At 36.4% G+C, this 72,089-nt stretch overlaps 2 protein-coding genes and 1 long non-coding RNA gene across 4 annotated transcripts; all 3 read left to right on the top strand.

Moving 5' to 3' along the window:
* Positions 1 to 14,713: 14,713 nt before the first annotated feature.
* LOC122313287 (zinc finger CCCH domain-containing protein 17) lies at positions 14,714 to 19,995 on the top strand. 2 transcript variants are annotated; one of them, XM_043128147.1, is made up of 4 exons: positions 14,714 to 15,112; positions 16,108 to 16,209; positions 17,626 to 17,736; positions 17,827 to 19,995. In XM_043128147.1, exons 1-4 carry the CDS (start codon positions 14,942 to 14,944, stop codon positions 19,789 to 19,791), a joined length of 2,349 nt encoding a protein of 782 aa, XP_042984081.1. In that variant the 5' UTR covers positions 14,714 to 14,941; the 3' UTR covers positions 19,792 to 19,995. The 2 variants fall into 2 exon arrangements, with proteins under 2 accessions (XP_042984081.1, XP_042984082.1); XM_043128148.1 differs by lacking the exon at positions 16,108 to 16,209 and having other exon boundaries at positions 14,715 to 15,112.
* Positions 19,996 to 31,304: 11,309 nt separating this feature from the next.
* On the top strand, positions 31,305 to 31,701 carry LOC122314449. Its single transcript, XR_006243715.1, has 3 exons — positions 31,305 to 31,365; positions 31,463 to 31,561; positions 31,654 to 31,701. It is a non-coding gene; the product is annotated as an uncharacterized LOC122314449 (long non-coding RNA).
* An 11,446-nt stretch (positions 31,702 to 43,147) lies between these two features.
* On the top strand, positions 43,148 to 61,397 carry LOC122313689 (NADH dehydrogenase [ubiquinone] 1 beta subcomplex subunit 7). The gene is made up of 2 exons (XM_043128868.1): positions 43,148 to 43,594; positions 61,088 to 61,397. Exon 1 carries the CDS (start codon positions 43,264 to 43,266, stop codon positions 43,573 to 43,575), a length of 312 nt encoding a protein of 103 aa, XP_042984802.1. The 5' UTR covers positions 43,148 to 43,263; the 3' UTR covers positions 43,576 to 43,594; positions 61,088 to 61,397.
* Positions 61,398 to 72,089: the final 10,692 nt, after the last annotated feature.

Here is a 72,089-nt window from a genome sequence, read left to right as displayed (position 1 = left end):
GTCAGCCACCGGATATTCACTTTTCAGGATTTAGTGGATGTGGTCACTCTTGTAGAGCGAGAGAATAATCTAAATATAGGCTCCCCTTCAAGACAAAAGAGGTGGAGTTTTATTGGTGAAGGAAGTAGTTCGGGTTCGCCTCAGAAGTTTGTTCAGTGGGCCGGGACTCGACCATAAGCAGCCTCGGGAGTGCGTATGGGAGGCCGAGTTCCAGTTTGTGGCAAATGTTATAGAGCTCATGAGGGTGAGTGTCGTCTGGGTAGTAATCAATGTTTTGAATGCGGTCAGACGGGGCATTTTGCTCGTGAGTGCCCTAGTCGAGTTCAAGAAAGCCGTGGAGCTCGTCGCAGTGGTAGAACTAACCAGAGGCATTTAGCTCGGGCTCGAATGTACGCAGTGACTCTTGGTACTGTTGGAGGCGAGGTTACGAAGATTCAGAATGCTGGAGTCATGGCAGGTAGGGGTCTAATCTAATCTTTAGTGATGAACGCCTTGTGTGGTTTGTTTTTCTTATATTATAGAGGCTTAGAGAGAGTGGCATGATCTGGGTGATCTTTTAGGGAAGTAGAATAATTGAATTCTTTAGTTCCGAGGAGTTTATGAAATGGTCTATAGCGTAGTAGATTGTAAGTTCAACAAATTTCAAGGATAGATTTTATGAAATTTCATTAAAGTTTTAAAGTTTGGGGCCTTATAGATTTTAGGAAAATAAGTTTATGGTAATTAAGGTGTTAGGTTCGACAAGCTTTGGGGGGGAAATAATTAAGTTTTAAGTTTTAGATTTCGTGATTCGGATGAGTAATTTGGTGGCAAATAGGGCTTTAGATTTTACAAGCTTTTAAGGTGAATATTTCGGATTAAAGCCACCAATCTTGAGAATTTCAAAAAATGATTTATTATCTATTAATGTTTTAGAATTTGAAAGATTTGAGAAGTCGATTTTTCTATTATGGGATGTAAGTTCTTTGATCTTAGAGATTCTGGAAGATGATTCTTGTTTGATTTAAGGTTTTAGAATTGCAGAATTGAAGAACTGATTTATAATTGGAATTGAGTTCTTAGTTTTACAGACTTAGTGTTGTAGCTTGATCTACTCTAGTGAGTGATTAGTTTGTAACCATTAAAATGTGGTTGATTAGAGTTGAGTTATTGATATGAAAATTTTTCTAGAGTAGATTCCTTTGAGAATTGGAGGTAATGATCTAGTTCGTGTTTTTCTTTGAGGATTGAATATATCGAGCTAGTTTAGAAAAATATTTACTGTTAACCCGAAGTTGTAGTGGCAGATTTTAGGAAATGATTCTATCGACTCGAAAGATATAGGTCCATCAGGGTGTTGGAAATAGTAGATTTTGTGTTGGTATTAAATACGATTGAATTTGAGGCTATATGATCTGCAAACTTTTGGGAATGGATTCTTAGCAGGTCTAAGGTCATTCTCGGTACCAAACTTTAAGCAATGGCTAGTTGCTGATTTAAGGATATAAGTTGAGTAGATTCAGGAATGATTCTTGTTGAGTTGAGGATATAAGTCCAGGTGGTGGAAATGTAATAATGGATCACTTGTACGTTTGAATGATTTGTGGTGTTGGCTAAGAGTACATGAGATCGATGAGTAGTAATGGTAAGTGCGTATGGATTTCGGGGAGTGCTGGTTCTAGTCTCATCTATTTTTGGCTTGGTAGGAGTTGAAGAGGAATCTGTGTGATAATATTAAATTCAAGAGATTTTGGCTCTAGGTCGTTTGGTAAGTTGAACGGAATGTACGACTAGGGTTACCCATTGGGATGATGGTTTGAAACGACTATTGTATTCATCTTGAGAATTAATTGCGACTTGAAGTTATAGGAATTTAAATTGGTGAGGCTATACTTTTCCTTGGAGATCAAGTATCCAGTTGGGAGAATTGGAGATATGGTTATTTAACTTGAAAGAGATCGTTAGGTCACCATGTGTGGTGTATGAAGTAATAAAGCAGTAGGATCCATGAGTGTTGTTTAATAGTTTTTGATGGATTGAAGATTTAAACAATATGGCCTATCTTGAGATTTATTTATGAAGTGCTATGAAGGAATTAGTTGTGCTAAAACTATAGTTTTTGAGAGTACAAGTAGGTGGGTGAGTTACCAAGAGCGTTTTGATTATGTCTAGGTGATGTCAATGGTAGTTTATAATGAGTTTGAAGTATGGGATATCGGATAAAAGTTATAAGCGCTCTCATTGGTTGGCCGGGAAGGACTTGGGCCTTTTGGAGATGTTCCTTATCTTTAGAAGAGACAGGTGTATTTTGGGATGGTGTTATGTGTTTTCAAATTGGGGCTTACAGGTTGATTAGTACTAGTTTCTATCATCAATCAATGGATGTATTTTTGCGGATTGTCGATTTTCGTTTAGGGCAGCGATGGCCAACTGAGGAATAAGTGGAGATTTGTGGTTTTTGGAAGTATATGATTTTCTATGGAAATGTGGTAAACGTTTTCTTGTGGTTAGGTGTGGATTGAGCTTGTACTTCATGATATTAATTTTTGAGGATTTACCCTTTATGTATGTTGGTGAGTTATCAGAGTGTGCGCGAAAGCATGATTTTTTTGGAGATTTTTAGAAGTTCAAATTTTGTATCGATTTTGAGGAATTAGTAGTAATTCAGAGTTTTAATGGAAGATTAATCTTTTGGTCGTGCAAATTTTATTTATTGATGGTTAATTTCGGGAAGTGGCTATTAGGTTACTAAAGTTGGAATAGGATGAAAATTCGGAAGGTAAAGCAAAGGCGTCGCCGATATTAGCAATTTATGGTGTGAAGTTAATAACCATTGGTTTTGTTGGGAGTTGTCGATGTTATGTATCTCTCAAATATGTTCGTAGTTGTACCTTCTATCTGTTTGGCACTGATGGTTGATCTTGCAAATTTCGAGGAGGAAATTTGTTTTTAAGGGGGGAGGATGTGATGACCCGCTTTTACGTGTATTTTCACTGAAGTGTTGTTTTTATTTTAATTAATATATTGGTTTATTTATTTTAAATTAATGTATTTTGATTGGTTTTTATTTATTTGATGCGGTGTTTAATTTATTTAGTCGTTTTACGGTTTTTAAAATCATTTTCGGCGGATCAGTTTTGGTTTCCGGAGTGAGGACTGGACCTCATTTCTTTTCCCTCATCTTTTCTTTTTCTTTTCTCTTTTTCCTTTTTCTTTTTCCTTTTTCCTTCTTTTTCTTTCTTTTTCTTTCTTTTCTTCTTCTTTCTTCTCCTTTCTCTCCCGCGTACGCCAAACAACTTCTTTTTCTCCTTCCTGTCGCCGCCCCTTTGACCGCCCAGTTCTTCGCCGTCCGGCCACCGTTTAGTGTACCACCACCTTCATTCTCTTCCCCTTCCACCAGAGATCATCCCCACCAATTTTCAGAGCCATCGGACCAGCCGTTAGCAACCGCGAGCCGCCGGAAGTCAATGCACCTGCTCTGTTTTTGCCCCTGTCGCCGGTTGCTTTCGCAGCCCAGAACCGCCGTTCGCCGGCGGCGTGGCCTACACCACCCACCCAGTTTTCTTCCCCTCTCACCGATGAACATCCCCACCAAGTTTCACCTCCATCCGAACCACCGTTAGCCACCACGAGCTCCTCCAAGCCATATGGTTTTTCACCGTTTCCGGGGCCATCGCACCACCTCCGGCCACCATCTCTTCACAGCTTCTTCCTTTATCTCTTGCCGACCTAAACCACCCATTTCCGGCCTCGATCCGTTGCCGGAGCAGCTCCCACGAGCTCAACTCCGTTCAGCCCCTTTTTGGCCTTCAACCGCCATTTCCACCACCACCCACGACCAAAACTCATTTCCCTTAGCTTCATAAATATCTCAAGGCCATTCCCTATCAATCCCGAGCCTTGGTTTGTCCCCGTTCAAAAGTGGGTATTTTACAACCCACGTCCATAGTGTAAATTACACTGTTACGTTGCTTTTCCTCCGTCGTTTGCAACGCCGCGAGCTTTCAAAAAATACCATATAGCGCTGTAAGTATTTTTCAAACTCTACTTTTAGATTCAAATATATTTTGCTCATTCAATAAATATTTATCTGTTGGTTGGTTAATTCCGGACTGAGTCCGAGGGGTTCGGGGGTCGGACGGATGGAGGACGGAGTTGCTTGTTTTATTGATTTATGGATGGTTGATTATTTTGTGCATTGATATCGCATTTACATAGTGCATGCACGTGCGTTTTTATTTAATTGAGAAAAGCCTGTTTTATTGGCGTAAGTGGATTTTCGGGTGCGTGTGTCCCACGAGCCCAAGCCGGGATGGGTTAATATCTCGGTGGAGCTCCTCTGGTCACTCGGGAGTCGATAATACTGAGTGACATCCCCTGGGTTGTCACAGGGCAACGACCGGATCGCACGATATGGTAACGCTGTCGTGACGACTCCGTGGTCCTTAGAGTGGCGGGGACTAGAGGATGGCCTGGCCAGGTACGCGCGGGGCGCGAGTCTGGGCATCACTCGTTTAGGTGTCACATGCGTAGTCGTTACTTGTGGTGTGGCACAGAGCCAGGGTGTGCAGATGATCCCTAGAGGAGATCATGGTGCATGCATAACCGGTTTGTTTTTATGGTTTTCGGATGTGGGCCATTTTCTGGGAAAATGGCGATGTTTGGTTTTCGAGGCTTTTGATCCATTTTCTGGGAAAATGGTGGTTTGGGCCATTATCTGGGATAATGGCGAGGCTTGGTTTTAAGGATATGTTTTTGTGGGCCAAATGGGTTTTTGGCTTGCGTGGAAAAATTATGATTTTATGGCGCATGTGCGTTGGTTTTTCTTTCACGCATATTGTTTGAGTTTTATATGTTTTTATCTAGTGGTGTTTGGAGTTTACTTACCTGCGGCACCATTTTTGGTACCGTAGATTTTGGTGCAGAGATCGAGGATGAGGAGGAGGAGGCTGAACCCGAGGATGCGGCTCCACCGGGATGCTGATGTTATGTTTTGTATTTGGTTTAAAAACTATATTTGTGCTTTGTAATTTTTATTTACGTATGTTTTAAACAGCTTTGTATTAAACAAGAAAAATTCTGGTACTTAGTTATTGACTTGCTTTTCGCTGCGTATTTCTCGTGCACATTCGTCGCTTATACACACACGTGGCACACGTCGATAGGGTGATGACCCATGATGTCATCATCCGGACGTCTCAATTTCCCCGTGTTCGTGCGTGGGGATTTGGGGGCGTCACATCCTCTCTAGGGTTTTTGTTTTCAAATGCCTATAATATATATGCATAGATCCCTCACATAGGTTCAACTTCCTCCTCAACATTAGGGTTGTCGTTGCCTACCGTATTCATTTTCCCCCCACCTTGACTCCCTCCTATATGCAGCAACACCCCAACATGCAGAAGTTAGCCCTTCTCCACATGCACAACAACTTTCTACTGTAGAAACACATCCCACGAGCCATCCACAACCTTGGAAGCAACCACAACTCAGACTTAAGCCCCACGTTCAAGCAAGAACGATACTCATCGGCAGCCAACCAAATTGTGAGCCACCAACCTGCTGCCCCTCCCCTCTCCCTCCTTCGTAAACTATCATCACCACGATTTCACTATGTGAAACGCCGAGCACACGGATTGCATGGCAAGAAAACAACCACCAATGACCCTTATTTTTAAGCAAGAAAAAAGGGCACATTTGTGTACTCTCAACCCGTTGCAAGATGGAAGTCTAGTGGCATTGCCAGCCTTCCACATCGCCGACCACCCATAACCAGCACCTAGCCCTGATTCCTCCTGACGCTGCCTCTCCCCTCAAGGTAAGCCACTAGCACCCTCTCATGTTTCTTCTCTCAGATTCTCTCTATCTCTTTATCTCTCCATTTCTCTCACTCCATTTTTCTCTCTCATCACTCTCTCTATATAGCTTAGCTACTCTAATCGACGCACCACTCACAGCCCAGCACTATCGCAGCTCTTCCCCTTAGATCTTTGTTCCCATGTTTTTACTCCTAGGTATGTGCCGCTGCTGCTTATTATTTTTGTCTCTTTGTGTTTTACTTCTAAGTGAGTTTATTTTTTTAAGCTATTGTAACTCTAGTAGATGAAAGGGATGGTTTTTATGTGTAATTACTTTGATGCCTTTTTTATTTTGACAGGTTTAGCCGAATATATTTGAACGATGTTTTATGGGTTTCAATTTCTACCTGCTGGCCTTATTGTTAAATGGACTCTGTTTTAAATCGGTTTGGATTGAGTTTTTATAATTCAAAAACTATAAAAATATTTTTTAACGGATTGTCCTTTATAAGTTTGATGTTTAAAACAGGTTTGTGTATTTTTAGAAACTATCTTAGCAACTCTAAATGGAATTTGCTTTTTATTAAGAAACTAGTGTATTATTTTAATTTGGGGTGGGGATTAGTATTTTTAATTAAGCAATTATTTTCTTCAGTTTGAATTCGATTAAGGGGAGACTGAGGAATTTAGAAAGTGATGGTATTTTGAGATTAAGAGGAGTTTTAGGTTTTTGAGGAATTACAATAAGTATTTCAACTACAAATATGAGGTATTTGCTCAATTGGAGATCTATTCAAATTACATGAATTTTTATAGGTGATAATTAATATTCTTTCAACACTATGTGGAGAAATTCTAAAAAGCTAAAAAGTCCATATAAGCGAGGTTCCTATACTAGAGTTTGCATAAAAATAAAATGAACTGGGGTTGATTTATGAAAAAGTGCATTATATGTTATGAAAAGAATTACGAAAACAACCTCAGTTATTTGTTCGACATCATTCATGAACTCTAATGAAAGAGAAAGCATTTTTATCATGACTGGTATAGACATGATCTTTTTTTTTTTTGGCATTCGATTTCTGAACTATGCAAAAGAGAGCAAATATAAAATTTTGTGCATAAATTATGTTTTTGTGATCTGATTATGTTATGTTCTGAAGATGTTCTGTATTATGATGTGATTTCTGAAAAATTTTGACATGACATTCTAAATTTGGATATGGTTTATGGATAGTGATCTATTTGACCTACCATGGATGTTAATAGTGGCTTCTGTTTGGGTTGATACCAACTGTTCTATTTCTAGTGCACTCACTTTGGAAACAAAATAATTTTTCTGAGGGTCTTTCTTGTGTGTACACTCAGAGCTCCAAGAATAAATAAGGAAATGATTCACATTTTGTGATGTGATATGATGTTCTGGTATGATGGTGGTTAGTTATGCTATGCCAAAAGACTTTGAAAAATCTGTTTTAATAAGATATGATATCTAAAAATCTTTGGCATAACTATCTAGTTCTAAATCTGATTCTGTCTCTACTTTGTTCAATTAGAGAACCCTACTACGGGGGATGTACATGGTATCTGTTTCAATGTGATGTGATATGGCCTTACCACGGGAAAGAATAGTGGTAATCTATTTCAGATTTTATATGCACCTGCTTGGGTATCTGCAGATGCACAACCCTACCACTGGGGTTAAACATGGCCTTTGATTTGATATGATGCTTTGATTTGACGATGAAGATGAATCAAATACATTATGCCAAAGTGCTTTTAAATATGAATATTTCTGAAACTTCGCTCTAATTTTTGATAACATGTTTATACTTTTGCACTCTGAAAATGAAAAAGAAAATGTTTTATTCTGCATTTTAATCTCTGTAAATGCTCATATTTACATAATAGTATATGTCCTCTATTTATTGAGTTGTTGATAATTCACCCCTTATCTTAACAATATTTTTCAGATGATTTTGGATATTTCAGCTGAGAATTAGAATATGAAGTATTGGGTGAGATTTTAGTCTGTCAACATAGTCAGTGTTATCGCTTACTATGGTGCCAGTAACACAATTTTAATTATTTAGGTAGTTAGAAGTGTCAGAATATGTTATAATTTGTGCCACTAGACTTAGTGGATTATTTAGGATTTTATGGTGCAATAACTCATTTTCATAATTTCGGACAGAAGGCATGTTTGAAACTATGAAATTATTTTCAAGGGCACCTCGGGGTTGAGTTTTGGTAAACGGTTTTCACTATAGGTTAATATGAATATTTAAGATTTTTCAGTACTAAGTTTATTACGTATTTTTTTAAGTGAATAGTAACTTTGATAAGCGTACTAAGTATAATGTTTTCAAAATTATAGTGTGAAATGTCCAAATTAGATTAGAGAAGTTTTATTGGGATACTAGACAAGATCTTAGCCACACATAGTGAATAGTATTAGACACTTGGTACAAAGCGAAACCATCAAATGGATTTGTAAAGGAAATCAAGGTGTGAGATCATGTCACCTAAGCAAAACTTTTTTTCATCTGATCAACCAAATTAAGCCAGATCAAAGAGAATTTCAACCCTAGTGAAACCCTAAATGGTTGGAATCCAATTGAAACCCCAAAAGCTTGGTTGAAACTAAACCCTAAATGGTTTTCCCAAACCCTAAAGTTGGCTTTCAAATCCTTTTTTATCTGATTTCTAGCATTGTATTTAATCACTTGATTAACTCACTTCCACATGCTATTAATTCATCAAATCATTTTTATGACATCATTATCCAACTTTTTAAATCTTGAAAATTCAATTGGGCTAAGAAAAATTAGATTTGGGCTTGATAGCATATCAAACCCTAACCAAAACCCCCTTTAAACCCCAAATTGAAGTTCTACTTGGTTGAGGCCCACCAAGGTCCACAAATTTGGCCACCTCCTTAGCAAAGCTTCTTGAAGAAGTTTCCTCCCCTACATGGCAGACCATCCACTACCCTTGGCTGCACCTAATAGTACCTTGATGTGAAGGAGAAATCCACCTCATCAACCTATATACCTCACAGCTTCTGCAGGCAGTCCGTTGCCCCTCATCATTCTCCACTTTATGTCACATAGCCACCTCCAATAAAGGTTCATTCAAGCCCATATCTTTCCCCTCCAAAAGTCTAAAGTCATGCAAGATACATTTCTTTCCCTTTCATCACTTCTTCACCCCGTTCTTAGAGAGAAACCCAAAAGAGTTCTCTAGAGCAAATTTCTGGGTCTTTTTGTGTGGAGCTTTTCAACCCTTTTTATATATTTTCACACGATTACTCATTCATAAAAGTTGTTCATATTTGAGTTTAGTTTCTTTAGATATATTATTCGTCTCATTCCATGGTCGTGTGATTGGTCAAAAGTATTTTTAACCATAGAAAGGGCATTATGGGCATAAAACTAGAGAGTAGGTTATGTTTTGGAGTTTTTGACCAAGCTAATGAATATATCCTGGTCCAAAAATTTTATGGAGTGTTTTTAGCATATGTTTATGAGTTTCTATTAAGGTTTTGTTTCATGAATAAAGTTTTTAATGATAGATTTTCTTAGATCTAGAAACTTGAAAACAGGAAGTTGAAAAACAATTTTTGTTTGGAGAAAATTTGAATATTTCGTGGTTTGATCTTACTCTAAAGTCTTTGATATTTTTATAGGATGATCCTAAGTCTCTTATTTTTATGTTAAGATGTTTTTTTGAAAATATTTAGTATTATTTTTAAAGATATGATTTTCTATGCTAGAGGATTCGGTTAAGCCTAAGAATTGATGTTTTTGGGTTATATCCATGTTTTATTGAGTTCTAGCCATGAGATTTTAAGTCTAATAGTTGAATCTTATTTAGAACAAATTTTTAAATCATGTAATGTTTTAGTTTGAAGATTCATCTTTTTAAGCCATGGATCAAGAGATTGATCAAAACTAGTTAAGAAGAAAGTTTTTGTTTTTGGACTAAGTGTAAAACCAAAAACTCCAAATGTTATTTTGTAATTTTGGTGACTTTTTTTTTTATGATTTAAATCACGGTTGATCTTAGGATGATATTTTGAATATGTTAGAAGTAAGATTTGATTTTTTTGAATTCTGGGAGATGTTTTGATTTAGGGTCAAAGTTTATGATTCAAGGGTTTGCTATTTGTTAAAAAGTTTGGATATTTTTACAAAAAGTTTGGTGTTGATTATTAGCTTTTTCTAAATGGATGCTTTAAGTATGGTTTTAAACTTATTATAGGAATATCTTTGTTGCAAAATTTGGTTTAAGCATGAGTTTTGAAGTTGGAAGGAATTGTAACAAAAATTAAAAGAAATGACTTATGGATGTTTTGACCATAGTGTATTTTTCATAATTGTGATTTGTTTTAAATTTTTCTGAGTTAATATTTGAGTTTAGGAAAAAAAAAATTAATTGAGCAATGTAAATTTTAGAAATTTTTGGAGTTAGAATGTGAAATCCTTAAGTTAGGGATAAAATGGTCATTTTCCACATGTAAAGGGTAAAATGGTAATTTTATTCAAAGTTAGCTTGTTTTCATGCTTCTAATTATTAGTGATTAAATTTTTAAATTTTTTTAAAATCACTATTTTCAATCCTCGTGTTTTGCACTTTGTTCTTATAGAACGCGACGATCGAGGTAAGTTAGCTTCTAACAACCTATCAGTATACTGTATATGTATAGTGGGTAAGGGAACTACAATTTATGTATGTATATTATCATATATGACATGTCATGTCACGTCATTACATGTTTATCTGTTACATATGATTTATTCTGTCACGAATGCTTATCTGTTAATAATCTATTTTGTCACGTATTGCTATATGTTACAAGTATGTCATATTATGTTATGCCATCTATTACATGTATGCCATGCCACATAATATTCATTGTTACATGTTATGCCATGTTATTTCATACTACAAAATATTTCTATCTCAAGTAAGTCATGTCTCTCAAGTTACGTTTAAGTCATGTTATGTGACGTTAGGACATCTATTCTTTCATATTCCAGTCACGTTTCATCTCGAATACAGTTGTGTATTTTGAAAACAATTAAGTTTCAGTTATCAGTTAATTTGTACTACGGTCAAGGATGATACGTGCTGCTTGTTATTGCGATCAAGGCTATGCATTGCCGAGTACTAAGGTGAAAGAGTATAATCTACCATACAACAGATGGTTAAATCAGTTAAATTATGTTACGGTCAATGATAATACACGCTGCCTAGTACTATTGTTAAGCCTATGCACTACCAAGTATTAAGGTGAAGGACTATAATCTACCATTATGTTAAGTTGTGTTATGATCAATGATAATATGCTCTGCCTGGTACTATGATCAAGGCTATGCGCTACCAAATACTATGGTGAAGGAGTATAATCTGTTGTACTACAGAAGGATGATACACGCTGCCTGGTACTGCAGTCAAGGTTGTGCACTTCCAAGTACTGTGGTGAAGGAGTATAATCTGTCGTACTACAGAAGGATGATATGTGCTACCTGATACTGCATTCAAGGCTATGCGCTGCTGAGTGCTACCGTGAAGGAGTATAATTTGCTGTTATGTTATGTTATGTTCACGTTCACGTTAAGTTTCAAGTTCGTGTTCATATCATGTTCTGTTCAAGCTCACGTTTATATTATGTTATGTTCATGTTCACGTTATGTTTCAAGTTCATGTTCATGTCCTATTATGTTCATGTACATGTTATGTTCAAGTTCACGTTCATACTATGTTATGTTCACGTTCACATTATGTCTCAAGTTCACGTTTATGTCATTTTATGCTCAGGTTTATGTTAAGTTCAAGTTTATGTTTATGTTATGTATGTTCACGTTTATGCTATGTTTCAAGTCCATGTTATGTTTCAAGTTCACGTTCATGTTATGTTGCTAGTTTGTGTTATGTTTTAAGTTCAAATTCATGTCATGTGAAGTTAAGTTCAGTTCACATTTTAGTTCAGGTTATGTCAGTTATGCCAAACTATATGTCAAGTGATGCTGTGCTTACTTACGACTTTAATTATGCATTCATGTTTTTACTGTCATGCATGCATCATTAACCTATATGGGAGTTTCCTATTAACTTACTAAGATTTGTAATCAAATCTCACTGTGGTAGTTCTAACTACCATTCCCCCCGAATGGTAAGTTATGTGTCAAGATCAAAGTAGGGAGCGGACATTGATAGACTGGAGGAGGTTGATTAGACGTTGCAGACACGACGCGGAGCTTACAGCTTCCATAGTTAGTTTTTAGACAGTATTCTAGCCTCGTTAGTCGAGTTACACGAGTGATTCAATGAACTTCCTCAATAGTGTATTTTGGTAATGTAAATATGAAGTTTGGTCTCCCATGTTTTTGAAATTAAGGTCTTCTGAGACTCGTATTGAAATCGTGAATGTTTATTTTGTTAAGTATGTTTAGATTACGATTTAACTATTTAGGATATTATAAGTTAGGTGCATAGTATTGCTAAAAAAAAGTTATCCGCTGCGAATATTGCATAATGCTATATGTATGTTAGGAATATTACATCTTATATGTCATGAACGAGGGTAGGTAACCTTGTGTTGCATGTCCCGACCCTTTAGATGTTCGTTCTATCCCAAGCGGAATCTGGGGGCATCACAAAAGGTCTTTTTAGGTTAGTGATTGGGTCTTCTTAAGACTCCAGCCTTATAGGCAAAAGATAATGACAATGCGACATAACATAAAACTAGCTCCAAGGGTTTATAGGCCATTTCAAGTTTTGCATAAATTAGGGACAGTAGCTTACAAACTTGACTTGCCTTTTTCCTCCAAGATTCATCCAATATTCCATGTTTCTTGCTTGAAAAAGAAAGTGGGGCAACATATAGTTCCTTTACCTACCTTACCACCAACTGATGCTAGTGGCCAATTGCAACATGAGCCACAAAAGATACTTGACAGAAGAATGTAGAAAAGAGGGAACCATGCTATGACTGAGGTGCTTGTGAGTTGGGTGGGGGCTACAACTGAAGACTTCTCTTGGGAAAGTTTGTGACAGTTGAGGTAATTATATCCACATTTGGTGGGAGCTGTGTTGTGAGTGTGTGGACTTGGTTGAAGGCCTTGTGGGCAAATCTTTTAAGGGGAGGGGAATGCTATGTGTGGATCTGGTTGAAGGATACAAGTGCAGCAACATATGAGGGAATCGAGCAGTAACGATATTACAAGTCATTTCAAAATAATGCGTTGCAAGGTTAATGAAGCGGTGCGCAATGAAATTAGCAGTGGAATTAGGTCTTGCCTTACAGTGTGTTTTATGTAGTTATTGAAATGGTTCGTTTCATGAGGTCTCGAGTTTTAAGTGGAATAATTTGCACGACGACGTTTTAAGTCTTTACTATAATAGTAAGTTTGTTAGTTAGTTTATGTTGAATTGTAGTATAAAAGCGAACCCTTTGTAAACCAGAAGGTATCGATCATTTTGGCTAAAGTCTGGATTGTAAGGAGTTTGGAGATTGCTCGAAAATCTCTTTCAGTAATTGAAGTAGGTTCTTGGTTTATCTTATGGGTTCATTGTTCTTGTTTACTTGTTCTAGGTTCTTGCATCTGTTCTTGTGCATTCTGCATGTATGCTTTTTCTAGGGTTCTTGTTCATTTGTTTGTGAATTCAAGAGAACTTGTAAGAGTGTACGTGACACCGGATTTTTGAATTCTTGAAATCGATTCCACAAGTGCAAGCATTTGGAGTGGAACTTAACTACTAAGGTAAAAGGTGAAATAATAATCGAAAAGTTTAGATATTTACATAATTGTGTGCTATAAATGCTTTGAAGATATGTATAAAGTGTATGCACATTGCACTTCATTATATTAAATAAAGTAAGATCTACGTATTGTAACATTTTTTTCCGAATTATAAAAATAAATGGAGAAAAATTATAAGAAATCTGATGTAAATGGTAAGAAGAGTGCATGGCAATTTTGGGGTGGCAATTCATGTTCACAAGTCGTGCTTGTATCATGTCAAGTTAGAGACATTCGACTATATGGATAACTCGATTTCGACCGTTAAGTTAAATAGGTCAAACTTTAAAACCCTAACATGATTCATTTAAATAACTAATCGTATCGTGCTATCAGTTTTGACCAATTTAATAATTAATTAGAAATTGATCAATAAGACAACTTATTTCAACACGAATAGGTTAACTAACCAATAAAATCTATTTGACCTGATTGAGATAATTTAACATAAAAGTCAAAATTGATATTTATTAGTAGTTACAATATCTTAAAAAATAATAAGACCACATATTAACAAAAGATATCAATATTGTTTTTCCATAAAAATAAGATATCAATAATTTTCATATTTTAACTTATAATAAAAATCAATATTACAAATCCAATAATATAAAATATGAGCATAGGTTTAGAATTACAATTCTAATAATAAAAATATAAGCATATTAAAAAATATTAATATTATAACTCAACAATAATAAAATTATATTTTTGAAACAAATTTAAATGAATTATTATGGGTGGATCCAATATTGACCAGTTTATTAATCGTATCTTAACGAATCAATCTGTTTTTAGCTGAATCTATTTATATCCAATTCAAATCTATTAATTTTATATTATATTCGTGTTAAGTTTATGAGTAGACCTATTGCCACCCATGGCATACTGAATTTGATAAACCACAAACATTTTTTGCAAATTCTGTCAGCATCATAATTCTTTGTCGTAAAAATTCCAAATCACATTTGCAAAAGAAGTAAAACGGTTACTCGGAGAGCAATTACTTCCGTGAAGCCCCGCATATGACCTAGTGAACGCGTGAGTCGGATCCGTCCCTCGAGGACCTCGAACACACGCCCAAAAACATCATCGCCTCCCAACGTTAAAATAAATAACTAAATAAATAAATAAAGAGAAAAAAGCAGCAGCAAACTCGGCTTAGCTTAAAGCCTCATCACACATACATTCTCTCTCCCCCTCTCTCTCACGGCCTCACCCCAAAACTCATCAATCTTTGTGGCGGCTTTTCCATTTTCCTATCAGATTGGATCGTTGTCCCCTTTCCGTCTCTTGGAAGATTTGGATCTGAGACCGCCTGCGATCTGTGTTTTTTCTTTCTTGAAGAACTCCGCCATGGTTGGGGCCGCACAACAGGAGCAGCAGCAACAGCAAGAAGCACAGCGACAGCAGCAACAGAAACAGAAACAAGCTCCCTCAGCGCCAACGACATCTTCCCAAGAAGAGGCCTTGAAGAGAAACACCGATTGCGTTTACTTTCTAGCTTCACCTTTGACGTGCAAAAAGGTCTGATTTTCTTTTCCTTTTCAGCTTTATCTGATTCTAGGGTTTTTACGTTTTTCCTCTTTTTGGTTACTATTTTATCATCTTTGGCTTTGTTGGGATCGTGGGCTCTGCTCGTCCCTGGGTTTCAGATGAACGACTAGTTCCTTAGTATTTATAGATTCTGACTGATTGATTTATTTTAATGTGAAGAACTAAGTTATGGATCTCCTATCTAATTCAGATGTTGGATCTTGTTAGGGTTTTCATGCATTTTCTGAGTAGATCTCATTTCTTGGGGAAACCCTAGATTTTATGTTTCCATAATTATGGTAAAATATGATATATATGGCTCTTATATCTATCGGGATTATTATTTCTCAAACGGTAATGCGAAGAATGGTGTAGGGATGGAATAAAAGGGAATATTGAGCGTTCTCCATGGTTCTGGAGTTTGGTATATTATTGAGCTTATTCTGAGGGTCATATTTTATCTGCATCAGCTTTTGTAATTAATTATTGCATTGGATTTGGAATCCTAATAAAATATATCAGCTTTTGCTTGATATCCAGAAAAGGGGAAACAGTTTGTAGCGTCCTTTTATGTGCTATAAACTTTGCTTGTGTAAGTGACCATATGGTTTCTTATTTCAGTAAAAACAGATCAAGTTATGATGGCAGTTGTGATTATAATTTTTCCTGATTCTGGCTCGTAATTTTTTCTCTAGATTGTGTGGTGGAGTTTGCACTACAGGTTAGTTTTGCAGAGTTCTAGTTGGGATGTTTTTGAGGTATGGTTTGGAATTGCTGGGTAAAGGGTCAAATCTGCCAATCATTTTGTCTGCTTGGATTTTTCATAGAATTGCAGACTAATTGAGATTCACTTTTAAGAGATATAACAAGAAGATCCTTCAAGGGTCACATTCACTAGACCAAGTTTCCAAGCTTAAGTGGCAACTAGCCGAGCAGTTTGGGCCTCATCATTTGATTGAGCTGTGATCTGATAGTGTTTCTTTCAGGTATCCAAGATGGTGCCATCTGAGACCCCTCACAGGGTCATGACATCAAAGAAGCTGACCTGGACTTTTTGTTACAAGGAATCAAAAATTATGTTGAGGAATGTAAGTCATAGTGGAGAAGTTGGCTCTGATTCTAAAATCGTCGTTGATTTTCAAGTTCATATGGTTGGTGAGGGCGGTCCATGTTTGGATCATTATGTTGTGGGAGTTAGATTTCCTGGATTGGTAATGACATCGCACATTTTAATACCCAAGAACAAGTATGGAGATGGTGAATGATGTCCCACATTGTTTGGGAGAAAATTTCGTATCCTATAACGTTTTCAAGAGGTTAACATTGTAACATTGTAATCCTTTAGGATTATAGGACCAAGAGGCTTTGGTTAGGTCATTGCAAATGGTATCCAGATTCAATTTCTGGCCAAGTGTTGCACTTGATTTGTGCAAACTACAATGAAATGGCTTGATGAGGACCTTAGAAATTTAAATGGGAATATTGTCATATCCCAAATTGAGTATCATAGATGTTGAATAGGATTTCACGTCTCTTGGGTGGAAGAGGCTCCTGTCTTTTATAACTATTTGAAGTGATTCAATTGGCTAGTTCCTTTGGAGTATAGACTCATGCAGCTTAGTCTTTCCTTGGGTTGCTATAGAAATGTGGGCTTAATCGGGAGGGAGGTAGAGTCAAGAATGAGGGTGTAGTATTGTGCGGATCCATTTTTTCTTGTACTTTTGAGATTGAGGAAGAGGGAGATGTCAAGAGGCTAGGTTTTTTCATGCCAAATGATTCTAGCGAAGGGGCATTACTGAAAAAGATGGTCAGTGGATTCTAGTTCATGGTTGCAAAGAGGACAATGATTGTCTATATGGGTTTTTGGCTGATGAACTGGGGAAGTTTGGTTTGGTGGGTAGGGCATTCTAGATGATTTTCCAGAGGAGTTGAAGGCATTCATGAATGCGTTAGTTCCAGCAAAGTTTCCATTATGTTTGGGTGAGAGGTGAGTCTAGGTTTTGTTTTGGTTGTGTTTCTGTTTAAAAGGCTGATCTAACTGAGAGGTGGCTGAAGCAAGGTGGGATTCCAAATTTGTTGGTTGGGGGAAGATTGATCAATAGGATATTGGTAAGTTGGTTGGGTGAAAAGATATTTTAATTATAATTCCTAAATATGCTATTGAAGAGATGGACCGTGTTTTTAGCCATCTTTTCCCCTTTTTTCCAAAAGTTTTGTCAATAGTGATCTTTGTGCCCCAGGTTATCATGTTTGACCACCTATGCTCTACTTCAGGTTACAATTAATTCACTATTTTGAGAGATTTTCAGAGTTGGTATTTCTGTTTATTATCAAAAGAAGTACTGTATGTATGTGAATGATCCATCAATTAAAACCATGTGATTCACTTTAGAGGGATCAAAACCTGTTGGTAAAATTTTTGGCCAATAATAATGTGCCACCGGTAGCGTTGGATAGCATACTGATCAATGTTTCTTTCTCTGTATTTCTCTTTGAATAAATAGGGAAGTGAATGCGAGTATCGTCATAGTGAATTTGCAAGGCTTAACCCCAGGGATTGTTGGTACTGGTTGAATGGTAATTGCTTGAATCCAAAATGTTCTTTCCGGCATCCTGTAAGTGTCTGCTCTTACTTCACAACTTCAAATGCTTTGAAATTAATTTTAATGGCAGTATTTCTAACTGCTGATCGTTTTAATCTTCAGCCTCTGGATGCTTCATTAGGAACACAAGCAGCAACTTCTGTTGGAACATCTCTGCCTGCCACACAGACTGCAGCCATGCCTGCAACAAATGCCCTTTATGGTTCCAGTAAACAAGCAGTCCCTTGCATTTTCTACCAAAAAGGGCTCTGCTTAAAAGGTGATAGATGTGCCTTCTCCCATGGACCGAGTCCCACCACCAGCAATAAAGTCCCACAGGCACTAGCTACCAATGTAACTGAGCCTTTAACTTCTAAGAAGACTTTTGGAGGCCTTGAAAAGTATAATCAGGAGCAGAAAATTCCACAGTTAAATGTTTTGAAACCAGCACAGATACCTTCCCATGCTAAACCTGCTCCAAAGGCTGAAACAGATTTATCTAGAAGCATAGTTGGTATTGAGAGAAATATACCACCACCAGCTATGAGATTGGAAGATGATGCTTTTAGATACAGGGCAACAAATGCTTTTCCTCTAATTAGTGGGAACACTGCCAGCCGGTCCAACCGTTTAGAGCAGACTCATGTAACTGAAGATCATAATTTACAGAATGGTAAAGATGCTGATGACTTTCTAAGAGAGTCCTCGCCTGGCTTTGATGTTCTTGTAGATGATGAGCTTGGTGATTCTGATTACTACCATGGTGAAGATCATTTTGAGGAACCGAGGGATCATGAAGGAATGAATGTAAACTCTGGGAATGAATATGATTTGGGTAATCCTACTGACTATAATTCAATGGGCGATGTTGATCGACCAAGGTTCCTTGTTCCACGAGTTCATGGCTCGTATAATCATAAGACAGGGCAGCATGCCTGGGAGCAGCACAGGGCATCATCTGAGAGAATGGTTGTGAAACCAGCTCATATGGAAAGGCGGAGGGGTCACCGTGAATCTGGTAGTCCTGACCAGATTTATGAGTCAGATCTACGGTATCATTTAGCCAAACAGAGGAGGGTTAATGGATTAAGATCTGTTGTCAGTCGGGATCATGCTCATGATAACAATGTTGAGGGACAGAATTACGGGTCTTCTTCACGAAGGGATGCACTTCATGTACCCTCAAATGAGAGTTCCCTCGGTAATCGCTTGCGGGGTAGAATAACGCTTCCAGGCAGATCTTTTCCTGTGAATGGTGGTGATTTGCATGGAGAAAAGGAATTGGACAAGGGAAGGAGTTGGGGTAGGTTGTCACCTGGAAGGCCACAGATCTTTCATGGAAGACTCCGAGACAGAATAAAAGGAAGGGTGCAAGAGGATTTAAACGAGGGGAGAAATCTCAGGAGTCCGCATATAAGGAGAGAAATAACCGATGACAATGCTGATTTTGTTCGTCCTAAAAGTCTTGCGGAGCTTAAAGTTGTGAAGGGTGCAGAGAGTAAGGAACAACAATCCCTTGGAAAGCGAAAGAACATGGACTATCATCAACAGTCTGAAGGTCATCTTTCATTTGAAGGGCCAAAGCCTCTTAATGAGATTCTCAAGAGAAAAAGGGATGCTGAAGTAGCATCTTCTGGAACGGGGAAATTATCAATCAACAGAGGGGGCTATAATCAGAGAGAAATGAAGCAAGCTTTAATAGCAGGCTCTGCGAGTACCATAGATACACAAAGTGCAAATGAAGATGATGTCGGCCATTTGCTTGGCAACAAGGAAGAGTCCAAGAACACTACAGTTGCCATTAGAACGCCAGCCAAAAAAACTGATCAAGCTTATGGGTCCTCTCAAGCACCACCAAATGTGGATGTGTTTGAGGCTGAAGATGGGATGATTTTTGATGAAACTGTGGAGGGTCAGGAACATGAAGGTGATGATGATCAGAGGGATGGAGACTATGACTATGAGCAAGTTGATGATGGAGAGTATAATATTGAGGAAGGTGAGAACGCAGACCCCGAGGAGTATCTAGACGATGAAGATGGAGACGGAGATGACTTTGCTAAGAAGATTGGTGTCATGTTCTCATGATTACGGGGGAGGTGACTGACTGCTCCTTCCTATAAACGTCTTGTGTGGACCTTCAACGCTCATATAGGTAGTTGGTTTCAATTTGAGCAGGATAGCTGGTGTGGATTTATTTGCAGAATTAGGGCATCGAGTTTTCTCTTGTACCAATCAAAACTTTTTCGTTGTATTTAGATCTCATTAATGGAGATATTTCTTTCTTCTCTATTTCCTTGAGGCATTTTTCTGTACTCCTATTGATGTTAATTGCAGAGTGCATGCCCCGTAAGAGAAGTCAAAGAAAATTAGAATTTACTTCTTCTTGTGAAATTAGAGAGCAGTTGGATGAAGATTGAAAGATGCAATACACTTGGTTCTTCAGGAGTTCAACATCGTTCATTTCGAATTTTGTATATTGTATAAAGGCTCTTCAAGACATCCTTTTATAGGTATAGAAGGATAAGGAATATGAAAGAATGATACGTTAACTAATAAGATACATACATGAATTTAGAAATTCTAAGAGTTGATACATGAATGGGTTATAATTATAAGAGGTGGAGTCTAAATGGTCATCTATCAAGTTCAAGTATACGATTATAATACTCCATTTTGGATAACCAACCCCTTGGATAACCATATATGAAAAACATATCTTGTCAAAATCTTACTAAGAAAAAATCCTATAGGAAAAAAATTGCTTGCGAAGAAAAAAAGAATACAATATTCCTGTATACTTTAAAATGTTTTGGGATTACTTCATTAAAAACATTGCAAAAGAAAACTTAGGTATGGTTTTGTAAGTGAGAATTTTGAGATAAGAATTTTGAGTTTTAAGATGAAATATTAAAATATTATATTTTAATATTATTATTGTTTTGAGATTTGAAAAAGTTGAATTATTTATTATATTTTGTATAGGAATTTGGAAAAGTTATAATGATGAAATGAGAATTTCGAGTTTGAGATAAGAATTTTCTTGGGCCAAACCAAACCTGTGAAAAAAAAAAAAAATCTTAGCAAAAGAAAAATAATATAATCTGTATGATTATTTTTTTCCTCCTCAAGAGTATGTAAAGTTCCAATACTTTACAATAAAAGATCATTGACTTGCATATTCCAGTTTTGCGTACCAACTTCTTAAATGTTGTAATTGGTAAAGTAGTGAATAGATCAACCAAATTATCACATAATTGTATCCACTTGACATCAATATCATTGCTCTTATGGAGCTCATATATATAAAAGAACTCTTTCAGAATATGCTTGGTTCTATCACATTTTATATAACCTCCCTTGATGTGATACAAGCAGTATTATCTTCATATAATGTTGTTGAGTTATCATTGATTGTGGATAAACCACACTTTTCTCGAATGTGTTAAAAAATTGATCTTAATTAAATGCATTCTCAATTTATTTCATGAATTGCAATAAGCTCTAAGTGGTTGGAAGAAGTAGCAACTGTAACAGCTTCCTAGAAATTCAATAGATGAGTTTCTTTAAGTTTTAGGATCCACGCGAAAACTAGTTTTCATGAGTTGAGTAATCGCGCAGGTTTTAGTCTGTCAGCATAGCCAATCTTATTACTCATTATGATGCCAGAATCACAATTTTATTTATTTGAGGTACTTAGGATGTAAGAATTAGAAATTGTCTGCCCCATTAGTCTCAGATAAATATTTAGGATTTTATGGCTAAAACAATTTTCGTTTTCAGGACAACAGCCGTTCGAAAACGTGTTCTGAATTGCTCAAGGCACTTAGGAGTTGAATTTCATGAAACAATGTACACTCTTAGTTTCATCTGAATATTTAGGATTTTATGGTGTAAAATTATTTTCACAATTTTTGAACTGAGCGCCACATCCAGTGTTTTTAAGATCACAATGTGGAATGTCCAAATTAGGTTAGAGAGGTTTTATTTAAACACTTGGCATAGTTTTAGCCACACTCGATTAATAGTATTGCACACTTGGCATCAAAAGGAACCATGAGATGAGAATATGAAGGAAATCAAATTTTGTGATCATGCCACCTAAGCCAAATATTGTTACATCCAACAATCTAATTTGTGCCAAACCAAAAAGGGTTTCAATCAAAGTAAAATCCTAAATACTTGGAATCCAATTAAAACTCCAAAATATTAGTGAAAACTGAAACCCCAAATGGTTTCCCCCCAAAAGTTTGCCTCCAAACCCTAAATTGAAAATGGTTGTAACTAGTATTTAATCACTTGATTAAATCACTTTCACATGCTATTAATCACTCAAACTCATCTTATTACATCTTTATTTATTCTTTTATACCGTGGTAATTTTATTGACACAAAAAAAAAAAAAAAAGATTTCGGTTTGATAGAAACCGAAACACCAACTAAACCCCATTGAAACCTCAAGACGAGTCTTATTCGGTTAAGGCCCACAAAAGTTCACCACCAAGGCAGGGGTTGTGGAGGAAGTTTCCCCCTACCAAGGGTGTCCTTTAACTTCCCAAGTCAACCTCAAGCAGTGTTTGATAGGAAGGTCAAAAGCCACCTCACCACCGCCCTTCACATGAAAGCTTCTTTGGCTAAAAACCATGCATTGTTGCCCACTATTTTACCCACGGTTTTGGTTCACAACCCACCATCCAAAGTTTCTTTCACACATCTCACATCACCCCTCCAGATTCTTAAGTGTTGTCCTTGTGCATTTCCCTTACATTTATTCACTTTTGAAGTGTTTTCTTGGAGAGGAAACCAGAAAGACTCTCGGACAGTTTTTTTGGCTTACTTTATTTGACTTTTTAGAAGCTATTATAAGTGTTTTCTCACAAAGTACCTATCCTTCAAATAAGTTGTTTCTCTTCAAGTATAGTTTCTGTTGGTATTCTTGGTGTAAATGTTCATGGTCATTTGCTGGGTGAAACGTTTGTTTAAGCATGAAGAAATCATTATGGGCGATAAATTAGACAGTGTGTGATTCTTTGATTTTTTTTATGGTGTTCTTGACATGATCTTAGTCTAATATTTTTATGGATTATAGTTAACATGCTAATATACACATTTGATGAAGATTCGTTACATGTTATAAGTTTTTTATGAGAGCTTTATATATATCTAAAAAGTTGAAAATTGGGACGTTGAAAACAGATTTGGTTTTGACTTAACCTAGAATATTTTGGTGTGAAAGCATGCTCCAATGGCTTTAATATTTACATATGATGTACTTAAAACTTTGATTTACATGTTAGGATATTAGTTTGATGATTTATTGTGTTGGTTTTAAAATACAAATTTTAATGCATGCAAAGGTTCGGATAGGTCTTGCTTGTATTTGAGGTTTTCAGGTAGATCTATTCTAGGACTTGATTATTACCCATATAATGTTGTTAATTTGTGATTTGTGAAATGTTTCCAATCTAATGGTTTGATCAAAACTAAACCATGAGCCCAACCCAATGAATAGTAGCACACAGTCCAAAACAAGGTGGAAGCTCACTTGGCCTCTTGATGGCCCACCCAAGAAGCCCTTGGCCCGGCCAGGTATGGACCAGAGTATCCGGTCAAGCTAGCTGAAAGGCACAAGACCGTCTCTCCCCTTTTTCAGACCGAGAGGAAAAAGTGCACAATTTCGATAGGATTCCACATCCAAGCTCAGTCAGGCCATACTGCATTAATCAATTGCACTAGAGAGCTACACTGCATAAAATGAGGACTGCCAAGGAGTGTTCCTTAACTCGATCGCAGGGCACGGGTCTTTGACCTCAGATGCAGGTATAAAGGCAACCTTCCAGACACCAAAAAGAGGAGGTAAGTAATCAAGATTTTGGGAATTATATTCATCTCCTCCTAGACTCAAGGCTAACTTAAGCATCGTAGGCTTCGTCCGGCCACCCCCCACAGTCGTTGGATATTGGAGTTGTCTGCACGTGTAGGAATAGATTGAAAGCCTGAGCCACCAATGATCCTATCCAAAGGTATATGAAACACGACATTAACAGTTAACACCATCTATGTGATCTAAAAAATTTCAAAAGAAAACATATCCTTTGTACACTTGCAGGAACCCGTCCTTGGAAGGCTCGGAGGTGTGGTAGAGCACCGAAGTAGGCAACTTACTTATTGTTATTCCCTAGCAATTTCTATACAAAAGAGTTGAAAGAAGCTAAAGAAAATCAGTAACACAAGTCACCAATTCAAACTTTTCATATTTAAATATCAAAACAATTAAAGGAATCCAATAACCCATCAAGATCAATCCACCTATAACAATTTATAGAGTGTGTGTTTGTTCTCCAAGCCATAACCATCTTACCACTAACCTTGGCACATGCAACATCAAGAACATCTTAAGCAAAATTTTCAACTCCATAATTCATGAGTATAATAGTATTTTGTATAAAGACTCTCTTTATGGAATTGACAAGTGATGTACACACAATCACATGGAGATTTAGATAATTATGACCAAACGATAAGCAAGCATTGATCTTATGATAAGAACACTAACAAATGAGAATTCAACCATTCTTTCCACAGGCTTACTTGGGATTAGAACGATCAAAACAAAATGTTGTAATGTGGCTTAGGTTAGGCTATATGGGAAAAAAAAAATGAAAGAAAAGGATTCAAAAACTTCTAAGTACATATATAAAGAAACTTATTAAACATCTCAATAAACCACCTTCCTCACTTGATGTACTTCCTTTCAAATTATCAAATAATGCCTCTTTTTGTTTTTCTCATTTATAACTTGTTTTTAACAATTTGGTGAACAAGTATATACCACCCTTATATTATGCTATTTCTACCCAGCCTTGGTATTTCTGTCTTTGAAGCTAACTCACTTGAAAACCTAGTAACTCGCATTCTTTCCTTTTTTTTATTTTTCACAAAAAAGAATTCCACATCTAGTACACATTTAGAAGTAAAAAGGGTAAGGAAAATTAGTGTAGAGGTTATACTCCAATGTGGAGAGGAATGGATAATGTAGGTATATGAAGAAAAAAAGCTATATGTGTTTTTTGGCTCAAAGTAGCTTGAAAGACTCAAACGTTAATCCTAAATTGACCTTTATCATATCCCAAGTATATCCATCATCATACCACAAACCATACAATGATATTCTCAAAAGAAGTGCCCAATTCAAAAAAATCAATGAATGCTTATCACAATTTTCAGCATTTGTTGGCTCTCAATTCTCTCCAAAAATCACACATAAAGACTTAAGTAAAAGAGTTCTCTAGATACATGTGTTAAACCACCATCTTACCACAAAACTTGAATGAGTGCATTAAATATCCTGTGAATACCTCAGCATAATGATCAAAATGACTTTGTTGAATTCACTGAGATGGCTATGTATAAGAATGAGTACACATGTGAAACAATGTATGTGTGACACTAATTTAAAAAAAAAAAAAAAATCTGTCATATGTAAAAGTGCCAAAGAGTTTTAACAAGTGTGAAATCACAAATTTGCATCAATCACCCCCCAACTTAAACGAAATATTTTCCTCAATGTTTAAGAATTAAAACTGAATTGGTAGTAATTGAAGATGATAGAATACATCTGATGTGTGACGTGAGCAGCCAAACAAGCATAAGAGATAGCAAACTAAAATGGCGAAATAACACTATCCTACAAATAGAAAACAAGGAAAATAGTAACAAACAAAAAGAAAGAAAAAGAACAAAAAGAAAAGGAAAGAAAAGAAAACGAAAATATATACTTGCATGATGGGGTCAAGGTGGATAGACCAGATCTGCAAGTGAAATGTCTTCCACATCAAAAACTTGTCTATTAAAAATTATTTTTGGTCTTGACCATGTACTTTAAAAACTCAAACATCCTTAGGGTCTTTTATTTCTACTGCCCCATTTTCAAAAACACGCTTCACTACATAGGGGCAGGTCCACATAGACCAAAGCTTTCCTAGGTGCTTGTGAAGTCCAGAATCATATTAGTATACTCGGTCATTAAGCTTAAATGTTTTCCTAAGAATATTTTTATCACGAAATGCTTTCATTTCTTATAGATTTTAGAATTCTCATAAGCATCATTTCTCTATGCAAAGTTGCAACTACTCTCTCAAACTCTCTGATGTGAAAATAAGGATTTTCATTCTCTAAACCATGAAAGGTGGAAAGTAGCTGTATCATCCCTGTTTTAAAATCAAGCTGATGAGTGTTGGCTGGAAACAAGATGCATGATGTTGTGGCTATGCATCTAGGGTGGAGGTAATCCTAAAGAGTTCTAGTGGATTGATCTTCATGTTCACTCATTTCTTTGGGACTAGATGGATTGTTAAATAAAGGATTTAAAAAATTTGATTCTAACTCTAGCACAGGTTAGGGGTGTTCAAAATTCCGGGACTTCCGATTCCGACCGATTTCCGCTCCGATTCCGACTCCGGCGGAATCGGAATATTCGGTACTCGGGATCGGAATCGGAAGACTACCGATTCTGACTCGGAAGTCGGAATCGGAATCGGTACCCAGTTGGTTCCGAATTCCGAATTCCGACTTCCGACTTTTTTAAAAAAAATATTCCAACTGCAAAACGACGTCGTTTTGCAGCTGGAATATTTGTACAAGTAAAACGGAATGGCGTCGTTCCATTTAAATGGGAACGACGCCGTTTTGAGGAACCACTTATGACTTACCTCAGCCGGACACAGCTCACGCCTCACAGACCTCCATTTTGCCGATCTCCATTAAACCATTTTGCTCCACAGAGGCACAGACCTCTCAGTGCTCTCACGCCGCACGCCACACGAAGCCGCCGCCCCCCACCGTGACTCCGTCCGCTGTAGACTGCCATCGCCGCCCCCCACCGTGACTCCGTCCGCCGAATCCGACCAGTTTTCTCCAAAAGGTAAAAACTGGTGACTTGTGTAAATTGTAATGTGTATTCCGAATTTAAAATTTTAAATGGATTAGATTGGATGTATGGAATTTTTCTGTGAATGCACTGAATGGTGAACTGAGTTGTGAAATGATTATGTATTGAGGAACCGTTTTTCATTTTTAGTATTTTATTTGTTTGTGATTTTGGCCATTGAAGGCAACCTATTTGTGGAAATGTCACAAAGAAACGGAATAGGCTTAATATGAAGAAATTTTACTGTGTGAATTGGGGCTTTGATAATACATTAGCTAAAAAATACTTTTACACAAAGAAACGATTTTTTTGATGTTAGATGTGGTCTCATTAGGAAATTTGAAGCGTGATAATGAAGGATATAAACATTGTGGCAATTATGTTCTTTTATAATTCTTTTCTAAACCCATGACTTATTTTTTTTCAATTTGTAATTAAAGAGTTGAAAATATTGAGAATTTGATCTCTAGATATCTTTTATAAAGGAAACGACGACAACCGTCATCAAATTGCAAGATTATTAATTTCAAGGAAAGTTACTTAACTCATAGCACATGAATGCTTCTCCAAATCCTATTGGTGTTAGTGTAAATTCCACAAGGAATATGTGGCTAACAGATTTGCATTGGTGTGAAACCCCCTCATGTGACATTCAAATGGGAATTAATGATGTTCTTGTGGATGGTCCATTGGAAGATTGTGAGGATCTTAATAATAAAATGTGTATATAAAGTGTGCATAGGGTATAAATGGTTTTGATTATTTCGACTGAGAGCAACATAATAGCAAAAAGGGGATAATTGAAAAGGCATGAGGTAGAAAAATCCTTAGGAAATTGGGTGTGTATTGCATGATGGATATGCTTAACCCCATAGTTGTTCGTGCTCAGCTGTGCTTATTAATTACAATCAGGCAGGCTAGGAGAATTATCGAAAAGCCAACCCTTCCCCCTTGTTCATTTCAGAAACCCAGACTCATAAATGTGTTTTATGGTGGCTCAATTGAAGTATTATCGGCCTATTCTAATATACTTCAACCAACACCAAGTACCTTCTTCTCTGAATAATATGCCTATACCTATGCCTATGCTTGGTGTTGCTAGTTGCCACCTCATTTAAAGTGTGTTAGAATTTTCAGGTATCATGTTCTTTCCAGAGTTATGCTCCATGTTTTTCAAGGCCATATTAGGATTTGTCTTTTCTTTGAGAAATATTAGCTTGGTCAAGTGCATGGTAAAAAAAAAAATGGAAATCATGTTAATGTAAAAGAACGTACTTACATCTATTGCTTTTTCTATAATTGGTTGGACCTAGTGCCAGTCATTTCTGAGGTTGTTTTGATAAGACTTCCCCATTATTGTCTTTGCAAGATTTCTCTAGTTGTATATATTAATTGGTAAGTTGGTTAAATTATGCATTAAGATCAATAGTTTTTTCCTTTTTTATTCAAGTTCAATTGCAGTATGACAAATAGTTAGATAATGATTACTTGAGGATGGTGCTTATGTGCATTGGCATCTGCAGCTTTCACGTTTGAAAATCAGGACACGAAAGCCACATTCATTGCTGAAGCTTGTTTCCTGTGGAAAGTGTCTCAACTAAGTCTCCGAGATGATACAAAGAACAGAATTTTGGATGGCTTGGAAGGATAGATCGTGCCACCTCATTTGCATTATTAATGTGTAGAGAGGTTCCTACTGTTTACTAGGTCAGTTTCTTTGTCAAATCCGTTATCATTGAATAAAAGTATGATTTATAGGTGATGAGAAATTGTAGGAAATAAATTAGATCGTGCAGCTCTATTAAATATATAAATTTTTCTGATGAAGAAACGAGTTTTGTTCATTGAGAAGTTTAGAGCTTGAATACTATCTTTTTTTTTGGAAAGGTGACTGTTGGAATGTTGTATTTGAGCGCCTTTTAATTTTTGATGCTTGATATATTCTGCCAGGTTTGGTCTTTGGTGAGGAGATTCGATCAACCACAGAAATACAAGCCATTTATCAGTAGGTGCATCAAGATAATTGGAGGGGATCACAGACTTAGGGTATTAAATCTCTCAATTTTCTTATTTAACTCTTTATTCACTTGCCAAAAAGAAGAAGGCTCTAGAGCAAATATGGACTCATATCATACAAATCAAGCTCTGGTGCTCGAATGTTGCTTACAAGTTTAAATAATGAGTTGAGAAAATTTTAAATCAAGGTTAGTTTTAAAAAACTGACAGTTCATGGATTTAGTTATAATTATACAAATTTCAATAGAGTTATGCTGATATGAATCAGTCAGCTCCATGGGCTAAGTTTGAGGATTCTACATGGAGGGCTATTATAACCTAGGATCTTAGTAGGATACGTTAGATCCAGTTTGCCGTCTAGCTTGATATTTTAGTTTGCCGTCTTACATTCAATCAAAACTTGTATTTTCATTGTTTTTTTGGGTATCTGAATGTAAGACGATAAACCATGCTTATTAATTTGGTTTTCTATATATGTGACAGATTTGAAGCTATGGAGGAAGAACCATATGGGACCCCAGAACAGGATCAGGATGCCACAATGCCGTCTCGGGCGTCCCCAACACCGAGATCGAGACCCTCTTCCAGAACACAAACTTCATGTGCAAGTAGTCGATTCCCAATGCCGGTAAATATAGAAGATGAAGATACATTTAATGAGGAGGCTGAGATGGGTATTGGGGATGAGCCGGATGTACCACCTCCATCCGCGAGTGCCAAGCCACCACGTCCACGATCAAATAAAAAAAGATCGTGGACGTGGGAACATTTCACCAAGGTTGACGGTGATCCCTCGGAACCGCACGCGGCGTGCAACCATTGTGGCCAAGAAGTTGGATGTCATTCAAAGAAACAAGGCACTACTGGATTGATATCACATCTAAATGGTTGCCAGAGGTATAAGATAGCGAAGGGATTGGCGGCCAAAGATCAGACAACGCTGAGTTATGAAACTTCTACTGCGACTGATGGTACGCAAGTTAAGAAAATGACCATCCCTCAATACAGTGAGAAGTTGTTGAGAGATGCGCTTGCCGAGATGATCATTGAAGATGAGATGCCTTTTATGACAGTTGAAAGAAGAGGGTTCCGAAAGTTTGTCAAGCTCATTGAGCCACGATTCCCAATGCCGTCACGGTATACAGTGATGCGGGATTGTATGAAAAGGCATTTAAAAGAGAAGGCTGAGATGAGGCAAATGTTTGTGAGGACTGGCCAGAGAGTCTCATTTACGACTGACACATGGACGTCTATACAGAATGTTTCATACATGTGTATTACAGCACACTACATTGACAGTTCATGGATTTAAAAAAAACGGATTATTGGATTCAAAGAAATCAGTGATCATAAGGGTGCATCAATTGGGGCGGCAATGGATGATTGCTTGAAAGATTGGGGAATTCAGAAAGTTTTGTGCATTACAGTTGACAATGCTAGTGCCAATGATACTGCAATTGAATGGTTCAAGCGGAATACGAGAGTGAGAGATGATGTCATCCGGGACCATGAGTTTATCCATGTTCGTTGTTGTGCTCACATAATCAACCTGATTGTGACTGAGGGCTTAAAAGAGGTTGATGATTCCATTACAAAAGTCCGCAACATTGTGCGGTATGTGAGGGCTTCTCCCCAACGGCTGAAAAAATTCAGGGCAATAGAAGAACAACTTGGGATAAAACATTCACGGACGCTGTGCTTGGACGTTCCCACTCGATGGAACTCTACATATATGATGTTAGATGTGGCACAGAGGTACCAGAAAGTATTTGAGCGGATGGAGGTGGAAGATGGGGGCCTTAAGTATGCTTTGCTGGAGCCTGCCGGAAAGGGGCTCGGTCCGCCGGACACACATGATTGGACGAGTGTAGGATTTTTTGTTACATTTTTGCAGATTTTTTATGATATTACAATGAAAATATCTGGATCCGCATACACGACTGCAAACTTGTGGTTCAGTCAGATCTCGACACTACACCACCACTTGGAAGATGGTTGTGATGACCCTAGCGGACTTCTATCTGGTATGGCTCAGAGGATGCTGTCCAAATATAATAAATATTGGGGGCAAGTTGAGAAGATAAATAGATTACTCTTTGTGGCTGTGATCCTTGACCCCCGATTCAAGTTGGCCGTGATAGAATATTGGGCAAATTCCGTCCTTGGGGCAATGAAGGCTGCATCGTTTGTTACATCGCTTAAAACTGATCTCGATGACTTGTACTTCCATTACAAAAATAGTGGACAGCCTTCATCTTCAGCGGGTACCTCACACGTGACTCCGACACCTCCCTCTGATGACTTTAGCCCAGTAGGTGCATTGCCTCGACGCCGTCAGAATTACGACATCATGAATGAGTATCATCAGCTTGTTGCGTCGAAGAATATTATGGGGTGTACTTCAGAGGTTGAACGTTATTTTATGGAAGAGGTCGAGGCACCTAGTCCTGCATTTGAGATATGCATTTGGTGGAAGGCTAATTCCGTCAAGTATCCAGTCCTTTCCCGTATTGCCCGAGATGTGCTAGCCATTCCTATTACGACGGTTGCATCTGAGTCGGCGTTTAGCACTGGAGGTCGAGTGTTGGATGCTTTCCGGAGTTCTTTGTCACCGTCAACTGTGGAGGCCCTCGTTTGCACATAGAACTGGATCAGTGATACACCCCTTGGACTAGATAGCATTGGCATTGACGATGAGAGCTATAGGCTTGAAGATGGTAACCATATTTTACTTGTTTTTTTATTATTGATTATTTTAATTGTTTTTATGATTATACTAATTTATTTAATTTATATTTTTTTATCATTTCACAGATGTAATTGTGAACCCCAGTATAGTTGCTGATGACTGATGGAGTATGGATAAAGATAAGTTGATATCAGAATTAACTTATTCCGTCCTTGGTATTAATGGTAATTAAATTTTACTTTTAATTCCGTTTCAATTTTCTGAATCAATATTTGGTTACATTTATTGATTGAATTTTTTTTTATCTTAATTTCAGGTACTTCAAATGACCAACTACGATGCTGCAAATGATGTTTCTTTTTTGGTTGAATCAAAATGTTTGTTCTTATGGACTGTTTAATCAAACTTTGAACTCGGCTGTTATTTCTATTATTCATTGTTTATGATCTTCTGAATTATGTATAATATTAATACGCAGATCGGTATGCAAATTCATTTGTATGTAATAAAACTCATGAGCCGAAAATGCGAAGGGAGCTAGCTAGATCATGAGCCGCCTATATATATAGTATATACACACACACAGATATCTATATATATATAAGTACTATATCTCTCATAATGCAAGTTTGATTAATTAGTAAATTAATCATAAATTTAAATTAATATTATTTCAAGTTAAAATTTACTTTTTGATTAATCACATTAAACTAATACATAAATTAGTATATAATTAAATTTAAAATAAGATAAAACCTATCATACTAAAGAAGTCGGAATTCCGACTACCGATCGGAATTCGGAATTCCGAATTCCGCCTCATCGGAAGTCGGAATTCCGATCGGTAGTCGGAATTCCGACTTCCGAACAGAGGCGGACTCCGATTCCAGTCGGAATCGGAATCGGAGCTCGATTTCGATTCCGACAAAAGTTGGAATCGGAAGTCGGGGTTCCGATTCCGACTTAGTCGGAATCGGAGCACACCCCTAGCACAGGTCTACAAGCAAATCTACCCAATTAGTCTCTATATTTATACATGCAAGGTAAAATAAAATGCTTAAAAAAAAAATACTATGAAAAGAAAAAGAAAAAAATTAATGCAGCAAGTTAAAAGAGTGTGATGCCCCCAGATTCTGTTTGGGATTAGATGAACATTTGAAGCATCAAGACATGCAATACAAGGTTACTTACCATCGTTCATGACATATAAGATGCAATGTTATTAACATGCATCTAGCATTATGCAATATTCACAACGGAGAACATTCTTTTTTTAGCAATACCATGTACCAAACTTTTAATATCCTAAATAGTTAAAACATAATCCATACATACTTAACAAAATAAACATCCACGATTACAGTACGGGTCTCAAAAGACTGTACTTTCAAAACAACGAAGATTGAGCTCTATAATTACATTACCAAAATACGAGAGTAACTTGCATAACTCGACTAATGATACTAGAATACTGTCCAAAAACTTAACTATGAAGGTTATAAGCTCCATGTCACATCTGCAGCATCTAGTCAACCTCCTCTAATCTATCAGTATCTGCTCCCTACTCTGGTTCTAACTCATCGCTTACCATTTGGGGGAATGGTAGTTGAGACTACCATAGTGAGATTTGAATACAAATCTCAGCAAGTTAACAGTAAACTCCTATACAGGTTAATTATGAATGCGTGGCAGTAAAGACATAAATACACAATCAAAGTTAATAATAAGCATAACATAACTTGACATAACATAATATAAGCTGACATAACTTGAACTGAAACGTGAACTAAACTTGAAACTTGATATGACATGGGCTTGAAACTGAGCCTTAACTTGATGTGACAATGCATGAATGTGAACTTGAGACTTGACATTAACGTGAACTTGAATATAACATGAATGTGAAATACACTAACTTAGAATCTTGTTCAATAAACTGAACTTGAGCATGAATATGAACATAACTGAACTTGAATTGAAACTAAACATGAACTTAACATGAATTGAAACAAGAACTAAACATGAACTTGAAACATAATATGAACATGAACTTGAACATAACATAAACGTTAAATGAATTCTAACAATTAAAATGATTTCACAGTGGTTTTGTCAGGAATAGTGAATAATTAGAATGTTTCCACACAACATATCTTATCAGAGATATTCAGACAATCAGAATGATTACACCATGAGTATTTTAAATAAGATACCTTAATAATTAGAATGATTACATCAAGAGTACCTAATGATACTTTGACAATCAGAATGATTACATCATGAGTATTTTAAATGAGATACCCTAACAATCAGAATGATTACATCATAAGCATCTAGTGATATTTTGACAATTAGAATAATTACATCAGAAGTACCTAGTAATACTCTGACAATCAGAATGATTACATTATGAGTATTTTAAATGAGATACCCTAACAATCAGAATGATTACATCAAAAGTACCTAGTGATACTTTGACAATCAGAATTATTACATCATGATTATTTGAGTAGAGCTATTCCAACAATCATAGTGATTATGTCGGGAGTACCTCACATGAATTACAAATGGAGATGTTCAGATAATCACGATGATTACATTAGGAGCATTCTAGATATGACTAACTTAACATGACTTAGAAGGTTATTTTTGAGATATACAAACTGTACTCGAGACAAAATGTGACATGAAACAAAAGGACAGAAGTTCTGACGTAGCATAACATGACATGATGTACTTTGATACATAAGACATTTCATAGTATGACATAACATGTAACAGACAATATTTCATAACATGACATAACATGTAACAGACAATATTTCATAACATGTGACAAATATTATTTTGTAACATGGTATAACATGTGACAGTGAATATTACATGACATGACATACATGTAACAAATGACATACATAATATGATATACTTGCAACATGTAGCGCCATGTGACAGAATATAATGTATATATATATATATATCACAAATACCAGAATGTGGAAATAGCGACCCTCTAGTACCGGCGGATGGTTACGCCGTGAATCAATTCCTAACATTTTATTAGACAGTTGTTGGCATATAACCAACGCCGACAATTCTGTCTTTTTTTGTTATGTAACAAATAAGTATTTCATGACATAATAATTCATATAACAGATAAAAATGTAATGACATGGTATGGCATTGCATATATAATAATAACATACGAACATAAACTGTAGTTTCCTTACCCATCACACATATACAATAAATTGACAGTAAGTTAAGAGCTAACTTACATCGATTGTCTCTAACTACGACAATAAAGTGCGAAACACGAAGAACCGTAAATGGGTATTCTAAAAATTAAAAATTTAATCACCAACACTTAAGAATATGGACAAATGCTAATTTAAAGTAAAATTACTATTTTACTCTCTACATGTAGAAAAATTACTATTTTACCACTAACTTAAAGATTTCACATCCTAACTACAAAAATTTCCAAAATTGACATCCCTCATGTAAATTTTATTCTAAACTCAAATATCAATTCAGAAAAATTTAAAACAATTCCCAACTATGGGAAGCTCAATATGGCCGAAACATTCATAAGTCATTCCTCTTGATTTTTATTGCAATTTCTTCCAACTTTAGAACTCATGATTAAACCAAAATTTTGAAACATCTTCCTATTCTAAGTTTAAAAACATACTTAAAACATCTATTAAGAAAAATCTGATTATCAACACCAAATTTTTTGTAAAAAGACTCAAACTTTTTAACAAAAAGCAAACTTTTGAATCACAAGTTTTGACTTTAATCAAAATATCTCTAAGAATTCCAAAAAACTCAAATCTTACTTCTAACATATTCATAAAATCATCCTAAGATCAACCATACTTTAAATCATCAAACAAAAATACAAAAAATCACAAAATAACACTTGGAAGTTTTTGATTTTACACTTAGTCCAAAAAGAGAAACTTTTTCTCAACTAACTTTGGTCAATCTCTTGATCTATGACTTAAAAAGATGAGATCTTCAAACTAAAACATCATATGGTTTAAAAATGTGTCTTAAAGAAGATTCAACTATCCAACTTAAAATGACATGGCTAAAAATCAATAAAACATGGATCCAACCCAAAAAAAATCAAATCTTAGGCCTAACTGAAATCATCTTGCATAGAAAAATCATATTTTTGAAACTAATACAAAATATCTTCAAAATAATATCCTAAAATTCAAATAAGAGATTTAAGATTATCACATAAAAATATCAAAGCCTTTGAAGTAAGATCAAACCATAAAATATTCAAACTTTTTCAAAACAAAAACTGTTTTTCCACTTCTACTTTTCAAGTTTCTAGATCTAAGAAAATCTATCATCAAAATCTTTAGTTATGCAACAAAACCTCAATTAAAATTCATAAACACATGCTAACATCAATCCATAAAATGTTTGGACCAAGATATGTCCATTAGCTTGGTAAAAAATCTTAAAACATTACTTTCCAGTTTTATAATCAAAATAACCTTTTCATAGTTAAAAATATTTTTGATCTATCAAATGACTATGGAATGAGATGAATAAGATATCTACAAAATTAAACTCAAGATAAATAACCTTTATGAAGGAATAATCATGATAAAATACCTATAAATGGTTGAAAATCTCCACGCAAGAAGGCCTAAAAATCTACCTGAGAGAACTCTTTTGGGTTTCTCTTTAAGAATGGGGTGAAGAAGTGATGAAAGAGAGTGAAATGTGTCTTGCACGACTTTAGACTTCTAGATGGGGAAGATATGAGCTTGAATGACCCTTGATTGGAGGTGGTTATGTCACCTAAAGTAGAGAATAGTGAAGGGTAAGGACTGCCTGTAGCAGTTGTGAGGTATGGAGAGTGATGAGGTGAATTTCTCATTCACATTAAGATTCTATTGGGTGCAGCCAAGGGTAATGGATGACCTGCCATGTTGGGGAGGAAACTTTTTCAAGAAACTTTACCAGTGTGGTCAAATTCATGGGTCTTGGTGAGCCCCAACCAAGTGGGCTTCAATTTGATGTTCAAATGGGGTTTGATTAGAGTTTAAGATGTTATCAAGTTCAAATCTAATTCTTCTTGGCTCAATCAAATTTTCAAGATTTAAAAGGTTGGATAATAATGTCATAACAATGATTTGATGAATTAATACTATGTGGAAGTAATTTAATCAAGTGATTAAACACACTAAAAATCAGATAAAAAAATGTTTAAAGGCCAACTAAATTGTTTAGAGGTCAACTATTTAGGATTTCATTAGGGTTGAAACCCTATTTAGTTTAGCACAATTTGGTTGATTAGATGAAAGAATAGAGTTTTACTTAGGTGGCATGATCTCACACTTTGATTCCTTCACAATCCATCTCATGATTTCTCTTTATGTCAAGTGTCCAAAACTATTTACCAAGTGTGGATAAGATATTTTCAAGTGTCCAAATAAAACTTTCTTAACCTAATTTGGACATTTTACATTGTGATTTTAAAAATACTGTGCTATGTGTTACTATTGAGGTTACTATTCACTCTGGGAAAGTAAAAAATAAAATTTACAATATAAAATACTAAATATTCATAGAAACCTAACTATGTAATTCATTTATCAAAATTTAACCCCAAAATGCCTAAAAAAAAAGCATTTTCAAACAATCTTATCGCCCGAAAACTTAAAATGAGATTGGTACCCCATAAAATCATAAATAATTAACTGAGTCAATTGGCACAGACTATAATACATTTTGACACTTCTAACTACCTCCAATAAATAAAATCACACTTTTGGCACTATAGTGAGTAATTTCACTAACTATGCTAACAGAGTAAAACCTATGAGATTAGTCGATTCGTGAAACTTATGAGATTTTTACAAGGTTTCTAAAATCTATAGAAATTCTACTATTAAATTTTTAGCGGACTGTTACAAAGAGGGATTGAAGTTACTGCCTTTACAAACTGCTGAATTAAATTATGTCTTGTATCAATTCTTGCACTACCTAGTAATGGCGCCAAAATTTGATTACGCCTAAACTATTATGTGGTCGTATTCAGGGTGTTGATCCATAGGGAGTTAGAAGAAACACTACAAGATGCAAGTTTAAAAGAAAAAATTAAATGAAAAGATAACAAGAGTCTGAAAATTCTACCTAAGAACATAATTAAAATGAGATTAGGGCATGGATAAAAATGTAAGTAAAGCTTCGGGTTTTAATCAACCGGATCCAATATTCTGACTTTTTCAATCCAAACTATATACATAATTAAGAATTATAACTCCAAATTCCTAATTGGAAGATATGACGTTATGTTCATCTATTTTGTCAAATTTAATTCTATGATCTATTCCCCTCTTTACAAATCACAGTTTTCATATATAAAAATAAATATTAGATCTAAAGCAACACTATGTTCATAAACAATCGTGCAGCAAAATATCACTTCAATGACATGAAAAACAATTGTTTGAGTCACAATCATTTATTCATAGTCCTATCGCTTACGAAAAACCATAGTAAAATTTAATATAATTTTCTCAAACTTTTAAAAATATAAAACAAGAGAGAATTCAATCCTAGAATTTTAAACAATAAAACTTAATCTATGAATTAAAATAAATTTAAAGTATCTTCACCAATTAATTTTTACCCTAGGCTTTCCCCAAGATTTAGTTCTCCATGGGAGAACTCAAAAAGTACATATAAAAAAATGGTATTTTTTTCTTCCCCCTTTCAGATCTGCCGCCTAGCAAAAGAACCCCACGTGTATGTGTGCGAGAGCCCCTTCTTACATCCAACGGCCCTGCCAAAAGAAAAATTATTTTAAAATTCTCCTGATTTAGATCTTCTTTCCTTGATATCCCTTTCGTGCCAAATCCCCAAAGACCCCAATGTCCACACATCTCTATGTATATCCGTTCGAGTGTCCATAATTAAATTAAAATCCCCACTTGCATCTGTTGGTCAAAATGAAAAGTAGATCCTATGTTGCATGCCACTCCAAAACTTGCTGCCTTCCACTATGCTATTCCGTGTCCCACTCCAAAAAGGAAATAATCTCCTTTGCGTCAGTTCCTCTGTTGAGAGTATCTTGGAACTCAAAGTAGTCATTGCAATCTTCATCAAGCCTAACTTGAATTTCTCAGCGTCCTCTTTGTTATCAATGACTTTATGCAACAAAGCATTCCGTGCACATTCTGCTGCCATTCGATAACCTTCGTGAGTGTGTTTTTCTTTTTTATGACTTTAAAATTAAACATAAAAAAATGTGCTTAGAGATATCTCAAGATAAATAAAAATTAAATTTAGGAATATAAATTAATTCTTATGATTTCTATTCACATTTTAGCATTCTAGTCCAATAATAGGGTATTTAGAGTGTACTTTCATACACTCATCTGATGTATAATGACTAGGGTTGAGATGTATAACTTAGTTGGTTCAAGTTATGCATTGAAATGGATGGTTTGGTAGGAAGAGTGTGATGAAGGTGATAGTGTGTCTTAACTTTTAAAGTGAATTAAGGAGGTTCACTTTAAATGATAAGGACATGAATACAATGCTATGTTTGGAAAGGTGATCTTAAGTGAGTCACAAACTAAGACCTTGAGACTTAAGAAAAAGTGATAAAGGAAAGTATAAAAGATGGAATTGGATAGTAGAGTATCTTAAGGGAAGGAAGTCCAATAGTTTATGCATTTTCTAATTTTTAATTGCTTATTCACTTAAGAAAAATGAATGATGTAAAGTTATGTATGCATGCAGGTTGCCATCTAACATGCACATGAATGGACTGCATGAAATGAAAATGGTATGGAGTCCAGATAAGTAATATGTCTATACTCTTATAGTTTTCTAAATGTTATGAAAATAAAAATGAAAATGAAAACCTTTTATGAGAAATTTTCTTTGCATGCAATGAAAGAGAATGAAAGGATGTTTTATGAAAGTATGCTATGTATTACTGTTTAAATGTATAAAAATGTAAAGGCCTCCTTTGGTAGCCCCTATTTATGCACCCAAAGTAATAGTTGTATGCATGTAAATGGATGTTATATACGGTAGCTATTGCCTTTATTTTCATGAAATGAAATATTGAGATTTATGCTTGATGCTAAGAAATGATGTTTAAATGATGTGATGAAAGTGTATTAAAATGACAGTCTAAAATGAATTTTAAATGATGCTATGAAATGATGTGTAATGGATGCTATGATATGGTGTTTAAATGATGATGTTTACGCTTATGTTTTGAAATGATGTTTATGAAATGAAATTGACTATTTATGAAATGGAAATGGACTAATGAATGAAATAAATAAAAATGAAATGACTAAAAAGAATAAATGAAAGGAAATGAATGAATATTTTAATGTATGAAAATACGTAATGACTATGTCTGAATGAATGAATGATGATATTAATGGACTGAGCATATTATAATGCTTGGTAAGTAGTACTGATAGTGCAGCCAGTGCTACCCCTGATTGAAAGGAATTCCCAACATGTGGCCATGAGTAGAATCCAGGTCCAAAGACAGTTAAGCCCAACAAACAAGAACGTAATAGTGTATACCGGTCAGAGAAAAAGTGAAAAGAGTAATTGAATGTATGGATGATTTACTTTCTTTTTAAATGAATGTACAAGGTGTGAGAAATGTTTTAAAAAAAGTAAAAACATTTTTAAAGAAAAACCTCACCTTGCAATACTTTCAATGGAATTACTATTTTATGTAAGGTATGTAGAGGAATGATAAACGCATGACTGAAAATCTATGTTAGTATATTTTTACAATATGAAGTAATGCTTACTGAGTATTTGACTAATTTTATTTTTATGTATGTCCCTCCCCTTTCAAGAAGAAAATGAGGAAAAAGCGTCAGAACAAACATAGCCCAAGGGAAGAGTGATAAAAGCCTAGGCACGTTTTTATGTAATGTATGAAAGTAGATTTCTGTAAAATGACTTTTTAATTTAATTTAATGATTTCCACTATAAACCCTCTTTTAATTTATAGAAAATATTTTAATTTTAAACAAAATCTTTTATATCATGGGAAGGAAAGAGAAAAAGTTTTGAAAGGTTCAGTAATTCCCATCTCATTTTCTTAAACTAAAGTCTTACCACAAAGACAGGTATTACAACTGTGGTCTAGGAGTAAGGGAGGTTCACGATGATTGTGTGGCGGTATCGGGATGGTTTGCTACATGCTAGACGTAGGCATAAGGCTAGCTAAACTCGGCTTCAAGCTTCACATCCATGTGGAGTAGTTGGTGTGATGGCGACTGAGATCTGCTGTGGGAGATGTTGCTCTGGAGTGGATGCAATGATGTTGGGCAGTTCGAAGAGGTGAAGGGGCCGTGTTGAGTAGCCGATTGAGTTCTTGGTTAATCTGCTGGGTTGCATGTCCAACTAGCTGTTGTCGTATAACTTAGTTTACAATGTTGATGACTTATGTTGACATGGAAGGAGCTAGGTTCATGGGTAATGCCAACTGTGGCGGTTTTTGTGGTGTAGGAGAGGGCTCGGCAGCGTGCCGTATTGGTGGTTTGCGGGTTGGCAGTTGTAGCATTGTCAGTTTGGTTGTTGGCCAGTTTCATGGAGGTTGTTGCGTGGATAGTGCCATCTAGGGAGAATAGGAGGTTTAAAGATGAGAAAATGTGATCAACATGCTCAGCTTGAGCCGATTACAGATCAAAGAAGAGATGGAAAACATGACAACAGTTTAAAGTATTTAACTAGATTTATCTTATTAATAAATAATAATAATAATAATAATAATAATAATAATAATAATAATAATCATAATAGTAATAATAATCTAGATTAAAAATGATCAACTTATTAAAAACATAGAATTTGATAAACTGATAATAGTATAATAATAACAATAATAGAATTATTAAAATAATATTAAAATACATAACAATGATTTTATGGCCTAATTTAGGATCGGGTTGTTACACTACCTACTAAGCGCTTATATTTCTTGTAGTGCAGGTTGACTGATTTTGTCAGTAGCAATGCAAAACACGTTCATAACAAGTAGAATTTAATCTTTACATAAAAGAAACTTATTAATATTTCCTTGTCAATGCCACAAGAGCCCTTATCTCATGATGGCTCTTAGGGACGAGCATTGACTTAGTCGGAGTTGAAATCTAAACTTTGACTCCAACTCTAATTTATGTATACTTTGATTTAACTCTAACTTGTCAAAGCAGAGTCAAAGTAGAGTCAGATTTGTATTTTTTTAGATTTTTAGTTTCATATTTAGCTCATTTTTAAAAAAGAATTTTTTGTGAGTTTTCAAATTTTAATTTTTTCAAAAATTAAAAACTAAAACTAAATCATTTACGGCTGATTTATTTCTATACTAATTATCTAACTTATTTTTGTACTAGACTTATAGTACTATGGTTCTAATGACATGTTATCATACTATACTATTATGTATTATTTCTAGTATCTAAATACATGTTATTATACTATAGTATTATATGCTATTAACTTATTATATTAGAATTATTCATGTAATATAGTATTACATGTTATTATATTATATTAGTATCTTACTTATTTATAACTTATTTTTACACTAGACTTATTTCAATATTAGTGTCTAACTTATTCATATACTTGATTATGTATGATTGTAATACTATTATGTTTAAATATACTAAACTATTATTCATCTATTTTTTATAGTACAAGTATATTATCTTATAATATTTAGTTCATACTAGTATATTATTGAATTTGACTATAGAAATTCTAATTATATAACTATACAACTATAATAGTATATATGATAAATATATAGATAAGTACATATTTTTATACCATATGTCCAATATCGGAGTCAGAGTCATAGGGAAAAGTTGAAGTTGGAATTGGAGCATAGAGTCGGATCAAATTGGAGTCAGAGTCGGCCCAGCGACACCTCCGACTCCGACTCCGACTCCAATTGAAAAACTAAAAATAAAAAAACTCTGACTCTAAGTCGAAGTGAAGTCACATTTTGAATCGAATTTTTAAATTTTTGCTTAACCAGTTGATCTTTTAGCCTGACAATCTTTATCGATCATGACATGCTACAATGAATGCACCAATCATTATACATTGTAAGACAGATGTAAGGTTGTTGGATCTTCTTTGCATACGCAATATTCAAAGTGATAAAATTAGCTAACTATGAAGATTGTTATCCGTTGCAAAACCCTCATGCCAAATTGCAACGAGGGATAACATTGTACATACAAATTGAAAACTCATCCATATCCCACAAAATAAAGCCGAAAACTCATCCACATCCCACAAAATAAAAGCCCTAGAAAAAATAGTTTTGCAGCATACATTAGGGTGTCGGGCTCAGATAGTATAGAGTATGCAAACAATGAATACTTCTTGTATTTGATACGATTAAGGCGCCTTTTTAGAAAAGAAGTATAAAACATGAGAAGGGAAGCATATATTTTTTGAAAAATTCTATTCATCATTTATATATATCACACACCATATTTTTTTAAAATTTTTTTCCTTTGCTAAATATTTGGTATATAGATAATGAATAGAAGAATTCAATTAGTTTAAGAAGAATAAACTCAAGAAAAAAAATATAATGTATGGTGTGTGGTAATGATGAGTACCAAAACGTTCTTTTTTTATTTTTAATGTCCAAATAAATTTTTTATTCCAAATAGTAAAAAGAGAATAATTGAAACGAATATACGATAATAAACGGCATACTGCTCGAAAAGCCGAAGCCCAAAACAAGCCCATATGCTACCAGCGAAGCGCCCGTTCGGTAGAAAAGCCCCGAACAGGCGTAGCCGAATTATACAGCGAACTGCGAAGTAACAATTCCCAGAACCCTCAAAGTCCAAACAAACAGAAACAATTTAGCAAAGCCATGGAAGTGGAGGGATCCTCCAAGAAAATGATCGCAACGCAGGCTGAGATGGTGGAGGCGAGGGTCCCGCTTCCATACAGAGACCAATGCGCCCATCTTCTGATCCCACTCAACAAGTGCAGGCAGTCCGAGTTGTACCTACCCTGGAAGTGCGAGACCGAGCGCCACTCCTACGAGAAGTGCGAGTACGAACTCGTCATGGAGCGGATGCTCAAGATGCAGAAGATCCGTGAAGAAGAGGCCAAGTTGAAGCAGCAGCAGACGAAGAAGCAGCCGTTTCCTCTCATTCCCAAAACTGCCCAGGCTTCTTAGACTAGTATATCCGAAATGGGTTAGTAAATCTGAATCCTACAATACTTTGTTGTCTTCTCCATATGTCTTTTTCACATTTCCAATTCGTAGGTTTGTTTTGTTTTGTTCCATGCTGTGGATTTTGCATAATCTAGGGTTTGGTTGTGGAAATTCAGGTGTTTTTGTTTATGGGGTCTAGTAATTAATGGGTTTTTGGCTTATATATGGAGTTGTTGTGGGTGATTTATTGTTGGATTCTGTTGTTATCTTCTGCGGGAAACCGATTGATTGATTAAGATTTTAATGGTTATGCTGGCGTGTTCTTAATGGTGATTCGTGTTTAGTCTAGGCTTTGTGTGTTAATTTTTTTTCTTTTGATAATTAAGGTAATATTATTCAAAGTTGTTAGGATCATGTTTAACAAAATTAATATTCAACAATCCTAGGGCTTTTGGATCAATGGTTTGGTAGTTAACAATTGATATCGGAGCAAGGACCGCATCATAAGTTCAAATCACAAAGGGGGCGACCTATAGGCTGGATTAAAATGTCTTGTTGCTATGTATGAGCATATTGTAAAGTAATTGAATATTGATAGATGAGTTGCGACGCCCCCAAATCCCCATGTACGGACACGGGGAAATCGAGACGTCCGGATGGTGACATCACGGGTCACCACCTTATTGACGAGTGCCAAGTGTGTGTATAAGCAACAAGTGTGTACGAAGAGACACGCGGCGGATAGCAAAGTCATAAACTAAGTATCAGAATTTTTCTTAGTTTAATACAAAGCTGTTCAAAACATACATAATAAAATATTACAAAACACAAATATAGTTTCAAAACCAAATACAAAGCATAAACTCCAACTCAAAACTCCGGCGGAGTCGCATCCTTGGGCTCAGCTTCCTCCTCTTCCTCGAACTCTGCACCAAAATCTACGGAACCAAAAAAATGGTACCGCAGGTAAGTAAAATCCAAACACCACTAGATAAAAACATATAAAACTCAAACAATATGCATGAAAGAAAAGCCAATGCACATGTCCCGTAAAACCATATTTTCCCCACTCACGCCAAAAACCCATTTGGCCCAAAAACATTACCATTAAAACCATTCCTCGCCATTATCCCAGATAATGGCCCAAAACAGAAACCACCATTTTCCCAGAAAATGGATCACATAGCCTCAAAACGAACCTCGCTATTTTTCAAGAAAATGGCCCGTAACCAAAACCATAAAACCAATCCAATTATGCATGCACCATGATCTCCCATAGGGATCATCCACACACTTTGGCTCTGTGCCACACCGTAGGTAACGTCTACGCGTGTGACACTTAAACAAGCGATGCCTAGTACTCGTGCCCAGCTCGTCCCTGCCAGGCTATCCTCTAGTCCCTGCCACTCTAGGGACCACGGAGTCGACACGACAGTGTTACCGTATCGTGCGATCCGGTTGTCGCCCTACGACAACCCAGGAGATATCACTCAGTATTATCCACTCCTGAGTGAATAGAGGAACTCCACCGAGATAATGCTCCATCCCGGCTTGGGGTCGTGATACACACGCACCCGAAAATCCATTTACGCTAACAAAACATGATTTTCTCAATTTAAATAAAATGCACGTGCATGCACCATGTAAATGCAACCACAAGGCACAAACCAACCAATCAATCACAAATCAACAAACCAAGCAACTCCGTCTTCAATTCATCCGACCCCCGAACTCCTCGGACTCAGTCCGGAATCAACCAACCAGCAGTCAAAAAATTATTGTAAGAGCAAAAATATATTTAAATCTAAAGTGAAGTTTGGAAAATACTTACAGCGTTATACGGTATTTTTCGAAAGCTCGCGGCGTTGCAAACGGCAGAGGAAAAGCAACGTAACAGTGTATTTTACACTGTGGCCGTGGGTAATAAATTACCCACTTTCGAACGGGGACAAACCAAGACACAAAATTGATAGAGAATGGCCTTGAGATGTTTATGAAGATAAAAGAAGTGAGTTTTGGCCGTGGGTGGCGATGGAAACGGCGGAGGAAGCGGAAAAAGGCCAAATTGGAGTTGAGCTCGTGAGAGCTGCTCCGGCAACGGATTGAGACTGGAAATGGGTGGGTTAGGTCGGCAAGAGGTAGGGGAAGAAGCTGTGAAGAGGTGGTGGCCGGAGGTGGAACGACGGCGTCGGAAAAGCTCAAAAACCGTGTGACTTGGAGGAGCTCGTGGCAGTTAACAGTGGCTCGGATAGAGGTGAAACTTGGTGGGGATGTTCACCGATGGGAGGGGAAGAAAACTGGGTGGGTGGTGTCGGCGACGTCGCCGGCGAGCGGCGGTTCTGGGCTGAGAAAGCAACCGGCAACAGAGAGGGAAGGGAGAGCTGGTGCCGTGACTTCCAGCCGTGCGTGGTGGCTAACGGCCGGTCGGATGGCCCTGAAAATTAGTGGGGGTGATCACCGGTGGGAGGGGAAGATTTTGGTGGGGGTGGTGTACTACACGGCGACCGGACGGTGGCGGTTTGGGCTGGTCAACGGGCGGCGACGGGAAGGGGAGAAAGAAGGTGCAGCGCGCGGGGAGAGAGAGAGGAAGAAGAAAGAAAAGAAGAAGAAAAAGAAAGAAAAAGAAAGAAAGAAAAAAGGAAAAAAAGGAAAAAAAAAGGGAAAAAGAAAAGAAAAGATAAGGGAAAAGAAATGAGGTTCAGTCCTCACTTCGGAAACCAAAAACTGATTTGCCGAAAACGATTTTAAAAACATAAAACGACTAAAATAAATAAACACAACATCAAATAAATTAAAACCAATTTAAAATACAATAATTTAAAATAAAAGAACTATTATATTAATTAAATTGAAAACAACTCCTTCAGTGAAAATACACGTAAAAGCGGGTCATCACATGAGTGAAACCACCAAAAGGGAGAGCGCTACTATCAGGTCAATGTCGATAGAGTGGGCTGTCGTGCACGTAAGATTCGGAAGCATGGTGAAATGTATGATTATGAGGGTTAAAGGTTTAACAAAATTAATATTCAACAATCCTAGGGCTTTTGGATCAATGGTTGAGTCTTTAACAAAAGCACTGAGGAGGCAGCCCAAGTACATCAGGTGATAATGAAAAAGAACATAGGTCCTTGATTAAAACTAGAGTTTAACATATTGTGCACCATCATCCAAAAATATATGGAGTTGAAAATAATTACTCTTAATTTTGACACCATCCTCTCATAGTCTTTGAAGGTCTGAATCTTACATTCCTAATAAATACATCAGATCAAACACACTGGGGCCATACTCCAAACCTCTTTTCTATGGTTTTTAAAGAGCTTGTACCAACAAGCCATCAAGTCCACCACCTGGCATGATCTACTTAAGTCCAAATATTCGAATTATTGATTGCCAAAGATCCTTAATCACCTTGCTGCAAAGGCCCCACTTTTACATACAACACCAGTTTTTTAATATGGCATTCCTCTTTACTGACTTATGTCTTCGGCTCATCTCCTGCATGAGGATAATCCTTCCGACTTAAGAGTTGAGTGAGACAACTTTTTCACCTACCACATCCTCTCAAGAGAACCTGTTTGCCAAATATTCTGCCACAGAAATGGGTTATTATTATGGACAACAAGGGTCCTTAGAAGGATCAAATGCTGAACGTTTCTTTTTAGGAAAGAATCACGACTTCAATCTCATTTTTTGGTCAAAATAGATGGTCCATCATCCCCTCCCCCCCCCCCCCCCCCCCCCCCCTGCCCCCCGCGCGGGTTGCCCCAACCCACCCACCTCTAGCACTAAAATCTTCCAATCTGCGTAAGTACACCACCAGGGGCAGGTCGACTTGGTATTCTTACAAAAACCACCCTTTTTGTCTCTAGCCATTATTTTTGTTGTTTGTTAGGTCATGGTTGTATAGGGTAGAAAGTGCTGGTGGTGCTACCACTCTTTCTATTAGCATGCTGGAGAAATGTCAGGATGGAGCATGTTTTGGTAGGAGATGTTAGGTGCTATGAAATCATATTGTCAAAAATAGTGTTTAGTGATGCCATTCAAAAGCATGCCCTCATTTGGGCATAAGTTGAGGGTAATGTCAATGGGGATTGAGTTTATCTTTCTCTTACAATTCTCATTTATGTTATTTCCTCGTCCATGAATTCTAATTTTTGTAATCCATGGGTAGTGCCATTTGATGAGTTTTGCATCATTTCATATTTTTGTGATTCCATCATCCATGAATACATTTATAATTCATGGTTAATGCCATATGATAATGTGATTCCATTCATTTTTTTTATTTTTTTGATAAGTATAATGCGATGCCATTCTTAACGTCCAATTTGAGGATCATTTTATATTGAAAGGTGTTTTAACCATGTTTGGTAGTAGATGGTGAGTTTGTTTCTCCTACTTTTGTCCATGTGCAACTTTGAACTTTATTTTGTGGTTTCAAGGAGAGTTTAGATCATCATTCAAATTGGCCTTCTAACACACCAACCCTGTCTCAGTTTGAAGGTTTTTGAATTGCATTTGGACATGGCATGGACAAGGTAATCTGAAACCATAAATGATGGAACTTCTGCAATTTTATTAGGAAAGTTGAGACTGGATTTTAGGGTTCTAGATAATTCTTTGAGAAAACCCAAAGCATTATTTCGCAAAAGCTCACAAGGATCTTTGTACTTAGCATGCCATAGACAACCATGTGCTTTAAGTTGACTTAACTACAAGTGCTTTGCTTCAAGGCTAGGAAGCATTTTTCCTCTGGTGCTCTGCATGCTGAGCAATTACAAAAGGAGTCTCATTATTTAATTGAATAAAAAAATGGTGCATTTCAATACTTGGCGCTTCGTAAAAAAGTTTGGACTTTTCGTATTTTATGTGCACTTGGTTACATGTCCTTTACAGGTATTCATTAAAAAAAAAACATGTCCTTTATAGGTAAGAAACATTTTTATCTACAATGCTCTTCAATCTTCACTTTAAGGCACCTATGCACACCTTTAGCAACCCTTGCGTCTCTCCTACTCTCTCTGTAACACCCTGCTCCCCAATAAAGTCATTCTTTTGAGTTCTCGGGGAACCGGTGTGCTAATAAACTTTGACTTAAAGTTTTTTTTCTTAATGAAGCATTGGATACAAAAGATTCAATGAATAAAGAAGTCAATCTTTATTAAATACTTAAAATCCAAAAGAGAGTTTGTGGAAGTACTTATTTAAAATCAATTGAAGTCTCATGAAACTTTAAATCATAAAAACTAAGCATGACCTAAACTATCTTGGCTTTGCCTCGCCTCCTTGAGTCAAGTCCCGTCTTGTAGTCCCATCCTCATAAAGATCATCACCTAGAGTGGTTAAACATAAAAACATAAAAAAATTAGTTGAATACTCAATAAGCAACACATCATACAGTAAACATAATAAACATAAAATTTCTTGAAAAATATGCATACTCATAATTATGTACATAACTAAAATGAACATGAACCTGATGTATACATGAAATGCATTAACTTGTCTTTCACTTGTCATAGCACTAATCCAATATTTCTGTAGTGCGACTGATTATCTATAAAATACACTTAACCTACATAAATTTCTAAATTATCACGTACTTTGTAATAAAAACATGAGATATTGAAATAATCTATAATTTCCTAAAGCCTAAAATCCTTAAAACCCAAAAATATCGTCACTCCCCAAATACTTTGATTTTCATATAATTTCACCCAATAATTTTATGATTAATTCCTAAAATCATATTAACTCCATAATATTGACATTAAAGCCATAAATCTAGTGTTTATCTGTCCAACTTGAATTCCTGACATCTTGTCAATTACCTTAAAAATAATCTAACCTTTTGTGAGTCCGAACTTATCACAAACTGATATTCCCCTTGAATCCATAAAACATAAGTCCATACCCATTTAACATTGTATAACCCATAACCTAATTATTCTAGGCCGTAAAACTTATTGCATGACCTGAATTTGCACTTACATAACTCAAATATTTACTCAACCATATGTGACTAAAACATGGGGCATGTAAGTAATTTGGCTTAAAGATCTTGAATGATCTATCGGGAGGGAGAGAGGGCAGTACCGAGAGACTGAAGAGAGAGGAAGAGAGGGGATAGGGATCTAATGTTGGGAAGAGTAGAGAGAGACTATCGAGAGACACCTTGGGGTTGAGCGGTGCAGGAATGGCGACGACAGAGGCTGACAAGCGTCTCCACAGGCTTCCATGGTGTAACTGCGGTTGGACTTCGGTCCAGCGTTGGGGAGGTGACAAGGACACATGGTGGGGCTACTATCTGGCATGCTTTATTTCTATTGGCGATGTTACCTATGTCAGCTTGCGGTTGGCTGTCTAAATGCTAAACTTCTATGGTTTGCGTTCACGGTGGAGGAAGAAATCACTATTCTATATTAGTTGTAGTGGAACTCATCACCCTCAGACTGGCCTCTTACATAGGCCGTTAGCCCAAGGCCCAACTCAGTCAGGCCTCTCCACATAGAACGATAGGCCTCAGTCAGGCCTCATCACACGGAGAAGCAAGCCTCTTCATAAGGGAAGCCTCCCCCGCTGGCAGTTACTTCGGCAACCTCTGGGCCAACGTAGAACATGTTGGCGGTTGCTAGCGTACATTTCAGCATGGGTGGGGAGCACCCGAAGCTACTGTTACACCCCATACAAGCTGCGAATGCCGTGAATGCTTCTGGCTTCAAGGTGGTGGGCGGTGCTGTTAACTCACTGTTGGCCTCTTTGGTCCCGACGTCATAGAACCCACTGACGGTAGCCCTGTTTCAGCTGCATTCAAGTGGGGAATTTTCAAAGTCCTCACTTCAGCCATTACGACCCGCGAAGGCCTCTGGAGCAGCTGCGATGGATGTCGCTAGTTCCCAAGCCAGTTACATCTCACTGTTGCCATAGATAGGGCCGCTAGCTACCGGGTATTCCTTCCCTACCACGGTTGGCAGGCCAAACGAGGTGGGGACTGTCTTCTTCAGGCCTAGCCACGAGGGAGCACCCCAATGCTCAACTTCTGACGGGTCTCTCTAAGACCCTCTCTAGGGTCCTGTGCATTGAGTTGGAAGAAGTGGACGACTCGTCTCTGGAGGGGCGGTCGTCGGATGAAGGGGCACATTATGGGGAACAATTATAGTTAGTATGCAAGGAGCTAAATGCGGGTGATGCGTCTAGCCCTCTCTATTCCTTGCCACCAGCAGCTTCTTGGGCTAACCTGCAACCAGATTGGGTCATTCAGAAGGTTAACAATATGAGTCATTATCTGGGAATGTTATGTGAAGGCTACAAGGACCAGCTGCAAGCTCTACTCATTGCAATACAAACAGGTTAGCCTCTACTCACCAGATTTGCGGTCAAGAAGGATAGGGAGCTTAAGAGACTTGCCTGCTCCATCAATTATGACGCACGGGAAGGAAGTGCGAACAGGGGAGGACACAAGGATGGGGTGAATCTTGGCAATCCATCAAGCCCAAGATTCTTTCTTGGAATGTTTGTGGTTTGAATGACCCCAACAAGCGCCTTAGAATTAAGAATTTATTACGGGATTGGAAAGCGGATGTCAATTGTTTGCAGGAGACGAAATTAAAGTTTATTGATAGGCACATCATCAGAAGTCTATGGAATTGCTTTTATGCAGGATGGACCACCCTAGCTTCAAAGGGTGCTTCAGGGGGTATCTTGGTAATGTGGGATAAGAGAGCAGTTAACTTTGTAGAGGAATGCGTAGGGGAATTTTCAATCGCATGTTCTTTTACAAATGTGAATGATGGTGTTGGTTGGGGATTCGCAGGTGTTTATGGACCAAATGATGACAGCAGTAGAAATCTTCTCTGGGATGAGTTAGCGTGACTATGTAGTTGGTGGGAGATCCTGTGGTGTATCGGGGGTGATTTCAACATCACTCGATTCCCGAGCGAGAGGTCGGGGGTTGCTAGCACGAGTACTGCTATGGTTGATTTCTTAGCCCTTTTATATGAGCTAGATTTGGTGGATCTCCCTCTAGTAGGGAGAGAATTCACTTGGTCTAACGGAAGAGCTTGGTCGAGGTTGGATAGGTTTATTGTTTCTACCTCCTGGGAGGCCCATTTCCCCTCTTTATGCCAAAAACGACTACTGTGGCTTTGCTCGGATCATTTTCCCATATTACTAGACAATGGAGGCCTTCATGAGGGGAATAGATGTTTTAAGTTTGAGAACATGTGGCTGAAGGTGGATGAGTTCATTGAGAAAGTCAGTGCGTGGTGGGCTTCTTATTTGCTCACAGACACTCCTAGTTTTGTTTTAGCTGGGAAGCTCAAAGCCTTGAAGAATGATCTAAGAAAATGGAATTTGGAAGTTTTGGAGAACATCAATGAACAATGGGACAAACTTTTTTTGGAATTGCGGCAACTTGATGAGCAAGAGGCTAAAGGGGCATTATCGGCTGATGATAGGGAATCAGGGATAGAAAAATGTCTGTAGTCGCTGAGTTGGAAAAAAATACTCTTATGGAGGAAATCTCATGGCGGCAAAAATCACGGGCTCTCTGGTTGAAGGAAGGGGATAGGAGCACAAAGTTTTTTCATAGAGTTACAAACTCTCATCGAATAAACAACGTCATAGAGGTTCTTCATGAGGAGTATTAATGGATAGAGATGCTATTAAGGATCACATTGTTCACTTTTATGATAAGCTTTTGACTGAGCAGTACCTGTAGCGGCCAAAGGTTGACGGTCTAGTTTTTGACTCCATTGACCACACAAGCGCGGTTTGGTTGGAGAGGCCTTTTGAAGAAGGCGAGGTGTTTGGCATGCTAAAAAGTATGAACAAAGATAAAGCCCCCAGACCTGATGGCTTTCCAATGGCTTTTTTTCACACCTGTTGGGACGTTGTGAAGGAGGATCTTATGAAGGTTTTTATTGAATTTCACTCTTATATGAAATTTGAGGTGAGCCTTAATGTCTCTTTCATCACCCTTATCCCCAAGAGGCCGAGGTCAGTGGAAGGGGATCGGAGCACAAAGTTTTTTCATAGAGTTGCAAACTCTCATCGAAGAAACGTCATAGAGGTTCTTCATGAGGAGTATTAATGGATAGAGATGCTATTAAGGATCACATTGTTCACTTTTATGATAAGCTTTTGACTAAGCAATACCTGTGGTGGCCAAAGGTTGACGGTCTAGTTTTTGACTCCATCGACCACACAAGCGCGGTTTGGTTGGAGAGGCCTTTTGAAGAAGGCGAGGTGTTTGGCATGCTAAAAATTATGAACAAAGATAAAGCCCCCAGACTTGATGGCTTTCCAATGGCTTTTTTTCATGCCTGTTGGGACGTTGTGAAAGAGGATCTTATGACGGTTTTTATTGAATTTCACTCTTATATGAAATTTGAGGAGAGCCTTAATGTCTCTTTCATCGTCCTTATCCCCAAGAGGGCGAGGTCGGTGGAAGTTAATGATTTCCGTCCCATTAACTTGGTAAGTGGAACCTACAAGATCATCTCTAAAGTTTTAGCAAAGTGGTTGAGAGAGGTCATGGGGAAGATCATCTTGAAGTCTCAAAATGCTTTTGTAAAAGGAAGGCAAATTTTAGACTCGGTCCTTATTGCCAACGGATGCTTGGAGAGCAGAATCAAAGCCGGAATTCTAGGTATCTTGTGCAAATTGGACATGGAAAAGGCATTTGGCCATGTGAATTAGTATTTCTTGTTATATATCCTTGGTAGGTAAGGTTTTGGGGAAAGATGGTGTCAATGGATTAAACATTGTATCACAACAGTTAGATTCTCTGTCTTGGTTAATGACACTCCCGAAGGCTTCTTTAGCAGCTCTCGGGGATTGCGATAAGGGGGATCCACTATCCCCTCTCTTATTTATCCTTGTCATGGATGTGCTAAGCAGAATGATGGATAGGGCGGTGGATGGGGGTTTCATCTCAGGTTAATTAATGGGTGGTCCTACCCATGGAAACTTGACGGTTTCCCATCTTCTCTTTGCCGATGATACGTTGATTTTTTGTGACTAGGATTTGGATCAGATTCGCTCCCTTAGAGCACTTCTACTTTGTTTTGAATCTGTTTCTGGCCTCAAGGTGAATTTATCTAAGTCGGAAGTAGTCCCCGTCGGCTCAGTCAACAACTTAGAGGAGGTGGCTGCTATCTAGAAATGCAAGGTCACATCCTTGCTAATGAAGTACCTCATACTCCCTTTAGGAGCCCCTCATAATTCTAAGGTAATGTGGGAAGGGATTGTTGAGAAAATTGAAGGCAAGCTAGCGGGATGGAAGAGAATTTACTTGTCTAAGGGCGGGAGAATCACACTTATTAAGAGTATGTTATCTAATCTCCCAACGTATTTTCTTTCGTTATTTCCGGTGCCCGCGTGGGTATAGAATAGACTGGAGAAGATCTTCCTTGATTTTTTATAGGAAGGGATAAAGGATACAAAGAAATTCTATTTGATCAAATAGGATAAAGTATGCATCCCGTTGTTTTGTGGCGGGTTGGGCTTAAGAAATTTGAGAACTTTCAACAATGCACTTCTCGGCAAATGGCTATGGTGTTATCATCTTGAGGGAGATGCTCTTTGGAGAAATATTTTAGAGGCCAAATATGGGAGTGTCTGGAGAGGTTGGTGCTCTAATGAAGTCAGAGGGGCTTATGGCTTGGGAGTTTGGAAACTTATCCGGAAGGGCTGTGATGACTTTCTTGGCAATTGTAGGTTTGAGGTGGGAAGGGGCACACAAATCAAGTTTTGGCATGATATTTGGTGCTGGGATGTGGCTTTGAAAAATGCTTTCCCCTCTCTTTATAGGATTGTGTTAAATCAAGGGTCTTCAGTGGCTGATAATATGTGCAGTAATATTGATTCCTTTACTTGGTCAGTGAGATTCACTAGAGCTGTACAGGATTGAGAGATGAGAGACATTACTATTTTTTCCGTGTGTTATATGCGCTGAAGCTAAGGGGAGGAAGGGAGGACAGATTAATCTAGACTGGCACAGGGAACAAGAAATTTTCAGTTTGTTCTTATCACAAAGCTTTGTTGACCTACTCCTTCAATGACTTCCCTTGGAAGAGCATTTGGAGGAGCAATGTTCCCCTCAAAGTTGCTTTCTTTGGTTGGGTGGCCTCCCACGGCAAAATCTTAACAATTGATAAGTTAAGAAAGCGTGAACTCTACATAATGGATTGGTGCTACATGTGTAAACGCAATGGCGAATCAGCGGATCCCCTTCTTCTTCATTGCGAAGTAGTTAAGGTATTGTGGGATGCGATCTTCTTAAGACTTGGTATTGCATGGGTCAGACCCATGCCTAAAAGGGTGATAGATCTATTGTCCTGTTGGCGAGGGATTTGGGGCAATCCCGGATTGCTGCTGTATGGTAGATGGTACCCTTATGTTTAATGTGGTGCATGTGGACCGAAAGAAATGGCCGATGTTTTGAGGATAGGGAATGCTCTCCGGATAGCTTTAGGGACATTTTCTTTCATACTTTGTTGCTTTAGGATTCTTCTATTGTATGGAATGGAACGAGTCTTAATGTTTTGTATGCTACTATCAGTAGCACGTAGTTTGGTAATTAGGCTCTTTTATGTATACTTCCTGTGTAGTTCGGGTTTTGCCTATTTACGTGGATCAATAAACTTTTTACCTATTAAAAAAAAAAAAAATTCTATTGAAGGCAGTTGGTTAAAGAATTTTAACATGAAGATGACTTGTACAATTGTAATCTTGTTGGGAGAGAATTCCATTGGGCCTAACGGGTTTGGGTTCATTTCATGGGCTAAAAATTCAGTAATTTTAATTGAGTTTCTAAATTATCAGTGCATTAATTTCTTCTAAAATTTTCGACTAATCTTAACAACTTTAAAATAAAATTTTTGGGGGCCTAAGTAAATCCCAATAAATAATAACTTGTAGCTTATCCAATATGTGTGACGCCCCCAAATCCCCACGCACGGACACGGGGAAATCGAGACGTCCGGATGGTAACAACCCGGGTCACCACCCTAACGACGGGTGCCAAGTGTGTGCAAAGACAACATATGTGTACGAAGAAACACGCAGCGGATAACGAATGTCATATAACTAAGTACCAGAATTTTTCTTAACGTATTACAAGCTGTTTAAAATATACGTAAATAAAACATTACAAAACACTAATATAGTTTTAAACCAAATATAAAGCATAACATCAGCAACCCGGCAGAGCCGCATCATCGGGCTCAGCCTCCTCCTCCTCATTATCAAAACCTGCACCAAAAGCTACGGAACCAAAAATGGTACCGCAGGTAAGTAAAACCCAAACACCACCAGATAAAAACACATAAAACTCAAACAAAATGCATGAAGCATGCCTAATGCACAAAACCCATAAACATAATTTTCCACACGCCAAAAATTTCATTTGGCCCAAAAACACATTTTACAAAAGGAAAATTCTATGTGCAGTCATTTTTGCGGAGTCCTTTGTGCACTCCAGTGATATGATTGGTTGTGTATTAAAAAAAAATTAATCCAGCCAATCATATCACTGGAGTGCATAGGGAGTGCGCAAAAATGACTGTATGTAGCATTACTCCTTACAAAAACCACGCCAAAAGTCACATTTGGCCTCTATAACCGTCTCAAACCAGAAACCATTTTTACTCGTATGCACTATGACCTCCCCTAGGGGTCATCCGCACACCCTGGCTTCAGTGCCACACCGCAGAGTACCACTACGCATGTGACACCTAACGAGCGATGCCCAGTTCCACGCACCGCGTGTTCGTAGCCAAGCATCCTCTAGCCCTCACCAGCGAAGGGCCACGGAGTCGATGCGTAGGGCGATGCCTGGTTCCGCGTCCGGCGCTTTCGTAGCCAAACAACCCCTAGCCCCCGCTCCCGTCGTCGCCCAGCGACGACCCAGGGGACATCACTCAGTTTATTCCGCTCCCGAGTGACCAGAGGAGCTCCACCTGGATAATACCCCATCTCGGCTTGGGGTCGTGATACACACGCACCCGTAAGTCCACTTACGCCAATAAACAGGCTTTTCACAAATAAACAAAAACACACGTGCATGCACAATGTAAATGCCATATCAATGCACAAAAAATAATCAATCAACTTAAATCAAATAAACAAGCAACTCCGTCCTCCATCCATCCGACCCCCGAACTCCTCGGACTCAGTCCGGAATCAACCAACCAACAGATAAAATAATTGAATGAGCAATATATGTTTAAATCTGAAAATAGGGTTTGGAAAATACTTACAGCGCTATACGGTAATTTTAGAAAACACTCGGCGTTGCAAACGGCGGAGAAAAAGCAACGTTACAGTGAAAATTCAGTGTGGCCGTGGGTTGTAAAATACCCACTTTTGAACGGGGACAAACCAGGGCTTGGGATTGATAGGGAATGGTCTAGGGATGATTGTGAAGCTATTGGAAGTGGTGGTTGGCCGTGGGTGGCGGCAGAAATGGAGGTTGATGGCCGGATTTTCCAAAAAGGAAAGCTAGCTCGTGGGAGCTGTTCCGGTGACCGCTGGAGGCCGAAAATAGGTGGGTTAGGATGGCAAGGGACCGATGATGATGTGGTGAAGAAATGGTGGCCGGAGGTGGAGCGACGGCGGCGAATCGAGCCAAAAACCGTGTAGGCTTTAAGGGGGTTTTCCGGCCAAACGGCCGGCCGGATGGGGCTGGGAATTGCTGGTGAGGTGCGCCGGAGGGAGAGGTGTCTACCGGTATGGGCGGTGTGCCGCATGGCGGCCGGACGGCGGCGGGTCGAGGGCAGGAAGGAGCTCCGGCGTGAGAGAGGAGGAGAGAGAGAGAGATGGGCCGACGCGGGAGGAAGGAGGAGAAAAAAGAAAAGAAAGAAAAAAGAGAAAAAGAAGGAAAAAGAGAAAAAGGAAAGGAAAATGGAAAAAGGAAAAAGAGGTGTAGGAAAAGAAGATGAGGTCTAATCCTCATTCCGGGAAGGCAAAACTAAACCGCCGAAACGAGATTAAAAACCGTAAACGACTAAAAGAAATAAAACACATCATCAAATAAATTAAAAACCAAATTTTAAAACGCAATAAATTAAAATAAATAAACTAATATATTAATTAAAATAAAAATAACCATTCAGTGAAAATACACGCGAAAGCGGGTCATCACAATATGGCCCATAAAATCCAATAATTTTAAAAAAATCTTAATAGGCTTTGCTTTGAAAATTTTGATGCGTAATCATGCATATATATTACATATGGATCATTCAACCATAATATATGTGGAATTTAAGAAGTAATTATGGCAGTTCATGTAACATGAACCCCTAGGGGTTGGCTCAAGTAGTAAAGGTCTTGGTCTTGGTTGTATGCTCCTTCCAAGATTCAAGGTTTGAATCCCATCGGGTGCAATTAATTTCTAGGGCCATTGGACTGAGGGGCTTTCCCCTCAAATTGCCCAAGATGCACTTGCAAGAAACTCCTTGCCGAGGGCCTGTGCACCCTCGAGATTAGTCAGGACCCTATTCCCTGACACCTGGAGCAAATAAAAAAGAAAAAAAAAAAAATTCATGTAACATGGATGAGTGAATGATTGACTTTATGCATCTAATATGTCTCATGCATGACTTGTTAATCTTGTCTTTCACTTGCATAACGACCATTATAACATATGTGCATGGTCCAATTGTCGTTGACCACTTACATCATAACATAACATATGGTGGACCATGCTTAGGTCTGCGGTTTGCACATCCACCCATAACATAAGATCAAGCATTAAAGCTTGCTTATCGTTCACATGACTTTTTTCTTATCTTATCACGATGCATGTGAATATGTTGACTTCATGATTTTCATGGCATGTCATACTCATATGCATGGTATGATTTTCATGGCATATTAACATAAGCACGTTTATCATGACATGGCATCCACTTATGGCAATTAATAATCATAACATACCATAAGAGTGAATGTCATGATATAGCATTCATTCTAAACAAGCATCCAAATTGGCATATCATACATAATTGTGTCCACAAGCATATTGTCATAATTTATCGAGGGTAGAAAGGGCCTAACATTGAACGTGGCTAGACATTGCATAGGTAAACAACACTTTTTCATGCAAAACAAAATAATTACAGCACACATGAAGGTTATAATCATGCCACTTACCTTGTCTCCTAAGCCTTGAGAATCAACTAAGTATGTAAATCAAGCACCTATTTAGTTACATACATATCCCATTTTAATCTCAAATCAAACTTTTAATATTTGACTGAGGTATGAACCTATACTCTAGTGACAGTGAGCAAAACTGACCTTTGGTCGTGCATGCCTTTCAAATTTCACTGCATGCTGTGTATGTATGTCTAGACATGCTCTCATGATTTTTGGTAAGTTAGAATGCATGTAAATCTCAATACAGTGGCTGCTTCGTCTACTTCAGGTTGCTGACAGCAACATGTTTTGGATGTATTATAAGGGATTCATGAGCATATGGTAAAACCAGATGCTAACATGTTCAAATGTGGTTTCTAGAGTCATTGGGGGTTGTTAACAGCAACCCCTTTTTTAAAGCTTTAGAGAGATTTTGGCAAACTTTAAAAAATCATGCATGCCACATTTCGGTATGCCATGTGGTTTTCAAAAAATTTCCTTCTCTGGTGTCTTTATGCTGTGCATCATATAACAGTTACTAAAAATTAATTGCAATATGTAAAATATGCAAGGAATCATGGCTTCATGAATGCTGGTTCATGCTTATGCTCTATATGCTAAAATTTCTACCTTTTTAGAAAGTCTGATTTATGCGCTACAAAACATACCTAAAAACACTTTACATGCTGTGAGAGGGTGTAATGCATGTGCTAAGTGTATCCCTTTATCTCTAGACAAGTGGAACATGAAAATCCATGACTTTACTAGCTGTGTGATGTTTGCTGTGATGCTGTCAGGCTCGTTTTGTTTGTGTTGTCCTGCCCATGGTGTCACATTGCATGCATAGGAATTCGTTATGCATGCTTATAAGCCCTTCCACATGCAATACTAGGTAGGGGTAGGGTTCGAGGTGCTGTCTAGGTTGCTGGCACACTCCACTAAGTTTGTGCAAGGGGGCTGCCTCTTGTTTTCTAATACGCTTAGGAGGCTACTAGGGTTAGGGTTTCACTTGGGTAGAAAATGATTCAGGTGAGGTATGGGCATAGGGGATATTGGTATAATCCTGGCTTTCCCTTATTACGAATTTTGATTGAGTAATATTGGGTTTCTAAGGTGGCTGCCGTTCCCTCAATTCTAGAAATTTCTATGTGAGTTGAATAAGGAAAGATCTCCTATACTTGCTATAATGGGTGGGGATTGATTGCTGGAGCTTTTAATTGCTGTCTGGATAGCTTTTTCAGGAGTCAACTTCCTTCCTAGTTAGTCCTAAAATCTTGGTAGCCTCTTCCCTAATTTATTTCTATGCTGATAAGAATAGAATCTTGCCTAATGCTTTTAGGAAATTCGAAATCCTGCTGCCCAACAGATTTGGAAACTTCCCAGGTTCTATTTCTAGCAATAAATCATATATTCCTTATTTATGTAAGAAAAGTCTGAGAGTGTGGGCTGTTAGCAGCCCTGTAAATATGTACAAAATCTGACATTTTGAGTTGGGGAAATTCCATAAATGTGTGTCAAGTATTCACAATTAACTTGGGCACCAAGCTGGTGGCACAAACTGTCCAGTGGCCTGGACAGCGAGCCAACTAACCCAACACAACACACTCAATATTGTGCATAATTAAAAGCCCAAATATCTATAAAATCAAACAATAGCAATATTTAAAAATTTAATCATAGAAATTTAATCAGATACAACAAATCTGGCCATGGGTTATACATTATAGTTGAAGGTCAGCTCAAACATTGAATCCAATGCTTGGGGGTGATAATTAGACATAATGCTTTCTCTGTGTTTGATATGTTCTGTTAGGCTACTAACAAGGCATTTGTCAGTCAGAATCTAACTTTACTCTGATTTTACATTTCATCTATGCCATATACTGTTTTTCTTCTCCACATATAATTTATGTTGGGAGTGTTCATTGGAGCCTAAATCTCATTCAGGTGTATTTTTTGGTTTTATTGGTAATATCATCTTGCCTAAAAACTAGCCCCCCAAAAAAATGCGCTTGGAGGCACACTACCATTTTTTGTGTACTCGAAAATTTAATTTTCTAGCTCGATGCTATTACATTAACAACGATTGTTTTAATTGGAAACTTGTTTGAATGCGCTAAGAAGAGACTTCTCCCTCACTCTCTCGAACCCGTCTTTTTGCGTTCCCAATTTTCTAATTGTTTTGGCATAGGGTAAAGTAAAGGAAAGAGCAAAGTAAAAGGAAAACGGGGAAGCTGTTTCTTGACTAATTCATTTTCTTGCACCTAAATACTGTTACCCATATTTCTGGTTGTGTTTTGGTTTGCTTTTTCCCCTTCTTCTAGGGGTTTAACCACATTTTTTTATTTTTTGTTTCCTGCATAACACTGCTAATTTCTTGCAGGAGCTTTGAAACTGTTCAGACATGGATGGTCCAATCCTTTTCACCCGTGTTGTTTTGAAGTTCACTGAAACTGGTTGTCGGAAACAAGTGTAAGACTCATTTTTTGCTGCTCCTTTTTTGAGTTTGCAACCCTTTGTCAACATATGGAATAAAATTTATCACAATGATATTTGTGATGTCTATTTGGCCGCTGTTCTCCATTTCTTCCGTAACTTGTAAAGAGGTTATATTATGTTTAAGCTTGCATCCGCATGGTCTTGGCATTGGACTTCTATTCAGGTTTGGAATGATATGTTTTGTTGTTGTGACACTTCATCTGGGCTGGATATTTTCTTGGTTCCGTCTGGAGCTTGGATAACTGGGTTCACACAGGCAGTCATCTCCTTGGGTTTTATCCAGATGGATGACCAGATTGCCTACCCGCCAGGGCGGGTATGGGTAAAGAATGCGGGTATTGGGTTTTAAAACCCGGTACTTGCAACCCAGCTTTTATTTTGAAAGAAAATTTACTTTATGCATGGAACGACGCCATTTTTGTTTTCAAAAATAAAAAATAAATTTCCGCGTATGTATCATTAAGCAGGAAAAAATATTTAAATTATTTTCATCTTCAATCATTGTAATGTGATAGAAAAATAAACCAATTAGTTAATTTGCCGAAGAAGATCAAAAGTAGGCTCCGGATCTATATATATATATTTTATATGAGGCAAATGCTTCAGCTAGGCTGAGATTTATATATTTCCTGTTCTTCAATCATTGTAATGTGATAGAAAATAAACCAGTTAATTTGCCGAAGAAGATCAAAAGTGGCTCCGGATCTAGTTTTCTTTATATATATATATATATATATATATATATTTTATATGAGGCAAATACTTCAGCTAGGCTGAGATTTATATATTTCCTGTTCAGACTTCCATGCTTGCTTAAAACAAAGGCCAGGATCACCTAGACAGCTTGCATTTTTGAGCAACCGAAATAGACGTCAAAATCTAGAACCCTTCGTAAACCTTTTTCGGAGTGAACAGAGCCAAGAAACAGAAGAACTCAGAGGACGGGTAGCACCGATAAGCGTACATTGCAAGTCCATGTTCAAACGGGGATGCACTTCCCAGTAGCAATGCCAAAGAAATTTCTGAAATCCTCTTTAATTTAAATAACCAATAAACAAGTTACTTTAATGGAAAGTGTTGAATTTAATGTTTTAAGTTTTGTGTAATTATATTTACGCATTATTTATAATGATAACAAATGAATTCAAAAAAGAAAATGAGTTTCAAGCTTAAGTTGTCTACATAATAAAGTCAAGCATATTAAGAAACCAAGCATAAGTAAGAAGAGAATGAGTTTACATTAAAACTCAGAGTAATGTTGTAAATCTTTTAAAAATTTGAAATTAAGATTAAGGCTCAAAATTAATATTTTATCATAAAGTATTAAAATAATTTCCACGTGTGCATGAATATTTTGAAAATTAAAATTAAAATTGAAAATTTTGAAAGATGATTGATTGTCATATTTCACATCTGCATGACATGATTAAATGTTTGAATTTTAAAAATATTCAAGATGATTGATTGTCATTTTTCATATGTGCATGCTTTATTTGAATATTTTCAAAAGTGATTGATACTCTTTTCGACTCATGCAAAAGGTAGATGATTTTGTTTGAAAATTTTGAAAAGTAAATAGTATTCTTTTTGTCATATGCAAAAAGTAAAAAGATTAGGTTTTAAATTTTTGAAAAGTGAATGATGTTATCTTTGACAAATAAAAAAGAAAAAACTTTTATTTGATTTTTTTGAAAAAAGTGAATGATATTGTCTTTGACATGTGAATCTTTTAAATTTGAATATGAAGTCTCATATACCTATAAATAGATCATTTGAGAATTTCACATTCACAATATCAAGAGCATACAACATTCATTCAAAACTTATTCTTTCTTCTCTAAGTATTGAGCCTTAACCCTTGTTCATTTTGAGAGGGATATAGTTTGCAATGTATTGTTCTTATTTCACTTATTGAGGAGTGTTTTCTGATAACCTACCCACTATCAGCTCTTGTATCAGTAAAGGGTGTGTATAACCCTTGTGCATGTAGAAAGTATTCTACACAGGAAATAGTTGAATCACTGCATGTAAGGTGATTTTAAGTGTAGATGGTGTTGTTCTACACGGATCCTTTGTAGCGGTATTGTTCAAAGGTATAATGGGTTTCTATCTCCCCCTGAAAGAGGTTGAATAGTAAATTTGGAGATCCTCAAGGGGTAGCTTGAGGAGAGGACGTAGGCAGTGGGGTTGAACCTCATTAACATATTGAACTTGCTTCTCTCTGACCCTTATTTTGTATATTTATTGTTACTTCGTATTTTGTTTATATTTTCTATTGTGTATTTGATTTATAATTGTTAATTTTTAAATACAACTCAATTCACCTCACTCTTGTGTTAATTATCTGGGCAACAATTGGTATCAGAGCAAGTGCTCTGTTGTAAGATTAAGTATCTTTTGAATTAAGATCTTATGGCGAACATTGTAGCTTCATTTAGTGAAGGTCAATCTAGCAGTCGACCTCCAATCTTTTATGGAGACAATTACTTATTTTGGAAAGTTAGAATAAGAATATTCCTTCAGGCTCAAGGTCGAGAAATTTAGAAATGTATTGTAAATGAACCTTATATTCAAACAAAGTGGTTGATAGAGTAAAAGTCAAAAAGAAAGAAAAAGAGTTTGATCGTGAAAACGATGGACTTTATATATTGAATTTAACTACTATGAATTTATTATATAATGCTCTTAATGAAAATGAGTTTAATAGAATAATGACTTGCATTAGGGCAAAGGAAATTTGGGATAACTAGGAAATTACTTATGAAAGAATTTCACAAGTCAATGAATCAAAATTTTATATTCTTACTCATGAATATGAAATGTTTAAAGATGAATGATGATGGATCTATTTCTAATATGTACACTTGTTTTACTAACATCATAAACAGTTTGACAGCTCTTGGTAAAATTTATTTCAAGATAGAGATAGTAAGAAAAACTCTCAACTCTCTATCAAAACGCTGAGAATCAAAAGTGACAGCGATTCTTGAAGTTAGGGACCTCAAGAAGTTCGAAGTGAATGAACTCATTGGATCACTTAGCATCCATAGGTACACATTGGAAATAGGAGAAAAAAAAAGGAAAGCCAAAGAAGAGCTTGCACTTAAAGCTATTCCTCATGAAAGTGAAAATGATGAAGATGAGGAAAATGACGACAAAAATGAAAAAGTTGCGATGATAATAAAGAGAATTAAGAGATTCTTAAAGAAAAATAAAACACTTATGAGGAAATCCTTCAAAAAGCTTTCAAAGAAAGATTCAAATAAAAATGACTCTTTAATTTATTATAAATGTAATAAGCCTGGACATATCAAGCCAGATTGTCCTCTGCTAAAGAAAGATAGAAGCAAGGGCAAGAAAGCAATGAAAGCTACATGAGATGATGATTCAAGTAGTTCAGATACTGAAGCAAGTAATGAAGAATCAACAAATCTTTATCTTATGACTAAAGATGACCTTGATGTGATAAATCTTGATAATATTGAAGATATTTCATATGAAGAATTGTAAAATATTTTAGAAGAGGTATATGAAGAACTTGAAAATTTGGGATCAAGTATACTACTTTGAAAAAGAAAAATTATTCTTTAACAAATGAAACTGATGTTTTAAGAAAAGAAAACATCGTTTTGAAAGAAGAAAATAATTGATTTAGAAAATATTGTTGAAAACTTTACGAATGGAAAAGAAATTTTGAAAAACTTTTTGGTAGTCAAAGATGTAGCTTTGACAAGGTAGACTTAAGATATATGCCAAAACAAAAATATAAATCTTATAAAAACTTCTTTAATAATCCTTTTACATTAAAGTCCATTATTCAAAATTCTTTTTATAAAAATAATTTTGTCAAAAAAAGATAATATTACAATCACTCAAGTTCTTCATATATGCCACGTGCTATTTGCAATTTTTGTAATATAAAAGATCATAATTATCATGCTTATCCTATTAGAAGAAAACATACAATGACTATTAGGATATGAGTACCTAAAAATCTTGTTTCTTCTAATACTAATAAATGAAGGATCCAAAAAACTTAAGTACTAAGAAAAATCATTTTAATTGTTTTTATAGGCATGCATGAAGTCCTCCACAAGCAAGAACAAATGGTTTTAGATAGTAGATGTTCAAGACATATGAAGGGAGATAAGATTAAATTCTTTGATCTTAAATCTAAAGAAGAAGAACACGTGACGTTTGGAGACAACTTGAAAGGGAAGATCGTGGAAATAGGTAAAATTGGTAATGAATCTTCTCTCATAATTGAAGATGTTCTATTTGTTGAAGGTCTAAAGCATAATCTTTGAGCATAAGTCAATTATGTGATAAATAATTTACAGTTACTTTCAAAATGGATAAGTGCATTATTTTGAATGATCATGATTGCAATGTTTGTTTTATTGCTTTTAGAAGCAACAATGTTTATACAATCGATTTTGAACAAATTACCTCACAAGATGTTATTTGTTTTTCAGCTCCAAATGAAACTAATTGGCTATGCATAGAAGATTAGGTCATGCAAACATTGAACTTATTTTTAAACTTTCAAAAAATGATATTGTGAGAGGTTTACCAAATACAAATTTTTTTAAAGACAAAATTTGTGATGCATGCCAATTTGATAAACAAACAAAAATGTCTTTTAAAACCAAAAAACATATTTCCACTACTAGACCACTGCAACTGATACACATGGATTTTTTTGAACCAAATAGAATTGAAAGTCTGGGAAGAAAATATTATGCATTTGTTATTATTGATGATTTCTCTATATATACTTGGGTCATCTTTTTTTCTCATAAAGATGAGGCAGATAATGCTTTTACCAAGTTATGCGAGAGAATTCAAAATATAAAGGGCTATACTATTTCAAGTATCTGAAGTGATACAAGAAAATAGTTTGTTAGTAAAAATATTGAAACTTTTTGTGATGAAAATGATTTTCTGTATAATTTCTCTGCTCCTCGAACTCCTCAACAAAATAGAGTAGTAGAGAGGAAAAATAGATCTCTTCAAGAGATGACAACAACAATGCTCAATGAGAACAACTTGCCTAGTTATTTTTGGGCCAAAGTAGTAAGGACTGCATGTTATGTTATAAATAGAGTTATGCTAAGGTTTAAACTAGATAAAACCTCCTATGAGCTTTGGAATGAAAAAAAACCCAACATTAATTACTTTTATGTATTTGGATACAAATGTTTTATTTTGAATGACAGATAATTTAGGCAAATTTGATGAAAAATCTAATGAATGTATCTTTCTTGGGTATTCTACTAATAGTAAAGTTTATAGAGTATTCAATAAAAAGACTTTGATTGTACAAGAATCTATGCATGTAGTATTTGATGAATCTAATTCTCTACTCTCCAAGAAATCCATTGATGAAGAAACATGAGGTATAAATAATATGGAAAGTCTCAATTTCAACAAAGAGAACAGAATAGAGGAAGTCCAACATGAAGACATAAGAAAGATCATCAAAATTTAATACAAGATGCAAACAAACAGTGGAAATTTGTGAAAGATTATCCAGTGGAACAAATTATAGGAGAACCTTCACGAGGTGTAAGCACTCAATCATCTCTTAGAAATATTTGCAACCATACTTATTTTCTATTTTAGATTGAATCCAAAAATATTGATGAATCACTTCTTGATGAATCTTAGATTCTAACTATGCAAGAAGAGTTGAATCAATTTGAAAGAAATGATATTTGGACACTTGTTCTTATATCGAAAAATCATACTATTATTGAAACAAAATGAGCTTTTAGAAACAAAAAAGATGAGTCTGGAGTCATTATTAGAAATAAGGCTCAACTTATAGCCTAAAGTTTCGATCAAGAAGAATAAATCGATTATGATGAGACATATGCACTAGTCGTAAGATTAGAAGCTATTTGAATGCTACTTGCATATGCTTGCTATAAATATTTCAAACTTTTTCAGATGGATATTAAAAGTACTTTCTTAAATGGTTTTATAAATGAAGAAGTATATGTTGAGCAACCTTCAGGTTTTGAAAATCATATTTATCAAAATCATGTTTTCAAATTCACAAAAGCACTATATAGACTCAAACAAGCTCATAGAGCTTGATATGAGAGACTCAGTGGTTTATTAATTGAAAAAGGCTTTTCAAGAGAAAAAATCTGAAAAATCGACGCAACTCTTTTCATTAAACACGAAAATGATGATATTCTTTTGATTCAGATTTATTTTGATGATATAAGATTTGGTCCTACTATTGAAAATATGTGCCAAGTTTTTGCTAAGACTATGCATGAAGAATTTGAAATGAGCATGATGGGAGAACTTACATTCTTTCTCGGATTGCAAATTAAGCAAGCAAAAAGCGGGACATTCATAAATCAGTCAAAATATATTAAGGAATTACTCAAGAAGTTTGGGATGGAAGGTGCTAAGAAAATTGTAACACCAATGAGCCCATCCACTAAACTTGATAAAGATGAAACCAGTAAGCCAGTTGACTCGAAGGTATATTAAGGTATGATTGGTAGCTTATTATATTTGACAGCCAGTAGACCAGATATTATGTTTAGTGTGTGCTTATGTGTACACTTTCAATCATCTCTGAAAGAGTCTCATTTGATTGCAGTTAAGTGCATTATTAGATATCTTAGTGGTACGATTGACTTAGAGTTATGGTATCCTAGGCACACATCTTTCGATCTAATAAGCTACACAGATGCAGATTATGCTGGTTGTAAAATTGATTGAAAAAACACTAGTGGAGCATGTCATTTCTTAGGTCATGTACTAGTTTCCTGGTTTAGTAAAAAGTATAATTCTATTGCATTATGTACTACTGATGCAGAATATGTTACTGTGGGTAGTTGCTATGCTCAAGTTCTTTACTTGAAGCAACAACTTGAATATTTTAAACTCATGTATTGCATTCCAATCAAATGTGATAATACAAGTGCTATAAATCTTTCAAAGAACCCAATACAACATTCTAGAACTAAGCATATTGAAATAAGATATCATTTTCTTTGAGATCATGTGCAGAAAGACAATATAGTACTAGAGTTCACAAACACACACGATCAATTAGCAAATATTTTCATAAAACTTTTGCCAGAAGATAGATTATATATAATTAGAAGAGAAATATGTAAGATGCATGCTATGAATATCTTTTAAAAAATAGACCATAATCAATAAAAATAGAGAGAGAATTTTTATAAATACTTTTATATAAATTTGAGGTTCTTAGCCTCGTGTCTGAGATGCTCATTCTCTTCATACAATATCATGTCATCCCTATCCATGAGAACTGGCAAGCATAATGAAAAATCTAATAGAGATTTCAACTGTTTATTCTTCTACCCAAGGATTCCTTCCCTTATGTGAGACTCTTGAACAATTCACTGAAATACAACAATTTTTTTTTTAAGCTTTTCAACCTCATGGTTTCTGACTTTTAGCTGCTTGGAAAAAGCAAAACTAGAGGATGAGTGGTGAGTCTTGAGACTCACCAAGTCGAAGATAGCATCGGAGTCTGACTTATTAGCCAAATTATTATTTTCTTGCTGTAACATAGCACCAATGGCAGCTGCAGAAAGGACAGGAGGTAGAAGAATGAGCCATTGAGAAAAGAATTGAAAGCTTAAAGCGAGAATATTGAAGGAATGTAGATGAGTTATAGAAACGTGAATAAGATTTGATACAAATTGGATGAACTTTAAGACTGATTTTATAGAGATAGCATAAACAACAAGACAAGCTATTGTCTCTTCAAATCTTATTTAGTAAAAAAAAATACAAGATATGCTAGATACATATTCTCAAAAGTTTTCTTGCTAAGCCAGCGAGATTAACAATAGGTTGTTCCTATTTTTCTAGTAAACGATGAACCTTTGTTGTTATTTGCCGATGTTGACCTTGTATCTGAACTTTCTCATTCCAGCTCCTCTATTCATGGTTGCAGATCATGATCATACCAATCTACAAATTTGTTTCAACTCTTTGTTTTCTTACTTTAGCCTTTTATTCTCTCTATCTGTATTAGCAAGCTTCCGTCGTAAGTCAGATATTTGGATGTTAAGATGATCAATCTCACTCACCCTTTCCATTAACCTCCAAGACATGGTCGTAGCAGAGACAACATATTGACTACTGAGCATTCTTGATTCTGCAACAATCTCAAAATCAGCCCTACTAGAATAATGGATCTCTGCTCCTATCATGGTATTGACGGTCTCAGGAGAGAAGATTGATGGTTGATGCATAAAGGATTCCTGATTCAAGTCTAGAACATTAATGGAAGAGAATTGCTCAGCCATTCTATCGTTATGAAAAAATAGAACTCAGGTCAAGGAGCAATGTGATTTCTTATTGGTATCCGATGGGTGAAAATGATCATTCTTTTATAGAAACTCAGAACCCTCAATCTCGTTTATTAACAACATCAGGATATTGTTCAAATCTCCAGCCACACTAAATTCATAGATTTAGGCCTCAAGGCTTTGTAGCACTTGTCGAGTCACGGGCGGCTCCAATTTTTCAACTATCTACAGTGTAAGAGCCTGCTAGAAATTCAATGGTGACATTTCAATTGGCTTTACGAAACTCGTGAAAATCCCATAAGTTTCACGAATTGACTAACTGCATAAGTTTTAGTCTAACCACATAGTTAGTGTCACACTCACTATAGTATCAGAAGTGTGTTTTTAATTATTGGAGATAGTTAGAAGTGTCAGAATGCGTTATGATTTGTGCCATTAGACTCGGTGGATATACCAAGTTTATCATGCACTTTTTTGGAGTGAATAGTAACATTGATAAGCGCACCAAGTGCAATAGTTTCAAAATCATAATGTGGAATGTCCAAATTAAGTTAGAGAAGTTTTAATTGGACACATGGAAAGATCTTAGCACACATGATGCATAGTATTAGACACTTGGATCAAGAGAAATTGGATTTGGGCTTGATAGCAATCCAAACCCTCTTAAAACCCCAAATTGAGGCCCATTCGGTTTAGGCCATTTAAGGCCTAGAAATTGGGCACCTTAGCATTGATTTTGGCCAAGTTATTTCTTCCCCCCCAATGGCTAATCAGATGTCTTCAAGAGGGCCTAGAAGGTTCTAGAAGGGAAAAGTCAAAGACCCACCCCACTCTTCAAAGTCTATACTCCAACCTTAGAAAATATCTTGGGCTGATTTTTCTGTATTTTATTGGGTAAGAAAGGCCAACACTCAAGCCTCACTTCAGTCTCATCCTCTTCCATATCTTGTGCAAAAATATCTATAGCCCATTCCCCACGAAATTATCTTCCTTCACATTTTTCATTGAAAGAACACCAAACACTCTCTTGGACAGCTTTTAGGTGTTCTTTTGTACGTCCATTTCGAAGCTTTTTTCCTCGTGATCGTGCTTGAGCTTTTATAAGAAATGCAAAGATCAAGGTGAGTTAGCTTTTAACTTACTAGCAGTTTACTGTGTATGTATGCTAAGTAAAGGAACTATAGTGTATGTATGTTTGTTATTATATATGCCATGCCATATCAAGTTATCACATATTTGTCTATTACACAAAATTTAATCTGTCACGAGTTATTCATCTATTACACAAGATATTCTGTTATGTATTGCTATACATTACAAGTACGTCATGTTAAGTATGCCATCTATTACATGTATGTCAAGTCATGTAATATTCACTGTTACAAGTATGTCATATTAAATATGTTGTCTATTACATGTTATTCCATGTTATGAAATGTTTCTATCTCAAGTACGTCATGTGTTTCGAGTTACGTTCAAGTCTGTTATGTCTAGGATACTCGTAATGTAATCATTATGATTGTCCGAGCATCTCCTTTTGTAATTCATGCACGGTACTTTTGGCGAAATCATTTTGATTGTCAGAATTTAGTTTAAGTTCAGTTATGCAGATACTCCTGGCGTAATCATTCTGATTGTTAGGGTATCTTATTTAAAATACTCGTGATGGAATCATTCTGATTGTCAGAGTATTACTAGATACTCCTAGCGTAATCATTCTGATTGCTAGGATACGTGTTTTAAAATACTCGTGATGGAATCATTTTGATTGTCAGAGTATTACTAGGTACTCTTGGTGTAATCATTCTAATTGCTAGGGTTTGTATTTTAAAATACTCATGATGAAATCATTCTGATTTTCTGAGTATCTCTGATGGAATATGTTGGGCAGAATCATTCTGATTGTTCACTATTCTTGATGAAATGACTGGTGGAATCATTTTGATCGTCAGAATTCAACTCCAAGTTCATGTTAAGTAAATAAGTCAGATCAATTTTATGATAAGTTAAGTTTAAGTTCATGTCAAGAAGTTGAGTTAAGCAGTTAAAGAAGAAAGATTCCAAGTTTATGTTAAGTTTCAGACCAAGTGCATGTTAAGTCAAGTTTAGATCAAGTTCATGTTAAGTCAAGTCTTAGATCAAGTTCATGTCAAGCAAATCAAGTTCAGTTCATGTTTTAGTTAAGTTATGTCAGTTATGTGATGTTTTATGTAAAGTTATGTTATGTTTTATGTTAACTTATGCTATGCTTACCTATGACTGTGATTATGAATTCATGCTTTTAGTGCCATGTATGCATCATTAACCTGTGTGGATATTTTTTTGTTAACTTGCTGAGATTTGTCATCAAATCTCACTGTGGTAGTCTCAATTACTATTTTCCCCTAATGGTAGATCTTGTTACAGGACATGAAGGTGAATCGGGAGCTAACCAACTAGTCACAGTCGACTGAGCAATGGTGCAACGTCAATGTTAATATAATAGTTAATTTAAATTACTACTTATACTATGGAGTTGCATCTCCTGTACTCTTTTGGATCATAGCCATTTTGGACTAGTGTTGTAATCTT

This window comes from Carya illinoinensis, chromosome 6 (assembly GCF_018687715.1).
Source record: "Carya illinoinensis cultivar Pawnee chromosome 6, C.illinoinensisPawnee_v1, whole genome shotgun sequence".
NCBI lineage: Eukaryota > Viridiplantae > Streptophyta > Magnoliopsida > Fagales > Juglandaceae > Carya > Carya illinoinensis.
This window is presented reverse-complemented; position numbering and strand designations above follow the sequence as displayed.

What these genes read in the sequence shown, in the direction of transcription:
- LOC122313287 (XM_043128147.1), top strand. Translation starts at nt 14,942, where the DNA reads ATGGTTGGGGCCGCACAACAGGAGCAGCAGCAACAGCAAGAAGCACAG. An exon ending in CAAAAATTATGTTGAGGAAT is followed by an intron (nt 16,210 to 17,625) that starts GTAAGTCATAGT and finishes TTGAATAAATAG; the next exon opens with GGAAGTGAATGCGAGTATCG. An exon ending in AATGTTCTTTCCGGCATCCT is followed by an intron (nt 17,737 to 17,826) that starts GTAAGTGTCTGC and finishes TTTAATCTTCAG; the next exon opens with CCTCTGGATGCTTCATTAGG.
- LOC122313689 (XM_043128868.1), top strand. Translation starts at nt 43,264, where the DNA reads ATGGAAGTGGAGGGATCCTCCAAGAAAATGATCGCAACGCAGGCTGAG.